The sequence below is a fragment of the Macrotis lagotis genome, chromosome 7 (genome assembly GCF_037893015.1).
Source record: "Macrotis lagotis isolate mMagLag1 chromosome 7, bilby.v1.9.chrom.fasta, whole genome shotgun sequence".
In the NCBI taxonomy this organism is placed as follows: Eukaryota; Metazoa; Chordata; class Mammalia; order Peramelemorphia; family Peramelidae; genus Macrotis; species Macrotis lagotis.
The window spans coordinates 201,268,423-201,340,295 of NC_133664.1; the positions used below are offsets into that span (position 1 = coordinate 201,268,423).

Sequence of the window (71,873 nt, forward strand, 5' to 3'; positions counted from 1 at the left end):
CATAGTCCTATTACAATACTGAAGGTATTAGGATAGGTTTTTCCTCTGTATATGGCTTCTCTGCCAGGATTTATTTTGAGAGCAAGTTACTCAATGAAGTGGGAATCAAGAAGGCTACAACTTATACCATCCCAGCCCAAAGAAGACTTAAGCTAGAGCATTTTGATTGTATCCTACTGAATAGTATGAGGCTAAATAGAAATAGTGTTTGACTTGGTGTGTATTCTTTTTAGTGCTTGTTAATAATGTCACCAAGAATGTTGCTGCAGACACTTTGATAATTAGATAATAGCCACAAATGGAAGTCTCCAAGGATAGGAAAGATATGGTGATTCACAATTGGCACATTGCTTGTAGAAAGAGATCAGCTAAGGGAGGTCTATTGACTAGCTATGCCCTCATTTGATGCCAGGAACTCCAATCAGCAAATAGAGTCTTGTTATTAAATTGTAGTATCCCTGAAAAATAAACAGTAGGCTAGTAGAGGGCATCTTATATCAACTTGTGAAAAAGTTAGGTAAAGGTACAAAATAGCTCCTGAAATGATAATATACCATAATCTCATGTTACCCATAGTAGAATTAGTTGAATTTCCTATTAACCAGGAGAACAGGAGCAAAGGAGTACAAGTAAGCAGAAAGCTATATTGGATTATAGTTGATCGTACACAGGAGAGACATGTCTGCCAGCTGCAGATGGGTAGTTGATGCCAGGTGATGGCCCAGATAGGGAGGATTTAGGTCAAAGTTCAAACCAAAAGAAAGCTTTCTTGAGGTTTGGGGAAAGATGCCAAGACTTCTTCAGCCTGAAGCAAAAGAGAGAAGAAAACTAACATTTATTAAGTGTCTACCATTTGGCAGACACTGTGTTTAGTACTTTAAAATATCTCATTTGATCATCCAACAACTTTGGGAGATGGCTGCTATTATTATCCTATTTTACAATTGAAGAAACTTAGGCAGTCTAGGGTCACATGTGTAAATATCAGAGATTGGATTTGAATTCAGATCTTCCTGACTCCAGGTCCAATGATCTAATCACTATGCCACCCAGCTGTCTCTGGACATTATGGGGAGGGGAGGGGAGGGGAAAAGAAATCTGTGGTCTGTGACCTGTGCTCAGGAAATGAAAAAAAAGTTGTTCACTCTTTTTTATAAGCACAACTCAAAAAAGGATAATTTCTCCATAACAGTTCCAGTCAATCAATTTTCTTCTCAGTCACTGAGATCCATCTTCCCTAACATGCTAAGGTGCTTGTTCATACCCTCCGTAGAAAAATATAATCAAAGGTTTATCATCTTGTAAGCTCAAATTGATTAGGCAATTCCCCAGGCTAGAGTAAGGAGATCCTAGGCCCTTTTAAATACATCAACAGGTCAGGGGATATGCTTTCCTAGCTGTTTCTGACCTCCTTCTATGCCCTCAGGGGGATTCTAACCATCATCCTGCATCAAGATGGTAGGAGGCACCATCAGTTAGTGTCGTGTTGACATCATATTGACTCACTTATTTGCCTCGAAGAAATTAGATGCCTCAGGGTCCTCTGAGTTTTGTCCAACCCCTGACCTTTCCATTTTGGGATTTGACTGCCAAAAAACTAGTCAGGAGAAAACTGAAACTGAGTATTTTAAGACAGCATTGAGTATCTAAAGCACAAATTTAGGCTTAGATCACTGCTGGGTCCTCTATTCCACTGCAAATGTATTTTTGAAAATAGAGGGTTCCCTCATAGATGAGAGTCATTGGACAAAAAAATAATGCTTCCTTTCCACTCCCAGAGGAGGAGCATCAGTTCTTCTGAGAGGAGGTGGTGGTGGGGAAACCTTTATGAAGGAAGTGAAGAATGGGCTCTTTTTGTCATTCCTGCCATAGCTGCAGGTGTCAGCTGCCTCAACCATCACCATTCGACTACTCAGAACCATAATAGGAGAGAGTTGGAGAGGGAAAAAGAAATGAATCTAGGAAAGGATTAAGTTGAGCTCCGAAGTTTGCACTGGGGGAAAGGAGTCAGAATTTGAGGGAGTCAGAATCAGTTCTTCCTGGTGATGCTAAAGGAATATCCATCTGGCCCAATCTTAGCCATCATCTCTCACCCTAGGCTTTAAGGGGAGACCAGGCAGAACTACTGTTTGGTAAAGAACCAACCACAAATGGCTGCACCTGGAGGCCCTTTACTTTTCTCTTTATAAGTTCTAGTCTCCTCTCTAACAGTCTATCTTGAACTTGAAAATTCTTTTAATTAGCTATATCAATGCTAGCTACCCCTTGAAACCCAAGGAAAATCTGAGGATCCAGGAATAGAGGCAATTGGGTATACTCTCTTAGTTTCCAAACCTTTTTCCTTCTTCCACCTCCTCCATCTTGGAACACCATTTCTTCAAAGTAATACTAATGGAGCAGTAGTCCATTATTAAAAAGGCTCCTGGAAGTCCTGGGAAAATCATTCTCCAATCTCCCACCTTCCAGGAAAAGAAAGCAATCAATATGTTCTTTGGTTTACTTGGACAACTTATATTGAAAAAGGTGAAGCATCACGGGGCCAAAAAATCCACTGGGACAGCCTCTACAGAGCAGATTGGCTAAGTTTTCAGAATGTTGGTTATGAAGCAGCTTTTCAGAGTGACCAACCTTACTAACAATCTTTCAGTAAAGTGTAAAAAAAATAATAAGTTCATAGGCAGATGCCCCATCATTTACTCTGGGATAGTTCAAGGGATACCCTTACTCCCTTTTCTTATTCTTACATGTTTATGTCCCTTTCTTCCTAAATTCTTGTTTTCCTGGAAGCCTAGACCAGATTATCATGTGAATGTTATGGTGTTAATGTAATTTGATAAATGCAAATGCTATAAGTTTCCATCCTGCTTTTGGTCAACTTTTCCCTTGACTCAAGCTATTTCACTTTGACATTTTAATGAGTCCTGAATACTGAGAGATTATGAGGGGAGGGGACCCAAACTAGAGAAGGTGACGTGCAAGGCTAAGCTAGGCCCAGGAGTTTGTAGAGCGCTTCACTGACGGATTTCCTGTCTTCTATCACTCCAGTACAGTTTTGTCAGAAGGCAAACCCTCTCCCTACTGTATTTCTGGGTAAAAAACTCCAAATTCTCACGAGGACACACCTGCATCAACCAGTGGACCAGATTTTGATCAAGAGGGGAGGGGGAAAAAAAGACAACTAGAGGTAAGAAAGACAGAAGTTCCACTTTTTATTTCCAGGTCGAGGGATACAGAAAAGCCAACTGAGGCCTAGAGAAACAGAGGAGAAACTGGGAAGAAGAGAGAGAATCAGGAATAGGGATCTCTGGTGACTTTTAGACTTAACCAAGGCAAGAGAAGCAAAGAAGGAAACAACTGCTGAAGAGGAAGGGGTAGTGAAAAGGAAAAAAAAAAAGAAGTGGAAATTCAATGCTGAGCTCAATTCTTGGAAAGAGAAGGAATTAAGATTGAGGAGGAAGGTGGTAGAAGAAAATATAAGTATGGTGGGACAAGAAAAAGTGCATATAAATAGAGGACACCAAGAATGGGGAGGAGAGGAGAGGAAATTAGAGGAGAGGAGAGGAGAAGATAGAAGAGGCACTTAATTCTGTAGACATTTTTGGCTTTGGGAGTGGTAGAGATGCTACGCCATAGTTTGATGAAGATATGGAAGAATTGAAGTGATATTGTGGTATTGAACAAAATCCTTTACTTTTATGTCTTCGATTTCCTCTCCTTATAAAATGAGAGTGTTTAGAGGATGATGGATTTAGAACTGGAAGAGGCCTTAGAAACCATCTCTCAGACAAGAAAATTAAAGACAGAGGTGTTAAATGGCTTTTGCCTAAACTCAAACTGGTAGTTGGTGGTAGGGCCAGGTTATGGACCCAAGTTCCTCTGATGCCAAATCCTTCACTCTTTTCACTTCTGTCTTTAGACTATATGGACACAAGAGGCCTTTCCAGTTTTTAATTTTGTGATCTTAGGCTTCTTCCTCAGCTGGTTCTACCTCTGCTTCTAATTCTATCCTCAAGACTGAAGCTAGTTCAGGTTCTGGGACACTGATGCTCCCCAGGTCTCCTAGCTTCCTTTAAAAAAATTAACTCTAATTTTTTTTGTTATTCTGAAGTTGAAAAATGACACACTGAGTATGAATATTTTCATATGTACCAAAGAGAAAAGAGGATTATATTTGAAACCATGAATCTATTATACACACTAACATTTAAAACGTATACTAACTTCAACAAATTTGTTTATAAGCTGCTGTGCTAGACTGCTTCTCCTTCAGGACCTCATTCTGTCCTCTTCTATGATTTAAAAATGTTAAATGAATTTCTTCTTTTTTTCTTTTTTTAGGGGGGAGGGTATGGCATTCCTCCTTAAAACAAACACCTTCCCTTATAACAAATAAGCAAAACAAACCCACCCTTTTGGGCATTGGAGATGCTCATCTCAGTCTTTTCCTGAAGTCCTCTGGATCTCTGTCAGGAGGTGGTCAACCTGCTTCATCATCAGCCCTGCCTTCCTTTAAGAGACTCATGCTGGAAGGGAGTCCAAGGAGAGTGTGTCTGCTCATGAGAAGCAAGGAATACCCATATCCCCTATTTCAGGGTTCTCCCTCACTGCAATTAGGTCAACTCCCCCTTTAAAATAGGATCAGGACTAGAATTTAATAACATAGTGTTCTGGCCCTGCCTGGGATGAGGGGTTGAGAAATACAAAACAGAAGAGGCAGGAATTGGAAGTAAGCATTTCATCTTGGTCTCATTTTCTTATGAAATGCAAGATTTTTGTTTAACAGACTCAAAATGGCTGCTATCAGGTCCTATCTGTCAGAGTTAGAAACTCTTTAGAACTCTTCCCCTTCACTCCCTCTAGAAAAACCAAACAAAGCACAGATGGGGAGGGGGTGGGGGAAGAAGCATGGATGGATGGCTTCCTTGAGTGGAGGAGGTCAATTTGAAGATTATCTTAAGTACAAAATACCTCTGGCTTCAAATGGATAACATTTGAAAAAGAGATCTCCCTGACCCGGAACCCTGGACCTTGTTGCTAAGTGAAGAGCAGATGGAATGGTTTGGTAGACCGCAGGATGGGAATCCAGATTCTTTTTCTAAGAGACACAGATCAGGTGGGGGTTGGGGATAGCAGGGCTGAGGGGAGGAGGAAGCTGATCTCTCCTCTGCTCCTCTGGGGACTAGGTAGGGTATGAGGGGGTGGTGATGGTGAAGTTGAAACCCCCTCCCCCAAGTGGGTATCTGAGACAAAGGAGAGGATGGTAGAGGTTGCAGCAACTAGACCACAAAGATCCCTTCAGAGGGGTCGTGGTCTCTAGGAAGTTCACTTAACTGAAACCAGTAAGGGAGAGGTGGTTGATATTTGTGTGTGAGAGAGATTGGGGGCACATCCTATGGTAGGGTTAAGGGGTAAATGGGCGGTCATAGGGAGGAGATAAAAGTGCCTGTGGGATCATATACAGATGCTGTGGTGAAGCTGTGCCCTCTTCCTCTCCCCTAAGCCTGAGCCCTCCCCTCAGAAGCCCTAGGAGCTAGGGACATAGTGCCAGATAACCTGGAATATTCTATGTATGCCTACCCATATTTATATAAGCATAAATGTGTGTATTTTATTATGTCTTCTGTTTCTTTGTTCTCCTTCTTCCCCTTTCCATTTTGGTCCCCATTCTTTATTTTTGTCTTTGCCTCTGTTATTGCTCTCTCTCTCTCTCTCTCTCTCTGTCCTTTCTTTTAGTCTCCATTGTTCTTGAATTGTGTGACTCTGTGGAGCTTGAGTATATGCATTGTATGATGTATGATGTATATATATCTATTGTTTTAATGAGCTGCCCTGGGACTCTCTATCTTTATCTCTCCCTAGACTTCCTTGCTCTCTTTCTCCATCTGTCCTTTTCCCTTTGTTCATGTGTGCCCCTCCCTTTATGCCCCCCCCTGCCCTCTACCTCCTAGGCTCATATCTGAATCATGGAGTTTTGAGTTGTTGTGGTGGTTGTTGTTTTCAGTTCGAAGTTTCAGATCATAGCTTATCAAATATCTGGGTTCCTGCTAGGGAACAGGATGGTGTTTACAGACAAGAGAAAAAAAGAAAGAACAGAGTGGCAGCAGGAGATGGGGGTGCTAAGAATGGAGCTGTGGGGCTGAGGCTCAGACAAGGCTGGGAGGCGCAGCCTCTTGAAGTATTAGACAGAGATGCATTTGCAGAGAGGTATCGGCATCAAAAAGCATAGATACAGGCAGACACACATAGGGACAGATGGAGAGATGTGCTGAGACCCTTGGCTCAATACACCAAAGCTTGTATACGCATCTCTCACAAGGGCTGAGGAGCAGTGGGGCACAGGATGTGTAGTCTGTCTCCATGGTGGCTGGAGACTGTGAGAATCAAAGACCTCTCTCTGGGGCCTCCCAGACTCAGCGGAAATGTGAATGAGCTCCAGGCCCTCAGCAGAGGCAAACAAGCAGCTGGAAAACCTTAGCCTCTGGTGAGCCCTGGGCCCAGAGGTGGCAGAGAAGAGGACAACCCCTCACAGATCCAGGGAATAGGGGGTCTGGGGTGGGGGCGGTGCAGATTTAGAAAAAGAATGGACAATGCCCCTGAAAAGGGGGAGGATTTGGGATTGAAAGACAATAGACCCAAAGAGAAAGGAAGCAAGGAAAGAGACATAGTCCAAGCTATAAAATCCTTCCTCCCTTCCCCCATAACCTGTCTAGAATCCAGTATCCATCCTTCTTCCTCCATCCTGCCCCAGGCCCCAATTTTACAAATGACCTACTTCTAGCCCTTTTCAACTCTCATTTATTCTTTTGGCACGTGTTCATTCAGTCTACTATGTGCAAGTCTTTGCGTACCTACATATTCAACCTCCTCTTGCTTGGAATGACTATGATGTTATTTTAATTTCTTTAAATTTTTATTGATATCTTTCGTTTTTATATCACCTTCATTTCTCTCTCTCTCTCTCTCTCTCTCTCTCTCTCTCTCTCTCTCTCTCTCTCTCTCTCTCTCTCTCTTTCTCATTCCCCTACACAGAGAACCATCCCTTAAAATAAACAATACTAGAGAAAGGCAAAAAGCAGTTTAGCAAAAACAGCTAGTTTTTTTATACAATGCTCCCCATCAAAAGTCTCCCACCTCTGCAGAGAAGATAGAAAGATACATTCTCGTATCTCTTGTTTGAATTCAAACTTTGTCATTATAATTACATAGCAAAAAGCTTTTCTTTTTTGTTTCCTTTATATATTGCTCTAGTCATGTATATTCTTTTCCTGATTCTCCTTACTTTAGTTTGCATCAGTTCATTATCTTTCCATACTTCTCTGTATTTTTCATATGCATATTTTATTACAATATAATAATATTCCATTATTTACATATACCACAATTTGTTTAAACATTTCCCAATTATAGTCCATCTACTTTGTAATTTTCAGTAAAGGGGCAGAGAGAGTAGATGGTCCCCTCTGGGTATATATGAGATGTATGAAGCTAGGAGTCCTTTCATGCAAGATAAAGCTAGGTACCATCTGTGTCAGAGCCAAGGGTTTGATTGGTAACAACACCAAAGGCCTTTGCCAGCTCCCACTCTGCCCTGCTTATGGGCTTGTTTCCTTGCTTAGTTTTTCTCCAGGTTCATAAATAGTCTAGCAGATATGAATCATAGCTAATGAATACATACTTTAAATCCAAATCACATAAGCATTATAATAAGGTATATAAGACCACAATAGAACTTGAGGGAGGGGTGAGGGGGGTAACTTAGCTCCATGATCCCTCCCTTACATCTTAATTAGTTGGTAGGAAAAAGGGAAGCAGGAAATTTGGAGAAATGAGCTATATGTTAGGCATCCTTTTCATCAAAACTCAGCAGTTACTGGTTCTTAGTGAATTTACTTCTCCTTTGTTCATTTTCAGTCTAACTACTGTAGTTCTCTCCTTTGAGTAGTATGAAGGCCATATATCTTTTATAATTTCTCTGGGCTTGTGACCCACAATTATGACCCATACTTCCTCCCTCTCTGAATCTTTCCATGGTCTCTTCCCAGAAAGAAATTCCCTCAAGACCAGAAGCCCCCCACCCCACACTCAGGGAACTCTCAGTAATAGTGAGTTCCTTTTTTCAGTTTCTTCCTCAACCCAGCTGGCAGTCTCAGCCCCTTAGCACCTTCTCAAAGAAGTGTGAAGGAAATGGTTTACATAGAATTTAGAGCTTAAAAGGATTTTATATATAATCCAGTCCAATCTTCCTCATTTTCACAGATGAGAATTCTGAAGTCCATAGAAATTTATTGACTTGGTCAGGGTCACACAGGTTAATTAGTAGCAATGCTAGAATTTGAACTCATATCACTGCATACAAATCTATTTCTATTTCTCTCACACAACATTCCTCCTAGTGTGCTCAGTTTTTGTTCAACAAATTAGAATGGAGCTGCTTCTGCTTGGAATTTCAACTGCTCCATGTCAAGTGCATTCTCAAGGTCCCAAGATCAATAAAGAATAATCAGAAACCCATTTCCCCTATTCTGGAGGTTGGAAACCACCGTTTTCTTCTTCTTGCTATTTTCTTACCCCAACCCTCCTTTTTTCCTCCCTCCCCCAACCTGGTTCATGCTATTTCTTTCCTAGAATTGAGGAAGTTGGGGGCAATGAGATGCTGGGTAGTAGAGTGGAGAAGTGTTCTAGTAAGGAAATGGAGACGTTGCAGGAAGGATATATAGAATTGGAATACAGAGGTGTAAAAACTGGAAAATGGGGATAGTTTACAGAAGTCCTTTCTTTTAGGATATTGACCTGGTCACACTTGTGTGTGTGTGTGTGTGTGTGTGTGTGTGTGTGTGTATGCTTTCATATAGGTATCCATGCCCACTTCAGTTCAGTTTAGCCAAATTTATCTTAAGGTGATGTACCTCAGTCAAAACTATTCTTTCAACTAGTTTTGTTTAATTCTTATAGGAATAGACTTTGTCTGCTTGTTCACTAGGATGTATCTGCTATGTCAAAACAAATAAAATAAAAATATTTTTAAAAAGAAGAAAATTTAAACTTTAAAAATTATTTTTTTAAGTTTACAAACATTTGTTTTTTTCTCTTTCTTAACCTGTCACTGAAAAATAAAACCCTTCTTATAAATATATGTAGTTGTGCAAAATAAATTTCCTCATTGGTCATATCTAAAAATTTCTGGTTCATTCTACAGCTTGAATCCATTACTTCTCTGACAGGAGGTAAGTAGCAGGCTTTGTCATCCTTAGGCAGTTATTGTATTGAATGGATTTATTAAGTCTCTCAAGGTTGTGTTTGTTTATAATACTGTTATATAAATTATTTTACTGGGTCCTTTCACTTCAATAATAATGTTAGCACTTTAAATTTTACAAAGTGTTTTACAAATATTATTTCATTTTTATCCCCATAATAATCCTGAGAGGAGGAGGCATTATTATTATCCTCATTTTATAGTGGAGAAAAACCTGAGGCAGGCAAAAGTTAAGTGACATGCTCAGGGTCACATAGATAGTAAGTGTCCAGATACAATGTTGCATCCACTGTGTCACCTGGCTGCCTCTCATAGTGTATATAAGGACTCCAAAATTTCTCTGAAGCCATCCCTTTTGTTATTTCTTATGGCATTATACTACATTCATATATATTTGTTCAACCATTCTCTTAGGGTTGTTGGCTTTTTTTCCCCAGGCAAATGGGGTTAAGTGGCTTGCCCAGGGCCACACAACTAGGTAATTATTAAGTGTCTGAGACCGGATTTGAACCCAGGTACTCCTGACTCCAGGGCCAGTGCTTTATCCACTGCGCCACCTAGCTGCCCCCTCAACCATTCTCTAATTGACAAGTGCCCCTTTAGTATTTTTGTCATTGCAAATAGTTACTGTAATATTTTATTTTTTAATTAATTAATTAATTAATTTTGAATTCTACAACCTTTCCCCCAATCTTGTTCCCCCACCACCCACAGAAGGCAGTTCTAGTCTTTACTATGTTTCCACAGTATACATTGATCCTAGTTGAATGTGATGAGAGAGAAATTATATCCTAAAGGTAATAGTCTTCGCTCTCTGTTCAAACTCCACAATTTTTTATACATTGCTAAAATATTCTTGGTTGAAGCAAACATAATACCCCCATAAACATATAGAATCTCATGAGAAATAAAGCAAAAGAAAGAGTCAAAAAACATGTTTCAGTCTGTGTTCTGATACCATCAGCTCTGTCTCGGGCAGATCGCATTCCTCATCATAAGTCCATCACAGAAGCTGCCTCCATACTTTTCCATAGTTGCTGCTTCTGACTGTAACTCCCTCCATCCATTCCTCCCCACTACCATATACTATATTCTTTCTCCTTTCACCCCGTCCCTCTTCCAAAATGTGCTGTAGGGCAGCTGAGTGGTGCAGCATACAAAGCATTGGCCCTGGGGCTAAGAGGCCCTCAAGTCCACATACCACCCCAGAGATCCAGCAAGCACCTGCACCTTGCAAAAAGTAAGAAAAATAATGCATTATATCTGACTATTCTCTCTGATGATATGCCCTCTCCTCCATTACCCACATCACCCCTTCTTTCCCCGTCCCCCTTTTCTCCTCCTTACTCCAGATGTCTATACCCTATTGAGTGTGTATGCTATTTCCTCTCTGAGTCATTTCTTTTTTTTTTTTTAGGTTTTTGCAAGGCAAATGGGGTTAAGTGGCTTGCCCAAGGCCACACAGCTAGGTAATTATTAAGTGTCTGAGACCGGATTTGAACCCAGGTACTACTGACTCCAAGGCCGGTGCTTTATCCACTGCGCCACCTAGCCGTCCCCTCTCTGAGTCATTTCTAATAAGAGTGAAGGTTCCCTCATTCCCCCTCGCCTTCCCCTCTTCCATATCATTGCAAAAGCTCATTGCAAAAAAAGTCTTTTATATGAAGTATCTTAGCCTATTCCACCTTTCTCTTATTCCCAGTACATTGACTCCACTTTAATAATATATTATATCTTCAAATTCAGCTTTCTTTGTGCTTAATCTATAAAAGTTCCTTCTATCTTCTCTACTAAATGAGGAGGCTCATATGAGCATTATCAGCATCATTTTTCTATGCAGGAATACATGTAGTTCATCATCATTAAGTCCCTCATAATTTACCCTTCTCTGTTCTCTATGCTCTACCTGAGTCCTATATTTGAAGGTCAAACTTTCTGTTCTGCTCTAGTCATTTCACAGGAACATTTGAAATTCCCCTGGTTCATTGAAAATCCATCTTTTCCCCTGGAAGAGGATGTTCAGTTTTGCTCGGTAGTTGATTCTTGGTTGCATTCCAAGCTCTTTTGCCTTCCAGAATATTATATTCCAAACCCTGCAAGCCCTTAATGTAGTTGGTGCTAAATCCTGTGTGATCCTGACTGCAGCTCCACTATATTTGAATTGTGTCCTTCTGGCTGCTTGTAATATTTTCTCTTTGATTTGGGAGTTCTGGAACTTAGCTATAATATTCCTGGGGGTTGTTTTTTTTAAATCTCTTTCTGGAGGAGATCAGTGAATTCTCTCAATTTCTATTTTGTCCTCTGCTTCTAGGATATCAGGGCAATTTTCCTGTAGGATTTCTTTAAAAATGAGGTCAAGGCTCTTTTCCTGATCATGACTTTCAGGTATCCCAATAATTTTTAAATTATCTTTCCAGAATCTGTTTTCCAGATCAGTTGTTTTTCAAAGAGATGTTTCACATTTTCTTCTACTTTTTCATTCTTTTGGTGTTGAAGTATTGTGTCTTGACTTCTCATAAAGTCATCAGCTTCCTTTAGCTCCATTCTCCATGTGAAGGATTTGTTTTCCTCACAGAGCTTTCTTATCTCCTTTTCCATCTGGCCAATTCTGCTTTTTAAAACCTTCTCAATAACTTTTTGCACTGTTTTATCCATTTGACCGAAGCTGGTTTTTTAATATGCTATTTTCTTCAGCATGTTTTTGGATTTCCTTGACTAAGCTGCTGACTTTGTTTTCATGTTTTTTCCTGCATCTCTTTCATTTCTTTTCCCAATTTTTCTTCTATCTTCCTTACTTGATTTTCAAAATCTTTTTTTGACTGAGTCCAACTTCCATTTTTCTTGGAGTCTTTAGATGCAGAAGTTTGTACTTCCTCATCTTCAGATTGAGTATTTTGAACCTCCTTGGTATCATAGACAAAGTATTTGTCAATAATCCAGTTCCTCTTTTTCTCTGATTACTCAGTTCCCCAACCTGTGCCTGGTTTTGGGGTGTTTCCTAAGCTTTTGAGTATTATTGGGACACCCCACACACACAAGAACCTCAGTGTGTGAGGTTCTGACTGCTCTCCTGGTCTGTGAATGACCACAAGTGCAACCCTCTGCCATGGGGCTGGGGGGGGGGGTCCCTTTTCTATGGGGGTGGTGCCTAGACTATGACCAGGATCTGAATGTGATTGGAGCCCCAGAGTCCTGTTCCAGGGACAGAGGATAGACCTTGGAAGTCTCCTTCCCCTGCCTTTGGTGGGCTGAGTACTCAGGGTATAGTTGCCTGCAGGTTCCTACTTTCTGGCTCTTGCTTCCATTTCCTGAATCTGCAACCACCCTGAGGGACTGGGCTTCAAGATGTGCCCGGTGCTCCCCAGGGTACAGGTCAGGAAACTACTTCTGTTGCTGAGAGTTGCAGCTCTCAGGCACTCTGGGGCTGTTCCCAGGAGGCTAAAGTGTCTTTACCCTGGCAGGCCACCCCTCTAATCCCGTGCAACAGAGTTTTCCCACTGTTTTCCAGGTTAGCTTGGGCTGGAGAATTGCCTCACTGGATCTTTCTATGGGTTCTGTCTCTCAAAAATTTAATTAGAGTCATATTTTTAAGATTTTCAAAATATTTTGGAGAGAACACCTAGGAGAGACTCTTCTCCTGCTGCCATTTTGGCTCTGCCCTACTATAATATTTTAAATTATATTTTTGCCCTTTAAGAGAAATAGATCTTCCTAAAGAACAGCTTTGTTCATCCCCCCTATCCCCAATATTCAAATACCTTCAACGAGTCCCTATTGGGAATGATGTATCTATTATATGGTAAAAATGAAACTCCTTATTGAGGCATTCAAGGCCTACCATAATATGACTGAAATCTCTCTCTCCAATGTTATTTCTTGTTTTGATCTTAAATAAAATCCCCAGTAAAACTTAAGTCTTTACTACTAATACAAATATTACTTTTGTATTAGGTCTCTGTATTCTTGTCCATTTTGCTGTAAAATGCTTCGTGAATCTTTTTTAAATTACTTTTTTATTTTAAACTTAAATATAAAATGAGAAAAGCAAAAAAATTGCCATGCACACAGAAAATCATAAGAAAAGATTCAATATAAACCCACAAATTTCCCTTTTAAGAAAATCTATATAATAAATACTATAATAAATACATTTTTTTCCCCAAAACTTTCCAGTTTTTCTTTATTTCCTTCTTGGGTTTCTTTTGTTCTCTGCTGAGTACTTTTTCTTTTTTTCCCTTCCTCCTCCTCCCCACCCTAAAGAAGACTACAATTAAGTGTGTGTATATATGTGTAGATAGATAGATAGATAACTATAAGCATGCATATATATATATATATATATGTAAAGCCATACTATGAATATTTCCTCTTGTCATGTTTTTCTCTAAAGATGGATAACATCTTACTTATAGATCCAAGTCTTTCCATGTTTTTCTAAATCAACCCAGTGTTCCAGTATTCCAACCCAATTACATGCTATCTGAGAGATTGTCCATGAAAGTTTATTCCCCCACTTTCCTGTATTCCTTCTATTCTTGGCCTCATAGGTTTTATTTAGTCTAGAAAATTTTAATTTAAAATAAATAAAACTATTCTTTTTATACCTCCACAATCTTCTCCCTTATAATACAGTTTAAGGTCTGATATTGCTGAATCTTCTTCCTTACATCTTTTTATCCTGGTCTCTTTAAGTACTTAACCTTTTACTCTTCCAAATGAACTTTATTATTATTTTTCCTAGTTTAGTAAAATTAATTTTCAATTAAGAGATGGCATTGAATAAATGGATTATCTAAGTAGAATCATCATTATAAATATTATATTGACTTTACCTACCCCAAAACAATAAATATTGCTTCAATTATTTAGATCTGAGTTTACTTATATAAAAAGTGTTATATGTTTATATATATGTATATGTACATACATATATAGTTCCTGTTTCTCTTTTGACAGGTATATACTCAGGTATTTTATATTGTCTAGGTATTTTAAATGGTCTAAAACAAAATTGGATAATATTGTTGATACATAGTACAGTTTTTCACTTTTGATAAAATATATTTTAACTTTTACTTTTTTCTGAGATAATGATTACTATCCCTGCTTTTTATATAATTAATTCTTCTCCTGCCCTTTATTTTATCTTTTTATATATTTCTCATTTTTATAATGTTTCCTGAAAGCAATATAGTGTTGAATTCAAATTTTTAATTTGATGTCTATTTACATTTTATGGATAAATTTTCCCATTCACATTCTAAGCTACAATTCCTTAGCTATTTTCTTTCTTCCTGTTTTTCCTCACTATCCTTATTCTATTTATCTTGTCTCTTCTCACTCCCCTGTTTCACTTCTACCCACCCCTTGCCCTTCTATTCTTTGACTTACCAACCTCTCTAACAGTCTTCCTTATCCTTTCCTCCTCATGCTATCCCCTTACCCTCTTATTCTTTCTGAATTTAGAAGACTTTTATAACCACATGAATATATAGATATATTTCCCTCTTTAACCCATTCTTAATGACAGTAAGGTTCCAGCACCTCCTGCCCTTCCCCTTACTAGCTTCTTCTGTATTAATTTTTCATTTTATGACTTATTTGTAGGGAGAAAATATTCCTTTTTATCTTTCCTTACACAATTTTACTTTTTTAGAATCACCCCATCACACTCAGTTAAGCCCAAGTCTTTCTTTCAAACTACCCAATTAATTATGACAGTCAGGAGTACTGCTAATATTTTCACATATACAAAATAAAGAGTTTGCTTTTCTTGAATCACTTATAATTGCTCTTTAAGGTTTACTATATATTTCTTCTGGATGTTATATTGCATATTTCCTCTTAAGTTTTGTGCTTTTTGTCAGAAAAAAACCTGAGAACCTTTCAGTTCATTAAACACCCTTTATTTAAAAATTCAGGATTATGCTTACCTTTGCTGAGTAAGTTCCGCTTGGTGGTAAAGCCAGCTCTTTTACTCTATGAAATATAGTACTCTAAGACATACAGTCCTTCAATGTAGTAGCTTCTAGGTCTTGAATAATCCTTATTGGAGCTCTATAATCTTAAAAAAAAAATTTCTTTTTGCTTATATTTGCTCCTTAACTTGGGAGTATCAAAACCTGGCTAGTAAATTCCTGGTTTTTTTTTTTAAGGTATAAATTCCTGTCTTACTAGCTATATATTTTCCTCCTTCCTATTTTCCTCACTCTCCTTCTTACCCCATTCACCATAGCTCTCCTCACTCTTCTGCTTTATTTCTACATATTACCTTGCCCGCCTATTCCTGTGATTTCTTTTGGGTGGATTTTTTTTTCTATTTCTGCCTTGCTTACTTGTTCTAGAACTTCAGAGCAATTTGCTTTGATAATTTCTTGTGATATTGTATCAAAATAATTTTTAATTTAATTTAATTTAATCATATTTTCAAGTAATACAACTATTCTTATATTATTTCTCTTCCATTTGTTCTCCAGATCAGTTGCTTTTCTGATGAGATGTTTCACTTTCTCCTCTATTCTTTTGTTCTTTTGATTTTATTTTTTGATTTCTCAATGTCTTAGAATGTCAGTAGTTTCTCCTTGCCCAATTCTACTTTTCAAGGAATTATTTTCTTCCTTATGTTTTTGATTCTCTATTTCAAATTGGTTGACTTTCTATTCATAATTTTTTAATGACTCTTTTTTTCCTAATTTTTTCCAGTCTTTCATATTAAAATTTTTAAAGTCCTTTTTAAGTTCTTTTTGTACTTGGGTCATTTGACATTTCTCATTGAAAAAAAAAAGGAGTAACTTTTTTAGCTCCATTATTTTCCTCTGAATGTGAAGCCAAATCTTTATCTCCATAGTAACTATCTATGGTTGGGTTTTTTCTTTGCTTACTCATTTATTTATTTAGTTAGTTTTATTTTATTTTTAGCATCTATTAATGTAGTCAAGTTGTAGTACTAAAGCATGGGGAATGATGCCCCAAGTCTCAGGCCATTTTTGTTGTATTGTTATTTTCTGAGTCTATCTTGAGGTTCAACCCTGAGATTTCCTCTCCACACTATCCCACAAATGATCTGGCTCCCCTGCTACTTTTCCTGTGTCTTCTCTACCCTAGAACTGAAATCATGGACTTTGCTTTCTGCAATACCCACAGGCAACTGAGTCTCCACCCCTCACTATTGTATTTGTCAAGTGTATCTAACTAGCTTCTTCTTACCCTTGCCTCAGTCTGGTATTGGTCTAGTCATCACAGCTATGCTTGGTTTCCCTCAGAAGTAGATCCTTCAATCATCTCATTCTCTGTTGTTAGACTCCCATAGAATCTGCAAAATGAAAGTTTTTTAAGACTCAGGCTGCCTTTCAACTCATCTGCCCCTGGGATTTGCTATTTGTTGATTCTGCAAAGTTACCCTTTACTTAAACTGAATCTCAGCACCCAGGAGGTTGGGTCTTCTCAAACTGTTGCTGCTCTGAGGTGATGTTCTGTCTTTTTTGTGGTGGAAATTTGGGGAGTCAAATGCCATCTTCCCAGAATACCCTTTTACCAATTCAGATCTGTATTGAAGGTTCAAGGTTATCCAGTCATGTCTTTCTGACTTTGGAACCAAAGCTCTGATTTTGTGTATCACATGACTTCTAAATGTTAACTTATTATGGCTGGTGGTAGTACTACTATAGACCTAGAATGTCCTCTACCTTCTATCCATAAAGTTTAAATGCCATTTTCTCTGTTAAGCCTAACCTGTTCTCAACTCATTTTTATTTCTCCTCCTTTAAATTTCATTTTAATCTTAATGCCTCTTCATTACTCATTACATATTGTAGGAAGTTGGAAGGGAGAGCTAACATACTGAATAACAGAGGATCCATAAAGATCTGCATAGAGGAGGATGCCAGGTCAAACTTAATAAGATGGAATTTAATAGAGATAACTTTAAAGCATTAAAGATAAGTTTAAAAAAATCACTTGCCAAGCATAGGGTGGGGAGGTCTAGTGAGACCAGTTTTACACGAAAAAATATGTGAAGTTTTTAGAGGGCAGCAAGTTTTGTCTATAGTAAAAGAAGGATCTAGAATGAAGAGAGTGATAGGTACACTGTAAACTGAACTGGTAGGTCAGTCATTTAGTCAGACAACAATAATTTATGTAGTGCTTTGTATGTGCTAGGTAAAGGCAACTAGGTAGCTCAGTAGACAAGAGTTCTGGACGTGGAGTCAGGAAGACTTGAGTTCAATTATGGCCTCAAACACAGAAGCTGTATGACCCTAGGCAAGTCACTTAATCTTCATTTGTCTTAATCCATTGGAGGAGGAAACGGCAAACCACTCCAGTATCTTTGCCAAGAAAACTCCATAGACAGTATGATCCATGGGATCATGAAGAGATGGACATGTCTGAACAACAATAGGCTAAGCTCTGTGCTGAGCACTAGGAAGACAAAATGCTCTTAAGGAAATCATACTGAAATGAAGGAGATAACATGTAGATAACTACATGTGTAAAAGATCTGGAATATTGTTTTCCATTTTGAACACTACATTGAGCTTCTTGATTCATCTGACTTTCTCTTCATTACTACATTCTGCCTTTTGGACATCACATTTTAAAGAGGAATCTGATAAACTGTAATACATCAAAGAAGGATGACCCTGGAGATGAGAGCACTGTTGTGTATCGTTTGAAAAGCATTAGTTAGGGGTGGCTAGGTGGCGTAGTGAATAAAGCACCAGTCCTGGAGTCAGGAGTACCTGGGTTCAAATCTGGTCTCAGACACTTAATAATTACCTAGCTGTGTGGCCTTGGGCAAACCACTTAACCCCGTTTGCTTTGCAAAAAAACAAAAACAAAAACAAACAAACCAAAAAAAGAAAAGCATTAGTTATAGTTTAGCTTGGAGTTGGGAGAATATGGGCACTTCAAGTTCTTGAAAAACCAATAGTGTGGGGCAGCTAGGTGGTATAATGGATAGAGCACCCTGGAGTCAGAAGGATCTGAGTTTATATCTAGTCTCAGACACTTAATAATTACCTTACTAGGTGACCTTGGGCAAGTCACTTAACCCCATTGCCTTGACAAAAAAAAGAAACAGTAGCTTTTCATTGGTGAAAGAAGAATTAGATTTGTTCTAAATGTCCCTAAGATCCCTTCCAACCCTTAATCTATGATTTTATGAAAGAGAATCAAAGGATGAAATCTTCTCAGAGGTAGCATTTGGATTGATTTAAATAAAAGCTCCATACTTATAAACGCTTGAAATAAAATTTTCATTTTCTTTCTGTCCCCTATAGTGATTAATTCAGTGGCCTCCACATAATTGTTGTTCAGTTGAATCTGACTCTATATGGTTTTCTTGGCAAAGATACCAGAGTGGTGGGGCAGCTAGGTGGCTCAGGGGATAGAGCACCGGCCCTGGAGTCAGGAGTACCTGAGTTCAAATCCAGCCTCAGACACTTAATAATTACCTAGCTGTGTGGCCTTGGGCAAGCCACTTAACCCCATTGCCTTGCAAAAAAATCCTAAAAAAAAAAAAAGAAAAGAAAAAAAGATACCAGAGTGGTTTTTTCTCCAGCTCATTTTACAGATGAGGAAACTGAGCCAAACAGCATTAACTGACTTGCCCATAGTCACACAACTCAACAAGTGTCTGAGACCAGATTTGAACTCATGAAGATGAAGCCCAGTGCTCTAACCACTGAATCACTCCAATATGGCTCTGCATGGTAGGCATGCTATGAAAAGTTGTTGAGTGATTGAATTCTCTTAAATTCACAGAATCACAAAGAAGAGATTTTATTCCCCTGGGACTCTGACCAGCTTCTCCTAGACTTCTTCCCATTCTAGCACCTCTGGTAGGAAGTCTGGCTTCTTACTTCCCTGACTAGGCCAATATGGACAGAGGAATTACCTTTGGAACCTTATTCCTGGCTCTGCAGTTGGGTGAGTTTGGGGAATGGGGTGACAAAGGAGCTGGATCTCATTCATGGGTCAGGGGAGGAAATAAAAGTCATCAACTGGACCTGCAGCTGGTCCTTACCTATTTTTTTCTCAATCTCTGGGATCCAGTTCTATTGCCTGCTATGTCCAGAGGGAAGGAACTGATATTGGGTGAGGCTGGAAATATTGCCGAATTGCCTTGTAAAGCTACAAAGAAAGAAAACATGGACTTTACCTGGAAACAACCGGACCAACTTGTGCTTCTCAGGGGCTTCAGAAAAGGTTCACCAGCAAAGGTGATAGGTAAGTGTAGCCCAAGGCCTTGGGCACCCCAAAATTTTGACCTTACATAGACTGGGTCTGATCCTGGGGTCTGACTGCTTTTTAATGCTTTTTTTTAAGTCCCAACTTGGAGTTTCTGCAAATATAACTTATGAATGGATTTCCCTAAATTCAGACAACAGTGTCTCCAGATCCCAAAGTATTCATTAATAAATGCATAACATGTAAGACCATTTGAATTTCATTCTATAAAACATGAAGTTCAAAGATACAAAAGACTCACTAGAACCCCTAAGCATCTACAGAAAAATACATAAACCATTCACAATGGTTTCAACATTCCAATGAGAGCCTCTTTAGCCCTATAAAGACCTTCAGAACTTTGGGTTCCTATGGAAAGGAAATGTACTTTTTTTTTTTGCAAGGCAATGGGGTTAAATGACTTGCCCAAGGCCACACAGCTAGGTAATTATTAAGTATCTGAGGCTGGATTTGAACTCAGGTACTCCTGACTCCAGGGCTGGTGCTCTAGCCACTGTGCCACCTAGCCACCCCTGAAAATGTACTTAAATGGCAACACTCCTTTTCATTGTCCAAATAACTCATTCTGGCAGTGGAGATTGGCAAGGTCTAGATTTCTTGCCTTACTCCATTCATCAGTAAATGGCTTTACTATAGCATTCAGAAATTCTGAAACAAATTCTCTTTTTTCTCTAGAAAGTCCAATACCTGAATTTTCAAACTTGGGGTTCCCTGGGAGTCAATACTTAAGAATACTTCCTCTAAAATTAGCAGTGAGATCTTAATTTACAAATTTGTTGGTTTTTTCTCAGTCTTCATCAATCTTGACCATTACATTTGAAACTAGTGACCATCCTCTTTTCCTAGTTACTTTTTCTTCTCGGAGTTTTTATGATACTGTTTTCTTCCTTTCTTTTTGACTACTCCAGAGCCTTTTTTGCTCTGGCATATTGTCAATTAGCACATCAGGTTCTAACTATGTACGTATTCCCAAGGTTTTCTACTAGGATCCTTTTATTATATCTCTTTATATACATGCTCGGTGATTTCATCAACTTCTGAGAGCATTTAATTATCATCTTTATATGTAGATGATTTACTCATATACATATTTAACTGTCTACTGTACCATCAACTGGATATCCTAAAGATTTTTTCAACCTAAAATGTCCAAAGCAGAACTCAATTTCTTTGTTCTCAAAACTGTCCCTCAAATTGCCTTTTTTCTATTGATGGTACCACCATTCCCAATTCCTGTTTCTCCCCCATCCTACATGTCCAATAAGATCCCAAATCATCCCATTTCTACCTTTTCATCTCATGCTCTGATGAACCTTTCTCTTTACTCACACAGCTCCTATTCAGATCCTCATTTTCTTTTATCTAGATTGTTTTCTAGTTTGTCTCCCAGTCTCAGGTCTTTTCTGTTCCAATCTGTCTTCCTCAAAGCTTCCAAATCAAATTTCCATGTTACTTCCCTACCTGATAAACTTCAGTGATGTCCTATTTGCAACCAACATAAAATGTAAACTCCTTTGTTTTTTAAGTTCCTTCACAACTTGGCCCCAACCTATTTTTCCAGTCTCATTAGACATTACTTCCCTTCCTACACACTACTTCCCTTCTAATCATACATGATTGCCTTACACAAGGCACTCTATCCTTCCATCTCTGAATCTTTGTGTTAACTGGTCCAGATATCAGGAATACAACCAGTCCTCAGTTCTATCTCACCCACTCCCTAACTGCCTTTAAGACAGAACTCTGGCATTACCTTTTCTGATCTGCCCAACTGCTAGTGCCTCCCTAGCCTCCCTAATGACTTTCTATTTAATAACTTTTTATCTATTTTGTCTTTGTGTGTGTGTGTGTGTGTGTGTGTGTGTGTGTGTGTGTGTGTGTGTATGTTCATTTGTTCATTTGTTTCAGTCCTGTTGAACTCTGTGACTCTATTTGGGGTTTTCTTGGCAAAGGTACTGGGCAAAGATACTGTGCCATTTCTTTCTCCACTTTACAAAGGAGGAATTAATGTAAACAAAGTGACTTTCTCAGAGTTATACAGTTAGTGTCTGAGGCTACATTCGAATTCAGATGAAATTTCCTAAATCCCAGCCTAGTGCTCTATCTACTCCACTTAGCTGCCTCATTTTTTGCATATTTGTATATGTATAAGTATACTAGCATAATTTGCATGCTTATTTGTACTTGTCATCTCTTCCATCTTCTTCCGTCTTAGAATATAAGCTTCTTGAGATCAGGAACTGTTTCATTTTTGGTTTTGTATATGCCTAGGTCAATGCTTAATAGAGTAAGTGCTTAATAAATGTTTATTAATTAGTCAATTGATTGATTTACTAAACAGAGATCAGTGAACATAACTGACCGTTTTATTAATTGAATAAAACCATAATTATATCATTTTGAGCATTAATTTTCCTTTTCTATAAGTATAGTAGTAAGTAAGAAGATTGGAAAGAGACTATTTTTCCCATCCTAGACATTTTATTTTACTTTTTCAGTGAGCCTTGTATTTGTTTTTTTCTTAATGACAGTTTAGGAAAAAGTCTTATTAATTAGATTCTAGTTAATCATGTATATAAATACATATCTAAAGTATATACACATAGACATACATAAATATTTATGTATATGTATTTTTGACAAGACCTATGATTGTATTGGAATTTTGAGTTTCTAGTGAAGAACTTTCTTTACCAAGGGAAATAGATACCTGCTCTGTAACTACTAGTCTTAGTGAATGACTTGGGATGCTAAGTGGTTAGGTACCAGTCACACAGCCAATATTTGTCAAAGGCAATACTTGAATCCATTTCTTCCTTACCCTAAGGCCATCCCTCTAAGCACCATATTATTCTTATTCTCATTGAACATGTACCAAAAAAACCAGATAAATTTAAAGGCAGTTTTTTCTTGTTAGAAAATTTTTAATATGCACAACTTTTTTTTGTTTACAGTATAAAGCAAGGTCTGTATTGGGCACTATTGAGAAAGATTGAGAAAAAGAAAGGCATAAAGTCTGACTTGGGTAACATAGAGTCTCGTAGAATTTCTTCCTATTCATCACTTCCTCAAAATAATTCTAGCAAGGGGCAGCTAGGTGGCACAGTGTAAAGAGCACTGGCCCTGGAGTCAGGAGTACCTGAGTTCAAATCCAGTCTCAGACACTTAATAATTACCTAGCTCTGTGGCCTTGGGCAAGCCACTTAACCCCATTTACCTTGCAAAAAAAAAAAATAATTCTAGCAAAAAACTTCTCAGACTACCTTTGCCTGATTTTGACTGTATCATTATTCCACCTCATCTGGTATATATTTTAATAATTTGCATTATAGGTTAATATCCATGATAATGACAATTCCAAGAAACTTTCCTAGTTAATTTGACACATTAGAGTTTTCATCAAACTGAATAATGCTAAATGTAGGACTGTTGTCAACCCCCTAGGTGGATGAAATTGAAAGTCCAATGGGGGGAAAAATCAGAGCTAGAATAATACTTTATTTTAATAAACTTCTCCCTAAAAGATAATTGGAATAGATGATCTTTCAGATCCCTTCTAGTTATGACCCTATGATCCTAAGGTAATGAGGATAATAATGGACTCGCTCATCCCTACTATCTAGTTTCTATTATTAGAGCCAGACCACGGGCTCAACATTAGGCATTTTCCATGGGATATTAAAGCTTATGAAACTTTCTAGGAGATCATTTCTTATTGGTTGATCAGCATCCAGATCCAGAAGTGACTAATCTCTTAAATTCATGAAATTATTTCCAAGGCTAGAAACATCCATCTCAGGATTGCTCTTTGATTGCATGTGTTTAGAGATGGAAATATGAAGCAGAAGAGGTATCCAGACACTTGAGATCTAATCTCAAATTTGTTTTCATTGCCACGTCATCATTTCAAGAAGAGGAGAGGAAAGAGATTCCCTGCCTCTTTCCCTGAAAGTCTGAGGGAAAGACTAGGTTCCAAGTGACGAGTTCCAAAAAAGAGAAGAGAGACAATTAGAGTGAAAATTATTTCTCCTTCTAAGCCTACTGAGTAGGCATCTCCTTCCATTCAAATGATGATTTTTAAAAATAAATAATTGGTAGTAATAGGAATCATAGAGTCAAACCAGAAACCTCTGAACATTTGTCACTGAAAGTGGTTCAGATACATGGACAATTCCATCCCTTCATCACAGGGACCAAAGACTTAAAATGGTTATAAAATGCCCTTTAATAAGAGGCCAGACTATGTGTCTATCCCCCATAACCAAAATGCATATTCTTCTGTTACATTAACATTTTATGTATCATATTTCTCTCTGTGTGTATCCTTTACCTCAGCTCTAAGCTCCAAAAGAAATGGAAGTCTGTCTCATTTAATCTTTTTATCTCTTCTTGTATCTTCTTCTATAAAGTCATCCAGGTGGCACAGTGGATAGAGAATAAGATCATGAGTCAGGAGTATCTGAGTTCAAAGTCAGTCTCACACACTAATTAATTAGGCTGTATGACCTTGGGTAAGTCACTTATCTCTGTCTGAATCAGTTTCTTCAGTTGTAAAATGAGGATCATAATAGCAATTACCTTCCAGGGTAGTTTTAAGTGTCAAATAAGTTAATATGTATAATTTAGGTACTTAATAAATATTTCTTTCCTTCATATATGTAAGGGTTAAATTTAAATGTTTTATCAAGTTTAGCTGGATTGAATAGAAATCATAAAATGTTGAAGTTGGAAGATAAATAAATCACATGGGTCAGCCCTATTCATTTTGTTTGGTTTTTTGCAAGATAATGGGGGTTAAGTGACTTACTCAAGATCACACAGCTTGTAAGCATCAAGTGTTTGAGGTCAAATTTGAACTCAGGTTTTCCTGACTCCTGTGTCAGTGCTCTACCCACTGTGCCACCTAACTGCCTCCAATCCAATTCATTTTACTGAGGAGGAAAAAGAGTAGGAAAAAGTTACCTAGCCAGTGAGTTCTGCTATCATGGTTAGAACTCAGGGCTTGTGACTTCCATTTTGTTTATTCCTGATTCCATTACTGCTACCACTACCTCTATATAGATCTTTAACATTTGACAGACAGGTTCAATTGTTATTCCCATTTTATTGATAGGGAAATCTGATATTCAGAGATGTTAGATGTTTTGACTTTAGTCATACAGTTTTTGCTCATTAGTTCATTTGGACCAAAACTTATTAAGTTAAGGACAACTCCCTAGATATTTGAAAATAGTACCATATTTCCCCCCACCCAAATCTTCTCTTAGCCAGGCTTTATAAACATTCTTTACTCTTTAAACTTATATCAACTACATCTTTTGTCTTGGTTTTGAATCCCTGTCACAATACTGGCTATCCTCTTCCTGTCTCCTTCCATAGCAACTTAAGGTCTTCCCTAAAGTTTGATAACTAAAAGGAAGGACACTACTCCAGATGGAGTCTGACACAGGACAAAGTACTTCAGAATGGACTCTCACCTCTTTCATATTGGGTATTAAGTCATTATTGATCCAAACTATATTCAAATGAGCTTTATTGGTTGCTGCAACAGTAACATCATTGACACTGCTACATTATTAATTCTTTATTAACTGGGCCTCATATTTTTTCCACATTAACCACTCACTCCATTTTGTACTTGGACAATTAATTTTTTGGATTCAAATATAGGACTTTACATTTATCTGTACTTTTGGATTCTAAGTCAGTCATACAATGCCTTAGATAGTTCTCAGCTTTATGACATTCACAAATTTCATTATCAAACTATGACTATTTTCATACTGATATGTCTCTAATTAAAAAAAAAAAATTTGCGCCATGCAGTGGATAGAGCACCAGTCCTGGAGTCAGAAGTACCTGAGTTCAAATCCAGCCTCAGACACTTAATAATTACCTAGCTGTGTGGCCTTGGGCAAGCCACTTAACCTCACTGCCTTGCAAAAAAAAAAAAAAACATTGAACAGAACAGGAGTTAGAGAGAGACTTGTGGATCCCCACTAGAGACTTTCGTTCAAATTTTCAATGATCAATGTCAGTACTCTTTGGATTCAGTCAGTCAAAATAATTCAGTTCAGACAATTCTAAAAACATCTAACTATCACTTTAGTCCACACCTCTGAATCTCACCTACAAGTATAATTTTTATATAAACTGGTTTTTGAAATCAAAATATACTATGGTTTTAGCATTTTTAAGATCGATAGATTAAATAGATTAGTCTTATAGGTTAGAATAAACAAATTAGGTTAGTCTCACATAATTTGTTCTTTTTTAATGTTGCAATTGGAATTTATTTTCTCTAAAAATACATTATTAATGATTTGGGTTTTTTTAACCTGATCACCACTGCCATAGAACCTTCCTTTATGACACAGGAAAATAGTTTAGCAAATTGAACCGAAAACTGCAATTTTGTCTAATAATAATTTCAATATTCCTTACCCATAGTTTACCACTTCTCTACAAGAAAAATGAAATATGTTTTAATATCTGTCCTTTGTACTAAATAATTATTTTTAATAATTATCTAAATTATAATATATTTTACTATTTTTACATTTATTAATGGGGAGGATGTGGTTATCTCCCCCGCCTCAGTTGATATAGTCACAGAATATAGTCTCACAGGATGAAGTTTCAGTGTAAACAAGATGATCTCTTATGAGGTTTAAATGCATCATTGATTTGGTCAGCCTAGGAACATTTTGTTTGGCTAAGAAAGCAAGTTAGTCATGCCTCTGGGAGTTTCAAATGCCTGAGCTTTGAAGGAGTTTTCAGAGTTCTAGAGTTGGAGACCTCTTAGGAATAAATTATAGAGTAGCATGAAGACTGGAGAGAAGAGATTGTCATCAGAATCACTGGACTAGTTGAAGGTATCGCATCCAGGGAGAGCAGAGACATGTACTCCAGATTGACAGATACAGAGAGGCCGTTATCTGAAAAATGAAACCACTTCAAAGGAAAGGAAGCTTGCCCATAGACATTGTGTATTTGTAAGATATTTGCCCCCCCCCAGGTTATGGGGGGAATGTTTTATGATTACTATTCTTGAAATGCCATTTGAGTAATTGACCTTAAGAAAAGCTTACTGGATGACTATTAATGGGAAGCTACTTGGTAGGACCTTGTGAGCCAACTGTATGAGTATAGACACAAAGAGTTTTCTCTGTAAGTAACTTCTCTATGAAGATGGGTGAAAATTGGGAGAGTAGTGTGGAAATCTATTACCTTTACATGATTATAATTATTGTGCACATTATTTTCCTGCCTCTGCTTTTTTTTTTATCAATTCATACAGGTCTTCTCATGTTTCTCTAAATTCCTTATATTTATCATTTCTTAAAACTCAACTATATCCCACTACATTCATATGCCAAGATTTTCAGTTATTTCCCAATCATTGGGTACTCATTTTGTTTTCAGTTTTTTCTTCAATCAAAAATGATACTACCATGCATTGATTTGATCCTAATTAAGATATGCTGACCCCAATTTCTAAGTGCTTAAAAATAGAATCTTTATAGGTTTCCCCCCAGGAATTTCCCAGGAATCTCCAACAAGCTCATTGGCCTAAGTTTGAATTATCATCCTTCTTTCACTGTTTGGAAATTCAGACAGCTTCAGTCCTGTGGCACCTCACCCATTTTTCCTTTGTACTCGATGACTCCCTCCAGACCACTAAAAGATATTCAATAATCATATCCTCAAACTTTTTCATTATGCTTGGATATAATTTGACAAGGATGAGTGACTTGAACTCACTCACTGAAAATAGATTCTCTTACCTTTGCCTAAATCATCTTAGTTTTCAGTTCTCTGCCAATAATTTTTATTTTAACCTTCCTTCTCTGAAAACTATTCTCCTTGATAAAGGAAACAAAAACACAATAGAAGTCCTATCTTCCCTCTTTTATAATCATCATCCCAACTATACCAAGGTTAAGGATCTATATCTTTCTTAGTTTTTCTCTAACCCCTAATGTAGCTTTTTTTAAAGTACTTTTAGTTCTTCATAGCTTTATCCTCTCAGCCCCTAACCTCAGCTTATATGGGACTTTAGCCTTCTTGATTCTATTCTTGAGGGGCCGTGCCATTCCTTTAGTTAACTGATCTTAACTAACTGTTCTTGTCTCTTTTTAAAAAAATTTGTCATAATTTTGAACTTTACCACCAAAAAGGAGAACATTTCTATATAAAACAAAACAAAACAAAAGGGTTAAAAACACAAATTTCAATTATGTGTTATCTGCTTTAAAAAAGTATAAATTTGACATTTTACTTTCAAAGCTGTCTTGCTTGTCAGTGTTTCCTATTGAACTTCCTTCTATTCTCTTCTAAGCTTTTAAAAAAATGTCAATGTTTGTCTTTATTTTCTATTTTTTAAGGACTGTGATTATTAGCTCTTATCTTTTCTCTCCCCTTACAAATTCCAGTGAAAAAAGAAAAAAAAAAGAAAAACAAAATTCTTATAACCACTAAGCATCCCTTTTTGCCACTTTTAAGGTGCAATAATACAACATAATTTGTTTTGCCCTTCTTCAGTTGAGCAGCATCTTCTTTTGTTTCCCTGTTCTTTGCTACAACAAAAATTGCTGCTAAGCAGTCTCTTTAGACTTTTTTTCCTCCCTCATCTGAATAATTGGTGAATCATCTAAAGTTTTCTTCAGTGCCTCCCATTGTCTTTGAATTGTCTTTCAGAATCTCAAACCCACAGGACCCTGATTTTTCTTTGTAACCTTTGAAATCTACTTTTTTAAAGTCTAAAGTACACATTAGGGATACCTAGTGTTCCACTTTCTTTTCTTGCACAGATTCTAAATTGACATTCCTTCCCAATATTCCTGTCACTTCTTTTTTGGCAACCAATTTCTCCTTATTGGCCAATACAGAATAGCTTCTAAAAGCCTCCTGACTCTAAATAGTGTCTAAGGCACAGGTACACTGAGCCAATAACCCATTAGTCTGGTTGCCCTGTCCATGGATGAGATAATCCAACAGAACACATATACTCACAAAGAGGAAGGTGACTACAAACTCAGACCATGATGACTGCCCTGTCCTGCTATACCAAAGTTACTTCATTCTTTCTGTCCCTTGTACTTGCTCTCTGTCCAATGACACAGTTGTCAGGGCCAGCTGAGGGTTGATCAGTGAAAGACAGCTAATATCAGGTTGTATTTGAATTTGTCTGACACTAGCTGGGTGACCCTAAGCAAATCACTTAAACCAATTTGCCTCAGTTTCCTCATCTGTAAAGAGAGCTGGAAAAAAAGAATTGACAAACTATCCCAGTATCTTTGCCCAGGAAAACCCCAGAATGGGTCATAAAGAATAGGACATAGCGGCAGCTAGGTGGTGCAGTGGATAAAGCACCGGCCCTGGAGTCAGGAGTACCTGGGTTCAAATCCGGTCTCAGACACTTAATAATTACCTAGCTGTGTGGCCTTGAGCAAGCCACTTAACCCCATTTGCCTTGCAAAAAAAACCTAAAAAAAAAAGAATGGGACATGACTGAACAACAACCAAAAACTGCCTTTCTGTCCTCACAACTCAGCTGTTTTACATTCTTTGTTATGCTAACACCTATTTCTTTTATCTTTTGAAAGATGAAATAACATCAAGTAAATAAAAAATTATTTGTTTTTAGCAGATATATCTCCAGCAGATGCTTGGGTGGTTTAGTATGTCTGGCACCTCTTCCCTACAAACTCTACCCTTTGCCCATGCCAACTTTGTGTGCATTATTTCAATAATTCATTGTACATTATTTCATTGTAGATGGGCAATCTATAATATATTCCCTTCATGTTAATGCTTCTCTCTTTTGTCCTTCTTTTATATTCATACTCCTCCATCATTCATCTACCTCAGATTTGGAGATTTCTATATAGAAATTTTTCCTGCTTATATATACAACTATTCTGTAGTCTTTTTTTTATTTTATCCCCCCCCCCAACAAATTTATTTATTCATCTATTTGTTCATTTATTTTTATGCCATAGACTCTCCTACCTCATTTCTGAACAACAAGATAACGAAAAATAAAATTATCATAACAAATATGTATAGTCCAGAAATACAAATCCCTGCATTGACCCTATCCAAAAATGTGTGATATATTTTATATTTAAAATTCATCACTTCTCTGGTAGGAGGTGGGTAGTTATTTTATCTTTAGTACTCTGAATTCATGGCATGTCACTACACTGATCAAAGTTCTAGTCTTTCAAAGCTCTAAAATGTTATCATTGTATAAATTGCTCTCTTCACTGATTACTTAGTATCAATTCATACAGTTCTTTCCAGTCTCCTCTCAAACTATTTAATTATTTTTTTATGGCAAAATAATATTCTACAAATCTCATGCCAAAATCATAAAGGATTTAATGATGTTGAACTGCTAATATTCCGACATGAGAAGATGATACTGATAACTCATATGAGCTTTCTCATTTATTAGGGCATTTTTGAAGGAGCATATATAGACATGGCACAGGTGAGAGTTGAATGTGAAGGGATAATATGTTTAAAAAAATGAAGTTAATGAATGAGAGAAGAATTTATTGGCAGAAAAGAAAGGGAGAGGTAGGATGGGGCAAGTTATTTTACATAGAAAGGGCAAGAAAAAGCTTTAGCAATGGAGTGGAAGAGAGGGTAGGTGATGGAGAATGAGTAATCCTTACTCTCATTGGAACTGGTTCAGAGAGGGAATAAAATACATAAATCACATGCCAAAATTAATCTAGTTATTACCTAATAGTTGGACACACCCTTAATTTCCAGTTTGGAGCTATTACAAAACATTTGCTATAAATTTGTTGTTAAGTTGTTTCAGCGTGTCTAACTCTTCATGATCCCTTTTGGAGGTTTTCTTGGCAAAGATACTGAAGTGGTCTACCATTTCCTTCTCCAGATCATTTTACAGATTAGGAAACTGAGATAAACAGGATTAAGTGATTTACTCAAGGTCACTCAGGAAGTATCTGAGGTCAGATTTCAACTTGGGTCCTTCTGATTTCAGAAACAGCTTTATATATTGTGCCATCTTGCTGCTATATTTTTGTAAAAATAGCTTTTTCTTCTTTATGTGGATTATTGTTGTTCAGTAAAATCTGACTATCGGGGCGGCTAGGTGGCGCAGCGGATAAAGCACAGGACCTGGAGTCAGGAGTACCTGGGTTCAAATGCGGTCTCAGACACTTAATAATTACCTAGCTGTGTGGCCTTGGGCAAGCCACTTAACCCTATTTGCCTTGCAAAAAAAAAAAACCTAAAAAAAAATCTGACTATTTGTGACCCTCTAGACCATATGATGTCCAAGGGGTTTTCCTGGCAGAGATATTGGATTTCCTTTTCCAGTGGATTAAGACAAACAGAGGTTAAGTGACTTGCCTAGTTATACAGCTAGTAAATGTCTCAGGCCAGATTTGAACTCAGGCATTATTGACTCTAGGGCCAGTGCTCTATTGACTGATCCAACTAGCTGCCTTGTGTAGGCTATAGACCTTGTCAAAAATTATACACAGTTTACTAACTTCTGAGGCCTAGTTCCAAATTGCTTTTCAGAATGATTGGACCAATTTATAGCTTCACCAACAATGTACTAGTGTGCCTTTACCCCTCAGCCCTCCAACATTTGTTATTTTCCTCTTTTGTCATTTTTGCCAATCTGGTCTTCTGAACTTTCTAATTTTGAACTTGGTATGACCTTTCAATGTTGTATTCTAATCAAATAACCTATAATGAATTTTCCCTTGCCCTGAATCCTTAGTTCTATTTATACAATATATTTCACATCTTTTGCAGTTGTTTATATAAGATGTAATATTAGAATAATGTACCAAAATACAGACACTCAAATAAGAGTTAACCTTCAAAATAGTCCCTTTGAAATTCCTTACCCATCTAACATCACTGGTTGTTTCAAAACAAAGAAAAAAAAAGGTTAAGGGAAATGGTTATTGCCCCCAGGAACAATTTTTTAAATTTAACAAAAATGTAATTTCTTTTTCTCCTACCATTACCCCAATCATTTGTGAAAAAAGATAATTTTTGTAATATAGTTACATATTTAAACATAGTTAAGCAAAATAAATTTCTTCATGTCCCCCTACCCCCCTAAAAAATTCTCTCATTTGGCACCTTTTTGTCAAGAGATGGGTAGCACGGTTCATCATCAGTCTTCTAGAATCCTATTTCCTTAATGCACTTATAAGAGTCTTTAAAAATTGTTTGGTTTTACAGTGTTAATATTATAGTATAAATTATTCTCATTCTTTTTCACTTTACTGTTCATAAGTTCAGAGAGAAGTCTTCTAATATTACATTGGAATCATTTTCATCATTTCTTTACTTCCTCCCTCCTCCTTCCTTCCTTCCTTTTTTCTTGGAAGGAATTGGATCTCTGAGGCCCCTTTAGGTTTATATTTATGAATCTACTTTGTCAGGAAGAGAACAAAAGGAAGGAGACTGGACATAGGTTCTGTAGAGCTGAAGCAAATGTCTAGGGTGGCAAGTACTGTCCTAAGGTGTGGTCGGAGAGGAGAGGAGGTTGGAATAAGGAATGTATGGTTTCAGGAGATATGGGGATAGAGATATGAAGATGGTCAGTAGGAAGGAGTTGGGAAAAGGAATCAGGGAAGTTAGGAGACCAGGCTTTGAGTTGGCAGAACACTCAACTCTCCTTAGGAAGGAATAAGAGAAGCTACTGAGAGCTGGTGTTGAGGAAGGAGCTAGTATGGATTACTAAGCAATATATCCAGTAGAAGTAGGTGTTTCAAATGTCAAAGAGAGGCCAGGTAGAGTAAGGAACAAAGTTTATGTGTGTATACATACATATGTATTTAATGTTGATGTATACACACATATAAGATCACTAAATGGCACCATGAGTAGAGTCAGGAGGATCTAAGTTTAAATCTGTCCTCAGACATTTATTAGCTCTGTGACTCTGGGCAAGTTACTTACTTGCCCAGTAAGTTCCTCATCAGGAAAATGAACTGAAAAAAGAAATGATAAACCATTCTAGTATCTTTGTCAAGAAAAACCAGGTGAGGTCACAAAGAGTCTGACAGTACTAAAATGACTCAACAACAACAACAAATATATGTATGTGCATATCTGAATTTTGATGCTTTTCCTTTTTAACTTCACTTTCATTTCTGTTTATAATACATGCTATTCCAGTCCTACATCTAATGAACTCTTCCTTAAAAAAAAGAAAAATAATTAAATGCACCAGCTTAGAACAGCGATCAGGTCTGATCATATAGGAAGCATTCCACATCCATATTCCCTTAACTCTCTAACAAGATGTGGGAGGTATGTTTCATCATCCAGGCCCAAGACTGGTGATTACAATTACTCTACTTCCATTTACTATTTTCCCATGTTTCTTTTTTTAAAATTTAAATTAATGTTTTATTGTTCTTTTTTACATCACTGTCATTTCCCATTGTTTCCTCCCTACTCCTTTATCCCCTAAAATAGAACCCTCCCTAGCAACCAAAGGATAACTAAGCAAAACAAATTAACATATTGGTCATTGTCTGACCATTTATGCTTCATTCTGCACCTAGAGTCACCATTATAGTTGGTAGTTTCAGCCTGAATCTTTTCTCCTCTTGGGTCTTGGTCATTGTTTTTCTACCACAAGAAATGGAATCTCTCTTTGATTTGATACCTTCCCCTGGCCACTTTCAGCCTTGCCAAGGTTTTGGTCTGGCACCATTCATGATGAAGTTCTTTTCTCTTGTTGAGTTCCATAGTCACACCAATTGCTTCCCCCTTGAATCTCTCTCTCTTTCAGAAGTCTGAATTGTAAGGTCAGAGGAATTAAGATAATAAAAAGTGAAAAGAGGGTGCTTCAACAACAGGGGGTATTTTTTTATCTTGTCAAATAACTTTTGTGGGAATGGTAAGAAGAGGGAGGGAGTAAGGGATGCCAGGAACATCAGAAAGTGCTACTGTTCTAGTCTTTTTTTCTGACTAAGGAAAACCCAGGGAGATCAAAAACCAGATGGATACTGGGTTATATGGATGAGGGGGTGTGGTAAGATCAAGAGGAAGACCATGAACCAAGCTGCTTTTCTGTTGGACATGGTGGGTGACTTATGGTTTAAGGATTAAGCCACTTGATTGATTGCCAAGCAATCCCCTTATCAGCAGCTGAGCAGGAAAAGCTATTTACTCAATGGACCTTTAAAAGGGGAGTGAATCCATTCCTGTCATTTTCTTCCTTTGATCCTCCAGAAGGCCTTGTGCAACTCTGGGACTTTCTGTGAAAGTAAAGAAAGAATTGGGAGACATTACTTTTCTCTGTCTCGGAAGCATGGCAACTGCTTCCAATGGTAGCTTGAGCTTCCAGATCAACTAACTAAGCTTCATCCTGGGTTCTGGCTCTCTCTTCTACTTTGTGTTTCTTTGATCATTCAGAACATGACTCATAGAGCAGCTGTCCTGACATAAACATTTTCAACCTTAGAGGTCACCTTGTGAGTCTGAAAGGTCCAGAGATCTTGCAGAGGCTCTGCATTGGAGAAGATAACCACCAAGAAAAGTTATGGACCTAGAAAGAGTTGTTCAAACAGTGAAGAGCTAAGATGAATTGTAACCATTCCAATGTAGAAGTTCCGAAAATGGTTTCAAGTGCCAAATTTTAAGACTCACTCTCAAAAAGAATCAAAAACAAAACAAAAAAGACTCAACCTCATGCTATAATGGTAGCTATTATTTGAGGCTTAAGTTTTTATCAATGCATGCTTGTGAGAGTCAAATGTAGTTCCCATTTCTTTTGTGTGGAGGAAATAAATACCTCTCCCATATATAATTTACAGTGTATATTGACTGCCTTTCTATTGTCCCTTTAGGAAGACTCTAGAGATGAACCAAATTCAAGATTTAAGAAAAATCTTCCCCAAGAATGTCAGAGTTGGGGCATAATAGTCAAAGAGTTCAAGAAGAACCTGCCCCTTCTTTATAGAAAAGAAGGAAGAAAACAAGAATTTATTGAGTGCCTGCTAATGTTCCAGGCATTGTCTTAAGTATTTTACAAATAATATCTCATTTGATCCTCAAAACTACCCTGGGATATGGGTGCTAGTTAAATTCAGTGTGGATATTTTCTCCTCTTGGGTCTTGGTCATTATTTTTCTACTACAAGAAACAGAATTTCTCTTTGATTTGATGCCTTCTCCTGGCCACTTTCACCCTTAACAAGGTTTCAGTCTGGTGCTGTGATGGAGTCCTTTTCTCTTGTTGTGGTCCATAATCATACCAATTGCTTTGCTTCTCTCAGAAGTCCGAATTGTAAGGTTAGAGGAATTAAGATGATTAAAAACTGAAAAGGAGAGATGAGCAAAGTGAGGCAAGCAGAGGTTAAATGACTTGTCCAGGGTTAAATGTCTAGGGCTTGATTTAAACTCAGGTCTTCCTGACTCTGTGTCAGTACTATTTTAGGTGATTAAGTTTTCCTTGGACTGAATCCAGTGCAGACCACATGGATGGGTCCAGTCCAAGGCCCCTTTAATGGAGAGGATGAAGGGGAAATATCCCTTCCCTTTTGGCCCAGCAAGATGTTTAATTGTTAGATATAAGTTTCATGTATAGGACAATTATTTATTTCCTCTTCCATCAAAGAAATGCTCAAGACAAAGAAAAATCATAGGCACTCATTAACAAATACAAACATAATACAAATAACTTAGACCCTGTCCATACCTATATATTCTCCCCAAAGGTCAATTCAAGAAGCATCTATTAAGCAGTTACTTTGTGCCACTCATTGTACGAAGTGAATTTCATGATAAAGACATTTTGTGAGACTGCTAGATAAATAGCTCACTTTCATTTCAAACCTGCAAAGTCTGAGATGGTCCAGATTTCTGACCAGTTGGATCCAGGAATATGTTGGAAAATGTTGAACAACTAGTTGGGGGGAGAGGGAGATGTACACAATTTTAAGTTTAATCTGCATTATTAAACATTTCCCCCCCATCATTTCCTTAAGTCTAGACAATCAATAAATTAAGCCCTTTTTATAACATTTGCTGATTTCTGAAATGTATATGTTCTCACTGGAAATTTAATAATTGGCTTGGAAGATGGCTCCAGCATATTCCTGCCTTGAGTCTGCTCAGCTTCAGAATGATCTTGCCAGTTTATCATCCTCTGAGAAGCTGCAAGTATCATTCCTGTTAGTCATTAGGAACTCAAAGACTCTCAAACTCCCATGGCTGAAAATAGCCATTTTTCAGGATCTTGGGATTCCTGGACTCAGGAAAGAAACACAAACCAGAGGAAGCATCCAGGGACTTGAGGTGCAGTCTCAGGCTCAGCAAGACAAGCACATGTTCTCATTGCCATATGTTCAAACTGCAGGCTGCCTTGCTTGCCAGTGAGTGGGGGAGGGAGAAAAATCCCCTTCTCATATTGTTGGCAGTCCAAGAGAGAGCTGGCAGAATCCCAAAGTGACCTGCTCAAAAGATGAGTGGAGATTTTCTCCTCAATCCTCAGAGCTTGCTGAGGAGGGAGGTTCCCCTTGGTTCAGTCACCAATCATCTTTAATACAAACACGGTCAATGCAACCTCAGAAACAGGGACTGACCAATCAGGAGGTGCTGTGTCATACATGTCCTTTAACAAGGGGCCAGTTCCATGAAAAGTGCTTCAGCCCATCTCTATTATACTTTTTACCCATTTAAATATTTGCTGTCCTCTACAACTCAATTGAGGTATTTGTCCAGATCCCCTAGTCAATATAGTCCTCTGGGAATTTGGGAAGCATTGCCCTTTTGAGTGCCTCCCCTAGTGTCCTCTGCTAAAAATTTTAGTCTTTAAAAATCCAAGTGACATTTTCATTCCTGGATACTCATTCCTGGTTCTTCTCTTCCCTGTCACCTTTCCTTCCCAGTCACCTTTGTTGACACATCATCCACATCATGCTGCCTAATTATGGATGTTTAACCAGGCTTTGTCCTAGGTCGTCTTCTCTTTTCACTCTATACTCATTCTCCTGATAACCTTTTCAGGTCCCATGGGTTTGACTGTCACTGGTTCTTTCCATCTGAGTTATAGTTGAACCTCCAATATAGGTCATCTCCATCTATGAGAATGTGACATCCTTAGAGTGAGGACTATTTTGCTTTGTTAATTCCAACTTCATTGTTTTGTTGTTAAATTGTTTTTCATTTGTGGCTGACTCTGTAACCTCACTTGGGGTTTTCTTGGTAAAGAGACTGAAGTGGTTTGCATTCCCTTCTCCAACTCATTTTACAATTGAAGAAATTGAGGCAAACAGGGTCACACAACTAGTAAAAAGCTAAGGCCAGAATTGAATTCAGGAGGATGTGTCTTCCTGACTCCAGATCCTTTGTGTCACCTAGCTGACCCTCAAGGCTTTAAAATAGCAATAATTTAATAATTTTTTTTCATTCATTCATAGGTTGATTATTTTACTGCTTCTTTTTTCCTCCTTTTTAAATCTACATTGCTACTGATAACTTACTGATATGGGGGGGGAAGGTATATTTGGAAATGAAGGGGATATGAAAATAAGATAGAAATTATAAGTTAAAAAAACAAATGTTATGTGCATTAAATATAGTTGGTTACCATCAGGGTCCATTGTTTGTGATAGGAGATTTAAATTGTCTTTGATTATAGACCTGTAATTGTGAATGTATTGGTTAGTTTTGCTTAACTACTGTTTTTCTTTCATTTTTTTTAGTCTTTATTATAAGGGATAGAAACTAAGGGGTAGATTTGCAAATGAAGGTGAAGCAAAAGGAAATTTGGGGTCATTAAGAAGATCATTCAGTTTACCAAACCAATCCTACATATTCTCTTTCTCCTCCTATTAGACTCTGGGTCTAACTTTCTGTTCTTGGGTAAAATCTGTGCAAGACTACATATTATACAAACACATGTATGCATGTGCACATATACATAAATGCATCTACAAAAATACACAGGAATATGTGTATGGTATATGTGCATTGTGTATAATATATATTATGTATATATATATAATATTATATATATGTAAGATATGATGTACAATTATCCCTTCCACATCACAGGGATTAAGGGTATGAACCCCCTTTCCTCTGGCAATCTGGAAAATCTGAATAAAGTTTTTTTGACCTTCCCTTCATGTCAGAGAAGAAACTTGAATTATTTTGATATTAAAAGATAAAATATGTTGATATTATACAATATTACAAATATTTTTGTTTATTTCTGAATTTCTAAACTTTTCCTTTATTGTCTATTGACCTTCATGTGTCATCTGCAGCTTCTACAAAATTTCCCCAAATATCCTATTTATTTTCTTATGTCAACTCATGATAGTTTGAAACTGCATTGGGGAGGGGCAGCTAGGTGGCGTAGTGGATAAAGCACCGGCCCTGGAGTCAGGAGTACCTGGGTTCAAATCCGGTTTCAGACACTTAATACTTACCTAGCTGTGTGGCCCTGGGCAAGCCACTTAATCCCATTTGCCTTGCATAAAAAAAAACAACCTAAAAAAACTGCATTGGGAAAGTTGCAGTGTAGAAGGGCTAAGTGAATAGGTCTATAAAGTTGCATGTACAAGGGTAGCTAGAAAGTGAAGTGAATAGAGCACTGGCCTTGGAGTCAGAAGGACAGGAATTCAAATCCAGCCTCATTCACTTGACCCTTACTAGCTGTAGGATCTTGGATCTTTGTAGGATCTTTGTAGGATCTTTGCCTCTCATCCAGGGTCATCTTCTATCTTCCTGATTCATATATGGCCTCTATACTCAGATAATTCTGGAGAAGAAAGTGAGGCTGCTGACTTAGCACAGCACCCCCTCCTCAATTCCAATTCATGTGCTTGTCATGTCATCACTTCCCTGATGTCATGGGGTCTTCTTTGAGAATGAAGGACAAACATCAATGCCTGTACAATATGCACGTGCATGTATAATGCACACATGCCGACACATTTGCATGTGTGCATGTATGTGATACATGTGTCATATATACAATCTAGTCATGTGCTATATGATGTCTATATAATATGTATATGGTGTATCATATGAATATATAGATATTATATAGATAAATATAGTATATGTATATAAATATTTAAAATCTATGTGTGTATGCAATATATATGTGTATTTTTTATAATATATGTATATGTGTGTATTATGTAATATACTGCATATATATTTTGCATTGTATGGAGAGAGAACAGAGACTATATGTATTATGTATGTGTGTATATATATATATATATATAGTGTATATACATAGCAGGGAATTGATAAATGTTAGTTGACTGACATGTAGGCATATAAATAAATAAATAATCCAAGATAAATTGAACATTGTGAGTTGATCAGCCTTGATGGATACAGTTCCTCTCAACAGGTCAGAAAGACAGGACAACCCTATTAGACAATCTAAGGACAATGCTATCCCTGTCCAGAAAAAGAAAAACAAAAGAAAAACAAAACAAAACAAAACAAAAAAACCCTTCAGAATCTGATGAACATTATATTCACTTTTTAAAAACTTTCTCTTATCTATTTCTTTCCCTTAATCTTAATTCCTCATACTGAAAATGACTAATCTGTAAACATGTTTAACACAAATGTGTATGTACAATATTCATCCGATTGTTCGCTGCTGAGGGGAAGGGGGTGGGAAGGAAGGGTGGAAGGAAATTATGTAACTTAAAAATATGTATATGCATATGGATGAATGTTGAAAAACTTTCATAACATGTATCTAGAAAAATAAAATATCAATTTTAAAAAAAGGTAACTTGAGGAGGGAGAGAACCCTGCCAGCTTAGAGCATCAGAGAAGGCTTTACCAAGGAGGCTATCCCTTAGCTAAGCCTTGAAAGGAAAGAGGATAGGAGTAAGGAGAAATCATCGATAGAGCTCTGAAGAGGCAACCTTTTTGCTCCAGCACCAGCAAATCTCTATAATCTCTTACATCGTGAAATGCTTGAACAAGGTCAGCTATGTGGTAGAGTGGATAGAGCACTGACCTTAGAGTGAAGAGACCAGGAGTCTGAATCACCTTTCATAATAGTGTATGTCATTAAAGCTTAAAATATATATAGGGAAGGATTAAGTTTTCACTCTAATGAATCTGGTTGGTATCACAGACTGGGAGAAGCCAAGAATTATACCAGGCCTAGATAAATGAACTAAGTGTACCAAAGTTTCCAGAAAAGAGAATGTAAGGGTTTATGCCCAGTGCCCCCAGCAGAAGGAGCCTCTACAAATGAGCATTATGAATTTCAGAGAGGCCCATACAGTAGGTCTTTTTGAAATTTCACATTTATTTAGAGATGGATCCCTTGGGAGATAAGATAATCAGGGAAGAGAGTGAAGAGAAAGAAGAGGACTCAGGAAAATATCCTGGGGAGGGGGAGGGGAGAAGGGGGAGGGACATATAAATCAAGGAGATGAGAGATATAATCAGCAAAGGACACCAAAAAAGGGAGAGTCAGATATTTAACAAGTAGGAGGAGAGCCAGGAGACAGAAGTGTCAAAAACAAGAATACCAGGAGGGAAGGGACTGGTCAACCGTGTCAAAAACTGTATAGACAGACCAGGGAGGATGAAATCTGAGAAAAGAACATGAGATTTAGCAGCTAAGCTCTGGATCTATTAGACAGAAAAGCTTAAAGATAGTAACTTCAATAGAGGGGTGGAATTTGGAAACTGCATTGAATAGAATTTTTTAAAAAAATAGCTGGCAAGTAGCTGAATGTAGATAATTTACCAGTGAAATCAAATTGTGGTACATTGATGGATTGGAATAGTATTGAACAATAAGTAACTATGAATATGAAATATTCAAAGATGCATGGAATGACATGAACTGATGCAAAATGAAAGAACAGAATCAGGGGAATAAAATACTAACTACAACAAATTAAATGTCGAGTTTTTTTTTAAAAAATTGATTGACCAAAGTTTGGAGAAAATGTACATCTCCCCTTTCTTTAAAGAACTGGGAACAATGAGTATGGAACATTGCATATATCATCAGATTTCATTAGTGTGACAATTAGTTTTACCGAAGTGCTTTTTACTCCCCTCTCTTATTTATTCACCTCTCTTCTCCCTTTTCCTTATCCCCTTCTCTCCTTCTCTCCCTTCCTCTCCCTTCTCCTCTCTTCTACTTCTTTTATTGCAATGAATGACTCTTTAAATTGGGAAGATGGAAACAGAATATTGGAAATGAAGGTAATATAAAAACAAAAGATATCAAGAAACAATTTTTAAAAGAAATTGTTAGTGGAAAGGAAGGTAAGATATAGGTACAAGTGGGTAAAGCCCTAGATCTTAGGCCAGAAAAACTCATCTTCCTAAGTTCAAATCTGGCCTCAGACACTTATTAACAGTATGATCCTGGGCAAATCATTTAACCCTGCTGGAAAAGGAAATGACAAGGCACTTTGCCAAGAAAACACCAAATGAGATCACAAAGACACAGGCACAACTGAAACAACTCAACAACAACAACAACAATAATTTAAGGGAGTAGCAAACTCAAATCAAGATTTTTTTTTAAAGGATAGAGTTGAGTATTTTAGAGTCAATGGAGAAAGATCCGGTACATAGGAAAAAGACTGAAGAGTAGTGATTAGAGTGGCAAGCTCCCAGAGGAGACAAGGAAAGTAACTCCTCTCCCATTCCTCAGAATTAAGGAAGAATAGAGTAAAGGATGGCCTTAATCTTCTCAATCTCATGGGGAAGGGGGTTGTTGTTGCTATTAAGTCATTTGAAGTTTTTTCTGACTCTTCATGACTCCATTTGGTGTTTTCTTGGCAAAGATGCTAGAGTGCTTTGCCATTTCTTTCTCCAGTTCATTTTACAGATGAAGAAACTGAGGCAACCAGGGTTGAATGACTTGCCCAAGGTCACTCAGCTAGTAAGTGTCTAATTTGAATTCAGGAAGATGAGGCTTTCTGACTCCATTCCTACAAGGATATCCACTGCACCACCTAGCTGTCCTCTAGTTAAACTCCCCACTTTTCCCCACTAAGGGGGTTGGGGGCAACTAATTAATCAGAGTCTGCTTTTTCTAGATTTTACTTCAAGATTAACTTTTCAAATTTACTTCAATTTTGACCTGTGACTACAATTTTGGCCATTGCTTAGTAGGAGTCACGCAGCTTTGTCGTTTATTAACACATCAGAAAACATCAGCTCTAACCCTCTCACTTTGTAGATCAAGAAACTGAAGCACAGGGTGAAGAAAAGTTTTACCCAAAGTTATACAGGTAAAGTGACAGAATTTAGATTCAAATCCAGATTTCTACTTACAAATTTAAAGGACTCTCCACTGCATCACACCATTTCTAACTACTATCCTTATTTCATGATACTCTGACTCTCAAAGACTTTTCCTCAGAAATCCTTCTCTGCCTAGGCAAATAATGGTCATCTAGATCTCACCTCATTATTCTATATTTATACCTTTTGAAAATCTACAGGACATATTAATTCTCCGTTGTCCTCTTTTTTTTCCCTAAGGAAGCAACAAATGAATGTTTTTCTGCAAATACCAGTATTTAGGAAGGCAGCTAGATGGCCAATTGGATAGAATACTGGGTCTGGCATCAGGAAGCTCTAAATTCAAATCTAGCTTTCAGACACTAGCTGTGTATCCCTGGGCAAGTCCCTTAACCCTGTTTGCTTCAGTTTCCTCATCTATAAAATGAACTGGAGAAGGAATTAACAAACTACTCAATATCTTTGCCAAGATAATCCCAAATGGGGTAACAAAGGATCATATATGACTGAACAACAATTAAAAAAACTAAAAGAGGCCTAAAGGTCCTAGGGTGCTAATGCTTTTATTCTCTATTTCTGGGAGAAATCCTGGGATTCAAAGACTTTTTTGAAGAATCAGTTGGCCATAGGGCGTGGCTAGGTGGCGTAGTGGATAGAGCACCCACCCTGGAATCAGGAGTACCTGATTTCAAATCTGGCCTCAGACACTTAATAATTACCTAGCTGTGTGGCCTTGGGCAAGCCACTTAACCCCATTGCCTAGCAAAAAACCTAAAAAAAAAAAAAAAAAAGGAATCGGTTCACTAGGAGGAATCCCATACTAAATTACTGAATTTAGCTACAATTTATACTTTTAAAAAGGAAGTACCAGAACTAATTTTTTCCTGTGGTTTAGGAGAGATGTAATTCATTCCACAGATAGAAATGGAGCTTCCAATCTGACAAGTTGAGGATTCTCTGGACAGAATGAAATTAAAGGATTAGGAGCTGGAGGGAATATTAGTGATGATTAACCCAACCCCAAAACCCAAAGAAGCAAAGTGATTTAGCCATGTTCACAACAAAACTACAGAGCTAGAATTTGAACCCAGGACTTCTGACTCAAAATTCAGTGTTTTTCCCCCTACTACTGCACTACTCTGTCTCACTCTGATGACAATAATCTTCAGGTGACTCAAAGCAGAAAAATCATGGGGGGGGGGGAATTCTTTCATTCCCAGGAACCACAAAAAAGAAAGATAGAGTGGATACCTTAACAAACCAGTGGGATGGGGGCAGCTTTCCTCTGATCATCAAGAAGCTGGAGATGGCAGATTCAGGAACCTACTTCTGTGAGGTGGAGGCCAGGAAACATGAAGTCCAACTCTTGGTGTTCAAGGGTGAGTGGAAGGCAAGAACCAGCAAATCCCTCTTCTTTCCTTTTCCCTAGATTCTTCCCATTCCTGTCCCTTTCCCTATCCCCATCCTGTCCCCTCTAACAGAAGGCACCGTGGCACCCAATGAAACTTTTCAGAAGTTCTCATAATAATAGCTAGCATTTATATAATATTTTCAGAATTACAAAGTATTTTCTATATGTTACATTTGTTTGCATATGTTTCAAATGTTTACATTGAATCTGACAACAATGTGAGGTAAGTGTTATTATTTATCTACACTTAAGAGATGAGAAAAGCAAGGCTGTCAGTGAGAGATTAAGTCACACAGGCTATTAAATGTACATTACAGGATTTGAACTTGGATCTTCTTGACCTGGAGTTGGAATTCTAGCATTCCACCTATAACCCTATCCAGTCACCTCTCTCTTTTATCCCTAAATAAAAGAGTTGGGGAAACCAGAATGAATATAAGAGAACCTTTCTCTGAGGATGAGAGGGGGAGGGAAAGGAGATCAGTAGGGACAAAGATAGAGGAAGGACAAAGAAAAGGAGTGATGGAGGAAAGAAGATTGGGGCGGGGGAAGAACATAGGGAAGACCTTGGGGACCCAGCAAAATGGCAGGTTGAATGAGTGTGAAGTATTAGGTGTCCTGGGAGAAACAAAATTTCTCGGTCTTTTGTCCCCTTTTGGGGATGTGCATAGTGTATGTAACTTGGAGCTGCCTCCTCCCCTACACAGTGACGGCCTACCCTAGTGACCCTGTGTTCTCTGGAACCAATGTGACTTTAACCTTGCACGGCCCTTCCAATCTTCCTGATTTCAAAGTGGAATGGAGTCATCTAGGAGATAAAAGGATCCTGAGTCAAGACAAAATTTTGAACTTGTACCAAGTGGGGCCTAAGGAAGGTGGTGACTGGCTCTGTACCATCTCTGTGAAAAGCAAAACCCTGACATTGAGCATCAAAGTTCAAGTATTTGGTAAGAGAAACAAGTCCTTTCCTCTATTCTCATTTTCCATCATCAACTTCCAATGTCTTTACTCCCTTGACTTTCAAGGTCCATCTCTGCATTCCCACCCTTAACCTTTGTCCCTGGAGGGAAATAAATCTTGGGATTTCAAGATGGATATTGCTCCTCCTATTTCTCCACATCGTTTGACACACAAGGAGATGGCCCTGAAGATGTCAGGGGTCATTTGAGTCTCTTCTCAGGATCAGTGTGTGAGGAAAAAAAGTAGAAAGGAAAACTTTCAGTTCTGTCTTGATTTTCTACAACTCAAAGAGGAAAAGAAGGGAATCTTTTCCTTTCTCTTTATCAACACCTCCCCACCCTTTTCCATTCTCTAGTCTACTCAAAATAGTTTTGTTTAATAATTTAATGATCTGATAAATATTTGATGATTTTATTTAATACTTGTTTAATAACTTTGGTTTTTTTGGTTTATTGGTATTTTGAACTAAGGGTGAAAGAAATTGCATTTACCAGTACATATTCACAACCTAAAGTATTAGGCAGTTGCCTGGTTTTCTAAGAGATGACTTGCTCAGAATTATAAACCCTGGATGAATAAGTGTAAGAACCTGTATTCAACTTCCTTAGCACCAAAAAATCTCATTAATACTTACTATTGAATGTTGTTTAAGTCCAGTTAGATGCTAGCCCCAGATAAAGAGAGGCTGGGGGCGGCTAGGTGGCGCAGTGGAAAGGGCACTGGCTCTGGAGTCAGGTGTGTGCCTGAGTTCAAATCCAGCCTCAGACAATTGATAATTACCTAGCTGCAAGGCTTTGGGCAAGCCACTTAACCCCACTGCCTTGCAAAAAAAAAAAAAAAAGAGGCTGAAGACCAGGTCCCTGCCCTCATGGAATTTAGAATCTATAGAAGAGGTAGAATGATAGAGATAGAAAGGTAAATAAGATAGTAAACACTAAGGAAATGAGCTGTATTTACAATGAATATATAGGGATTCAGAGAAAGTACTGACTCCTTGGAAAGAGGAGAAGGTTCTTTAGAAAAGGTGAGACTTGAACTGGAGAAAGGACTAGATAAGCTTCAAGTAATATGAAGGACATTCTGGGCAGAGGGCAAGCCAAGATAAAAGAAAAGGCATTTGGGGAGATTGATGACCAAGTCACTTTGGTTAAAGTGGAAGGGTTCTTGTAGGGGAGTAGTACAAAGTAGTACAAAGATATACATATATATATATATATATATGTATATATATATATATATACATATATATATATATATACATATATATATATATATATATATATATATATTTTAAAGTGCATTGGCTGATTTTGGAAGGTCTTGAATAATTGCCTGAATTTGAACCTATTTCCATTCACATTTCCCTCTTTTTTACTTCTGATCCTAACCTTCCTGTCTCTGTCACCATCTACAGGTTTCACATCATCCTCCCAGACCCTATATAATACAGGGAGCAAAAATGTCGAATTCTCCTTCCCTCTTAGTTTAAATGAACAAGAGCTGAAGAAGTTGCAGCCAACAGGAGAACTGAGATGGCAGGTGGAAGGTCTTTCTTCTCCCCCAGAGTTGGTCAAATTATCATGGAAGAATGACTTCTTCATCTTAGAAAATAATCCTCAAAATTTCAAGCTGCTTAAAAAGTTCCCACTCACTATCATTCTTCTCTCTGACTTAAACCAACATGCTGGTTCAGGAGTCTTTTCACTAAAGTTTTCTTCGGGGATCTTGGAACAGAAGGTCAACCTTGTGATAATGAAAGGTGAGCAGATACACTCTCCCTTACTAATACCATAGAACTATGGTCATTGCCAGTTAGGATGGAGGGAAAAAGAGACCCTGAGGACCTAATTATCTATCCCTCCATGGTAAATCTTCTCCATGCCTCTCAAGAGACTCCAGAATCAAGAATCTTTTAGTTCTAGGTTTTAATTTCAATTCTCTCTCTCTCTCTCTCTCTCTCTCTCTCTCTCTCTCTCTCTCTCTCACTCTCTCACTCTCTCTCTCCCCTCTCTTTTTCTGTCAAATGGGGATATCTCCCCCCCCCAGGGCCAACTTACATAACATAGCTGTTTTGAGGATAAACCAAGTGAAAGAACTTAAAAAATCATACCTGACATAAAAGTAGGCATTGTTATTTTCACTATCATCCTATCTCTATCTCATACTGCAGTCTTTAAGGGAATAGGAACTCACTCCCTGATCCAAATCCTAGCTTTAGTTTCTTGTCTTCTTTAGCTCAATGCCAGAAATCATCACCTCAATTATCCTGTGAAGTTCTGGGCTACATAATCCCTGGGTTGACGCTGAACTGGATGCTGGAAAACAGCACAGAAAAAAACCTGGAGGTCTCGAAGGACAACAGGAAGCTGGAGGTAAAGGAACCAAAGGCTGGGACCTGGGAATGCCAGCTGCTCTTCCAGAATGAGAAACTTCTTAAATCGAATTCCTTCAAACTGAGTAAGTTTCCTTCCCCTCTCCCCTAGTTGGCTCCATTCTCCTAATAATACATGAAGCAATCCTCCCATTCAGCTATGCTAACCTCCCACCATCCCACCACTTAAGCCATTACTACTTCTCTGGAGTCCCAGCTACTTCCTCCTGCTGGGACTCAAAAGTCCAGTCTAATACTCTGTACTCCATCTCCTCCATTCTTCCCTTTCCTGGATCCCTCTTGATGGTCAAGCCTACTCAGATATTTGATACTTAATAGCTGTATGACCTTGGGCAAGTCACTTAACCCCATTGCCCCACCAAAAAAAAAGACTATGGCTTACAATGAGAGGGTCTCTGTATGTGTCTCTCCTTCAGCAGCAAAGCAAGAGTGGCACCTACCCTTTCATTTGGGCATCGGTCTGGGTGCAGGAGCAAGCCTATTACTTCTTTCTGGGCTCGGTATATTCTGTTGTGCCAGACGAAGGCACAGACTGGTGAGTAAACTTCTCCTCCTCATTTTATTCCAGGCATTCCATCACTTCCTCAACACATACATACATCTGGTTGTCCTAATCCACCATGGTCAAAAATCTAGCCCATATAATCACAGAACCATAGAACATTAAAGCACAAATGGACCTACCAGGCCATCCAGAATAAATCATTTAACTTCTTTGGGTCTCAATTTTCCCATCTATAAAATGAGGTGGAATTGGACTAGCTGTCCTTAAGAGGTTTCTTTCAACTCTAAACCTATTAGCCCAGCCTCTTTGTTTAAGTGGAGGAGGAATATAAGGACCTGACTGGTAAAGAGCCTTGTGTAATTTGTATTGGGAGCTTGGGAATGAATACTTTTATCTTGAAAAATTCTTAATTGCTTTTATGTTCCTTACTCTAGCCTCCTACCTCCTTCTTCCCCCACATCCCAATGTCCTAGATCCAAGCTAGACAGGGTAGAAGTAACAGCAAGCTTATTCTGGGACAGATTGCCTTGGCAATAGTAGCTCCTCTAGCCTGAAACCACCCCCTCTAAGCCTACACTCCACTCCAAGTGGATCTTGGTCTCATGGACCCGGGTCCTTCATGCCTCCTTTTCCTTTCCCCTCATTCTACCTGCACAGCGCCGAGCAGAGCGGATGTCTCAGATCAGGAGGCTCCTGAGTGAGAAAAAGACCTGCCAGTGTCCCCAGTAAGTCACAAAAGAGAGGAGGGAAGATTCTGAAATAAGGGTGAAGATGGAGTAGGGATGAGGGGTTTTCAGGGCTCAGAGTAATGAATATGGACAGAATTCAAGAGAGGATTGAGCAGATGGATGCAAGAGAAGATCATAAGGGAGAGAGGACTGAGGACCAAGAAAGGATATGGGAATTCACAGTGAAGAGATCCAAGAATATGGAAGGAAATAGGGTGGGGGTGGGGGGAGATGTGTGTACAACAAATAGAGGGGAGAAAGGACAGAACTTTCTGACTCTACTATCTGTCTTTTTTTCTACTAAACTGTCTTTTTTTTCCTTTTTTCCCCCTCTAGTCGTTTTTAGAAATACTGTAGTCTGAAGAGTTGAATATGAAAGGCGAGTCCGATTTGTGGAAAATCCTCCAGGGAAGGTGAATGTAGGAGGACTGAGATATTTCGGTTCCCTTGTCCTTCCTAATCTGCCCCCTTGTAATAATTCTAGACATTGTCAGTGGGACCTGCTTCTTATTCTGCTGTTCCATAATGTGTCCACAGTCTGATCACTAAGTACTCCTTTCCTCTGCCAGTCCCTGAAGCTCTGCCAGCAGGTCATTTCATCTCATCTTGAGGGCAGGATGGCACTTCACTCAATCCAGAGGCTGAGAGTAGTATTTTCAAGCTTCTTATACCCTGCCCCCCAGTCAGAAATGTTCTGAGTCTACATTTATTTCCTCCTGCTACTTTGCCCTGCTCTAGAACAAACTTGTAGGTGTATGTCTCCATCTCACCCTACCTAAAAGCCTAATCAATAGTCATCCTTCTGGTAAGTTCCTGGAGGGGAAAGACTGTCATTTGCCTCTTTTTGTATCCCAGCGCTTAGCACTGTGCCTAGCATATAATAGGCACGTAATAAATGTTTTTGATTGATTTGATTAACTGTCTTTCCTCACCCCTCATGACTTTAGAGCCTTTATCAAACCTTTATTGACTGATTTCTCTCTTTCTCCCTCTGGTGAGCCAAACCAGGGATGCCAACGGAGGCCCAGAGACAGGCCAGAATTTGTGAAGAGGTCTGGGGTGGATTCTTTTATTCCTAGGTATTTAGCTATTCTTAACTCTGGACCACAGTTCTCAATATTTCACCTCTCCTTCAACTCCATAATGCCCATCAAGACTCTAGAATTTGGGGACTGGAAATCAGTCTTCTCTTCTTAGATCAGTCTTTTTTCCAGCCCCTCCCCCAAGGCTTTGTTCCCATCTTAGATTCTATCCCTCTATCTCTTCCTATATCCCTTTTCTTCTTACTCAATGAAAAAAAATTAATAAATAAAACAAAAAAAGTGATCTTCATCTTATTTTGTTTCCAACTGGATCCTCACTGTGGACTTATCCTGAGTAGAGACTTGGGCAGAATAAATATAAGAGAACCTTTCTCTGAGGATGAGGTTTCTATTAGGTTCAAGATTAAGTAACAAACATAAGAAACTCTTCCTGAATAAGCTTCTAACCCTTCTGGAGCCAGAAGAAGTAGTCTAGGTCCTAGAAAAGGAAAAGGGATTTAGATTGGGTAGAATATTGTGACACTGAGGGGAATATTGTGACACTGAGGGGAAAGTTCCCAGGGAATCCACATATAAGACCTATTTAGCTGCCTAGGAGTGAGAACTCTCCATTGCCTTGTACCCTATTCCTGAACTTATTAATAATGAACTTCAATAATACAAAGGGTTTGATTTAATCAATTGGAGTACTCCTTTCAATGCTGTATAGATCAAGGTTCATTCATACCTTCTTTTCATAGGTGATTCTTGTTCATGTCTTTCTATAAATCTTCCAAAGATCTACCTAAAGCCCCAGAACTCTTCCTGTAGGTCTCCTACTAGTTATAGCTAAATGGAATGCCTTTGGTTCATAGGTATTCACTGAAGAGGCAAAGAATAAGTGGCCATTACACTACATTCAAAGGACTAGTGTAATGCTCAGGTCTTTTTTTTTTTCATATAAACTCCCACTCAATAGAAATGACCAATTCATTTCTTTTCTTATCTGTTTTCTGAAAGATACCTTTCACATAAATTATTATACATGTCATTGTTGGTTATAGTCTGCAATCTGCTTATGTCCATCATTGTATTTGGTCTACTTGAAATTTCAAGGTTTGGGAGATAATGGTGTTTCGTGAGTTGAGAACACACAAACTTTATACAGTATAACTGAAAATATATATAGATTGTCCCTTAAGACAATTTTGATGCTTCATAAAGATATGTAGACAACCCTTGGTTCTCGAAGGCTAATGCCAGGGAATCAGAAACTCTTGACAGATTCTACCAATGTTGGAAAGTCTTTGAGTGTGGCTTAAACAATGATATGATTCTGTTTCATGAGGAACAACTTAGCTCAGTCAGGAGAGGCACATCACCAGCTATTTATCACTTGGCAATGAAGTTTTCATCTTGGTAACCCAATAAATGAAAAAATTTAAATATGACTCTCAGCCCTGTGCAGGCCCTTTTCTTTTCTCAGTGACGGTGGAAGAATGGTGATGAAATCACATTCATTTTGGATCATTGTATACCATGGAAACAATGTAAAAATTGGCAAATTGCCTTCTGTGGGGGTGGGGGAGGGAAGTAAGATTAGGGGAAAAATTGCAAAACTCAAAATAAATAAAATCTTTAAGTACCAAAAAAAAAAAAGAATGGTGATGAAAGGTGCCTAGGGTACAAAGAAGAATGCAGTTTTTAGAACATCTATATTCTTCAAATGGACTCTTAGCACTTTAAATATGAAACTTTTATACAGTAACATGCTCTAGAAATGCTGCCAGAGGAAATTAATCATATAAACCTTACATTCTTAACTATAAATGGAACCAGTAGAAGGAAAGAAGTAGTTAAATGGATACCTATGGTTCATAGGTATTCATTGAAGAGACAAAGAATGAGTGGGCATACATTCAAAGGCAGCAAGAAATCTCATTTCATGGGATATTTGTTAATCATATATTGTAGTACCAATAAGTATTTGCAAAAAGACCACCAAGAAAATAATTGCAGTTTATGTATTAACATTGGTTGAAAAGGTAGAGAATTTCTATGGTTAACCCGATAAGACCCTCTAGAACCAGCATAGTCTAAAACTTGGTGGAAAGGAGGAAAAAAGGTGAGGGTGGGGAGAAATATCAGAGAAAGGCAGAATAAATGAGAGTTCAGAGACTTGTAGGTTCCAATGCATTCCTCTTGCCTTTATATCATAATTTCTTTCTTTCAGAAAAGAATTTTTGGTACTAGCCAAACACCAAATGACATCACAAAAATCACTCTTTCCTATGTAGATGGTCAGGCTTGATCTGGAGTGACCGCCTACATAGAAAGATCAAGCAGATGAAGTAGGCTGCCCAGATTACAAGATACATTTGATTGCACAACCTATTGTGCTTAGTACAACCTTGTATATCTGAGACAGTACAGATGGACAATGTTGGATACAAAATTGAACAAAAAAGAGGTCAGTGGGCTGAATTGCCTTTGGGAAATTGCAAATTTCTTTTGATGATCCCCAGGCTCTGATGAAAGCAAAGGCTCATATTTTTAAAAGTAAATTTCAATATTATTTTGTTTAAATTCTTGGTGTCTTCATATAACTACTCTCTGATATTTTGTTCACTTACATACATGCATATAAGTAATAGGAAATAAACTCCTTAAAGATAGTTTTATTTTGTCTTTATATGTATCTCTACACTACTTAGCCTAGTGACTTCCTGTCACATAGTCGGCACTTAATAAATGCTCGTAGAACTGAATGGTATTGTTATTGATGATGCGTTAAACAATTAGATTAGTTTGGGGAATATTGTCATTTTTGTTAATGATCCATCACCCATTCATGAATACTGAATGACCATTCAATTATTAGGTCTTCCTTTATTTTAGTCACTGTAATTTTATAGTTGTCCATATTTTTTTTTTCTCAGTAGGATATTTCCCAATTTGTTGGAGTTGTTGTTTTATTGTAAATGGAATGTCTTTTTGTGGACTTTTCTCAATCTTTATAAAAGTAAGAATGCAATTTTTGAGTTAATCTTTTATCCTGCAACCATTTATATTTTGGTTGAGACAGTTAGATTTTATATTATCATTATATATTATAATATCATCTACAAATAATGATATTTTGACTTTTCCATTTTCAGTGTTAATCATTCTAATATTGTTTTCCTGTCTTACCATAATTACTTCCAGTCTCACATTTGCATCATGTCAATATATGTGTTCCTATCAACACTTCTCTTTTTATAAAATCAGTACCTTCAAAATTCACATTAAATACTCATCAACATGTATAATATAGCTTTTTAAATAAATTCTTTATTTTTAAACTTAAATACAAAATGAGAAAAGAAAAAAATGCCATTTATAAACAGATGATAAAAGAGGATTCAATAAAAAAATCCATAAATTTCCATTTAAAGAAAACATATAGGGGCGGCTAGGTGGCACAGTGGATAAAGCACCAGCCCTGGAGTCAGGAGGACCTGAGTTCAAATCTGATCTCAGACACTTAATAATTACCTAGCTGTGTGGCCTTGGGCAAGCCACTTAACCCCATTTGCCTTGCAAAAACCTAAAAAAAACCCCATATATAATAAATACTGCACATTGTTTTTGAAACTGCCCAGTTTTGCTTCCTGGTTGATTTTCTTTTGTTCTCTGTTGTGTTCTTTTTACTTTAATTTTTTCCCTTCTTCCCCCACCCAAAGAAGTCTACAATTAAGCATGATATATCTATATCTATCTATATGTATGTATACACTTGATATAAACATACATACTCCACACATGTATGTAAGACTGTACTGTTCTTATTTCCACCTAGCATCTTTTTCTCTGAAGGTGGAGAGTATTTTCCTTCATAGATCCAAGTTTTTCCATGCTTTTCTAAATCAACCAGCTCATCATTTTCTATACTATAGTAGTTTTCCAACCCAATTACATCCTATCTGATTGTCTATGAAAGTTTTCTCCCCAGTTTTCTGTATTCCTTCCATTCTTGGCTACATAGATTTTATTTATGTATTTATTTGTTTGGTTATTATAGATTTATTTATACAAGAAAAATCTTAATTGAAATAATCCTTTTTTTATACCTCAATGGTGCTCTCTTATAATGTGGTTTAAGGGCTGATACTTTTAAACCTACTTCTTTTATATCTTTTTTTCCTGGTTTCTTTGAAATTCCTGAACTTTTGCTTTTCCAAATGAACTTTATTCATTTTTCTAACTAGCAATCAGAAACCCATATTTTTTAATCCCAGCATTCTACAGATATTGCTGCATATCAGTGAAACCTGAAATATAATTATTTCCCCAAAATACCACACAGATGGCAATGGAGAAGCACATGATTGGTATGGATAGGTTGGAATATAATATTCTAACAGATAAGGGCTTCTTTCATGGGAGGTTTGATTCTTTGAAGTCCCTGGGAGACAAATGCATGAGTTCCCATGTAAGTAGCTGCCCCTGAGATTTCCCAATTACATCCTATATGACGCTTACTTTTCAAGTTTCCCTTAGCTTTAGAGATCATATATGTTAGATCTAGATGTACAAATAGTTTATATTTGTGTGCTCTTCAATTTTTGTGTAGAATAAATGAATGAATAAGTGAATAAGGCATTTGTTAGGTACTTTACATAGACAGAGACAGAGAGAGAGAGAGAGATAGCACTGTGGGATACAAATAGAGAATCAAGAGCCCCTACTTGCAAGGAGCTCATTCCCAAGACATACAGAAGGTCTTAGCTCTAAGTCAGATGGAAGAATTCCATTGTTCTTAGGATACAAAACAAAGCAGGTTATACAACATCTTAATGTCATTCCACTGATAAAATATCACTTTCTGATGCTGAATTATTTTTTTGTTTGTTTGTTTTTAGGATTTTGCAAGGCTAATGGGGTTAAGTGGCTTGCCCAAGGCCACACAGCTAGGTAATTATTAAGTGTCTGAGGCTAGATTTGAACTCAGGTCCTCCTGACTCCAGGGCTGGTGTTCTATCCACTGTGCCACCTAGCCACCCCTGAATTATTTGATAGTTCCAAGAGCTTTGATGTCAAGAACTTTCCCTGCTGAGTCTTCAGTAGCTGTTGTCTCTGGCATTTGTAGGATACTTGTAGTTTGCAATGACCTAGGGGATATAATTATGGTACATCTCTCAAAGATGGAAAATTCAAACAGGGTCCCCATGTCTACCTGTTTCTCCAAATTAATATCCCCAAGGAGCATTAATCACATGAACAGGGATATAGGTGGCTGCCAGATTTTTGCCTTTATCAAATACATGGACATAAGTAAAGGGATACCATCAGGAACCAAACAACATAAGCAGTGGCCACTGCTGACTATAAGGACTTTTAACTAGAGGGAAAGAAGAGACCAGTCTCTCCCTCTGTCTCCTCTTTTCCAAACTGAACAAAAAAGAAGGTAGGGTCAGCAGCAAGCATCCCATGATTCATCTAGGAGTTAATGAAGTTTTGTCCCTTAGCAGACATACAGAAAAAGACATACACTGAGGCAATCCCAATGGTCAAACCTCATCAAAGTTCTGGTCAGCTTTTGTCAACCTGTCCACAGCCTATCAGTTTCAATTCCATTCATCTTACCACAACCCCTACATGAAGTCCAGAAGAAGTGGGTATGAAGAGAGGAATGCATCCAGAATCTGTTGCGTTTGCAAAAACCTAAAAAACAAAACAAAACAAAAAATGTGGGTGGCTAGGTGGCGTAGTGGATAAAGCACCGACCTTGGAGTCAGGAGTACCTGGGTTCAAATCCCACCTCAGACACTTAATAATTACCTAGCTGTGTGGCCTTGGGCAAGCCACTTAACCCCATCTGCCTTGCAAAAACCTAAAAAACAAAACAAAACAGAATCTGTTGGGCACATTTGATTCTCCTCTACCCTTTACCCACATGGAACTTCTTCAAACTTCTTTTTCCTATAAGTTTTTTTTTAGGTTTTTTTGCAAGGCAATGGGGCTAAGTGGCTTGCCCAAGGCCACACAGCTAGGTAATTATTAAGTGTCTGAGGCTGGATTTGAACCCAGGTACTCCTAACTCCCGGGCCGGTGTTCCATCCACGGTGCCACCTAGCCACCCCTTCCTATAAGTCTTGATGCTAAGTGAAACCATCATCAAAATGGTGAATTCTGGGATACAGTTTGATCATTTTTAGAAACTTGAAATTTCTGTGGCTAGCAGCATGGGAGCTGAAGGGTTACATACCCACGAAAAACTCTGAAGAACAATGGAATTAAAAGATGTCATCATGGATTTGTATGATAGAAAGAGATGAACAAATCACATGGCTAGGTGATAGATGATAAGTTGGACAGTCAGAGAGCTCCACTGGTACCCCAGAAATATCAGGAGACATCAAGGGAGGTCTTCAGTATGTTGAAATGGCTACTCATGTTGAACCTATAAGTAGACCTGGATGGGTTTTAGTCTTCCCTGTGGGCATGAACCCACATCCATTTGGGTAGACTCATGGCAGCATTATCTGTGACAATAAAAAGCTAGGCACATTGATTAAAGAATGACTTAATAAACTAGTATATGAATGCAATTAAATATTATAATTGTGGTAGGCATGAGGAATATGAAGGATTAAGGATTAAGAGAACTCTGGGAAGATTTGTATGATGTGAAAAAGGTAAAACCAAAAGAATAATGATCATACAATCTCTGCATCAATGTAAATAAAGTCACTCACTGAATCTATGGGGAGGAGGGGGATTAACAGAAAGAATTAATAGAGAGCTGGAGTGAGGAGAATGAAGAAGGAATGGATAAGTAGATTGTTTCAAGGGGATTGGGAACAGGAATAGAAAACTAAATACTAGTCAAAAAAATCAAGATAAGTACCTCATTGCCAAGTTAAAGTAGTATTTTAATGATAAAAAAAAAATAGCTGGAATGTTCTTTGTAAGAGGTTCCTTTGGGTGTTTATTGGGAATTATCTGTTGGATTCTTAAAAAACAAATATATCAATAAATATTGAAATATGAGCAGCTAGGTGGTGCAGTGGATAAAGCACCAGCCCTGGAATCAGGAGGACTTGAGTTCAAATCCAACCTTAATAATTATGTAACTGTGTGACCTTGGGCAAGTCACTTAATCCCATTGCCTTGCAAGAACCAAAAAAGAAAAAAGAAAAAAAAAGAAATATTGAAATACATAAAGATAATGCACACAGAACATTTAAAAATAAAAGATAGGAAATAGTTTGGGACTATTGTTCCTAACCCTTGTCCCAATTCTTTGTGACACCATTTGAGATTTTTCTTGGCAAAGAGACTGGAGCAGTTTGTCATTGCCTTCTTCTTGTGTTGCAGATGAGGAAACTAAATCAGTTAAGTGACTTGACCAAGGTCACACAGCTAGTACATGTCTGAGCAAGATTTGAACTTATGTCTTTCTGACTCCAGGTCCTATGCTCTCTCCACTGTGCCAATCTACATGCCCAGTTTGGAACTACACTGAGTAATTTCCTTAGAAATAATAATGAATAAAAATTTAACATTATAAAATTCATACAGAATCATAGAATTTAGAGCTAGAAGTGACTTCTATTTACATATTTAGAGTACTGAAGCCTAAAGAACTTGCAGCTTATTTATGACCACAGTGCAAGGCTCAGGGATTGAATCTCAGTCTCCTGAGTCCAGGTTCTATGTCCTCACTACTACATGATGTGGCTCCAAAACAACCCTGTGTTGTTATCATATCCATTTTTCAAGTGAGAAAAAGTCAGCAATGGGAATCAACCAGCCCAAGATCACTCAATCAGGATTCTTCCCAAGCAAGTAGTTTAATCTACTTGGACCTTGGTATCCTCAACTGTAAAATGAGGTTAACCATTTTATCTCTAAGGTCATTTCCAGCTCTGTTAACCTATGAATTAATGACTCTGCACATCCTAAATACAGAGCTTTTTGGGGGTTGCATTGCCTTGCTTCTTGTTCAGGTTTTTATCCTAGAACAGGAAAGGTGGGGCACAGTTCTAGAGCTTTTTAAATCTAGCCCTAGTTTAAGCAATAACTCCAATCCTCATCCAGAATTTCTGTTGAGGACTCTTTTCAACTTCCCAAGGATCTCCCACTTTATCACTCATCCCAGAAAGGACATGGGATAAGGGAGTGTGGAGGTGGAGTTTGTTTCTCTAATGTATATTCAATATATGTGAGGATGTGTGTGTGTGTGTGTGTGTGTGTGTGTGTGTGTGTGTGTGTGTGTGTGAGAGAGAGAGAGAGAGAGAGAGAGAGAGAGAGAGAGAGAGAGAGAGAGAGAGAGAGAGAGACTGTTAGAGGACTGGGGCTGGCAAAGGAGACTGTGAAGCTATATGGGAATCAAAGTATTTGTGTACATTCTTTGTATCTATATTTGGTGGGTCTATGTGTTGTTGATAATGTATGTGTGAGCACATATTCTCTCCCCCCTCCCAAGCCCTCATTCACACTGCACAAGCCATCACAGAGCCAATATGGATGTTCCATACTTGCCAATACAACCCGCAGTGCACACATCGTGACATACCCACCCATGAGCCATGCCCAGAAACACATGCATCCACAGTGACACCAATGACACACGTCCTCCCCCCCTTCCCTGGATACATCCCTTCAGCCCCCACAAAAAAAAATACCAGCTGCACACTGCTTCAGTATGTATGTCCGGAGGGAGTGGGAGTGGGGGGGAGACACACATCACATCATCAATGAAGCTGACCCCCTCCCCCCAATTCATTGGTGCCCTCCCCTTCCCTTTTCTCTAGCTTCTCCCTTTGCCATCCCCTCTCTAAGGCAGAGCCTTCAGGTCTCCCACCCTATCTTTCCCTCCAAGAACCCTCCCCTCCTTCTTCTCCTCCCCCCAAATTAAAAATTCCCTCAGTCACCCTTGCTGAGACTGACAGGCAACAGCCAAAGTAAGGGAGGGGGATCCAGAGAGCCAGGGATAGAAAAAGAAAGAAATAGATGTGGAGATAGAGGAGAGGAGGGAGGAGCGGGAGAGAGAGAGAGAGAGAGAGAGAGAGAGAGAGAGAGAGAGAGAGAGAGAGAGAGAGAGAGAGAGAGAATATAGGCGGGCAAGGAGAAGGAGCTGCAAGCGGAGAGATGCTCTAATCTCCATGGCAGTGCTTGGAGCAGGCAGAGGTAAGGAGCCGACCCCTCTTCCCCAGACTCCCCACTCCCACTGCTTTCTCCCCACACTGTTTTCTTTCCCCTTTCTTGTCCCTGAGTTCCCTCCTCCCCTGGCCACCTGCTGTTCATGGCATGGGGGGTGGGGGGTGCAGATTCCTGACCTCTCTAAAGAACATAAGGACATAGGGGACTCCCTAGCTTCCCATGCCTACTCGGACTTACCATCCCTTTTCCCCTTACCACTCTGTCCTTCACCTTCTCCTCTCTGTCCTTCATCCTCTTTCTCTTCCTTTCTTTTAGCTTTTCTTTCTCTTAAAGGTGACCCTCCCCACTGCGAGCCATGGGAGGGAAAATGAAAAAGGGTCTAAAGTGGGGAAAAAAGGCAATGAAGGGGGTACTCCTGCCCAACTCTGGTTGCCCCACCCCCCCGTGGCTAGCCATCACCATAGCAACTCAGATTACTGGGCTCCATATGGAAAATAGAAAAGGGGGGTTGCTATGACCTCATGGAAGGGTGCAGAAAAGGGGCTCAGGACTCCTTCCTAAGGAATGTCCTCCACCCTTGGTTTAATGTTTTTTTTTTCCTTTCCCTTTCATCTTTCCAAACCTCTGAATGCCCCTTCTGATACCTTCCTCAGACCCTCTCCCCTCCTTACTGAGTTCCCTTGATTTGTTCTGTCTCCCTAGAGCTCTATAGCATCAACAACCTCAGTGGTTTTGCAGCCCCACACCCCCACCCCAAGCAGAGGGAGGAGAGAGACAAGGTCACCCAGTGGGGCTCCCTATTTTGTGTTCCGCTCTTTCCATCACTCTCTTCCCTCAGCTAGGACCCTTTAGTTCCTCCATCTCTGGATCTCCACTCTACTTTCCCTTTCATTCCTTTTCCTTTTTCCTAAACTCTTTTTTTTTTTTCTTCCACCTCTACCCACCCATTCTCTATTCTCTCCCTTTCTGGACGATTCTCTTCTGAGGTCAAACAGTCCTTTGGGTCCTCTTGCCCTCTGCCTTCAGTTCCATTTTCCTCTTTCCAGTACTCCTCTGGGGCAGAGAAAGGGAAAAGTTGTCTTGATAAGGCAGGAAAGAGGTGCTAAGTCAGTAACCTTAGAAGAATGGAGGGTTTGGAAAGGAATGAAGGATTTATATATTTTCTTCCTCACTGCCATTCCTTCTTCCCCATTGTCATCTACTATGAACCTCCAGTGGGGATGAGTTATTTATTATTACCCTATATATGAATTTGGAAAAAAAAATTAATGGAGATGGAGTTGGGGTGGGAGAAGATTGGATAAGCAGACTGTTGCAAGGGGTTTGGTAACAGGAATAGGAAAAATGGGTGAGCTGGGGTCCTTGGGAGGAGAAAGAACACTGTTGAAGTTAAAAGGAGAGAGGGAAAATGAATGGAGTGGGACTGAAATACCAATTTCCCTAGCCCCTTATAGGAGGACCACTGACCCAGGATTTCATTGTAGAGTCAGGGAGAGCGACTAAATGACACCTGCAGGTTGCAATCTTTTGCCATTTCAAATGAAGGAAAGGAAGAAAGCTCAGGAAATCAACTGAAAAAAGGAAGCCTGACCCCTGGCCTATATGCAGCTCTCTTTACCACAGCAGGTTCTGTGGAGAGACCCAAAGGAGCTGCAACCCACTGAGTCTGTTGGAAGACGAGACAATAGGAGGCCCGGTGGGAATGGAAATCGGAGGATCCCACCTAGCATCTTAATGAGAGTGCTTTTTCCCTACTCAAAGGAGAGAAAAGAAAAGATATAAAGAAGCAAAGAGCTGTCTCTTTTGACCCTTTGCCTTGGGTTCCTCCTTCTCCTTTCTACCACAGCAAATGACATCTTAGGGGAGCCATGAAGGACAAGGCAGTGGGGTAGGCCACAGAGACTTATTTACCTCATTGGGGGGTGGGGAATTGGGAAACGGGGCTCATAAGGGTCATGGGGGCTAGTCTCTGTGGGGCTCCTGGGTGAATCCATTCCCCCCACCCCCCAGAACTTAAGGGGGTGTGGGGGGCAGAGGAAGAAGAAGAGGATGGCTCGGGGTGGGACAGGGGTGGAGGAGGCTTCCCTCCGTTCCAATGCCCTGTCATGGCTGGCCTGTGGTATGCTGGCCCTCCTGGCCAATGCATGGATCATTCTCAGCATCTCAGCCAAGCAGCAGAAACACAAACCCCTGGAACTATTGCTCTGCTTCCTGGCTGGCACCCACATCCTCATGGCTGCAGTGCCCCTCACCACCTTTGCTGTAGTGCAGCTCCGACGCCAGGCCTCTTCTGACTATGACTGGAATGAGAGCATCTGCAAAGTTTTTGTCTCTACTTATTACACGCTGGCCCTAGCCACCTGCTTCACCGTGGCCTCACTCTCCTATCACCGAATGTGGATGGTTCGATGGCCCGTCAACTATCGACTCAGCAATGCCAAGAAGCAGGCACTGCATGCTGTCATGGGCATCTGGATGGTCAGCTTCATCCTATCCACACTGCCTTCCATTGGCTGGCACAACAACGGCGAACGATATTATGCCCGGGGCTGCCAGTTCATTGTCTCCAAGATTGGGTTGGGTTTTGGTGTCTGCTTTAGTCTCTTGCTGCTTGGTGGCATCGTCATGGGGCTGGTGTGTGTGGCCATCACCTTCTACCAGACACTTTGGGCCCGACCCCGTCGGGCAAGACGGGCCCGAAAATCAGTGGGTAGAGAGGGATCAAGAGGGGGAGGTACAGGGGGCCTAGGGACCCGGCCAGCATTTGAGGTTCCAGCCATTGTAGTGGAAGATGCCCGAGGGAAACGTCGGTCTTCACTGGATGGCTCTGAATCAGCCAAGACGTCCCTGCAGGTCACCAATTTGGTCAGCGCCATCGTCTTTCTCTACGACTCACTCACTGGGGTGCCCATCCTGGTGAGATCGGGATTCCACACTCTACCTCCCTCTCCCTATCATCTAATCTCCAACTTCCTTGTCTAGTCTGTAGTTCCCTCCATCTAGAATAGAACCTTCTCCACCCTTGTTCCACTCTCAGATACCCCTCCATAAAGATCACTTCCACTCCTGCCCCAACCTCCAAATCTCCTGGTATCTTTATATTATGGCTCTGCCTTCCCTCCTAGAACCCCATCTCTCCACCTCAGCCTTCTTGACCTCCCTCTAACAGCTAATTTTCTCACCATCCACCTAGTTTCCTTTCTCCCAGATAGAAGCCTATCCTCTAGCTGTTCTTTAAATCCCATGGTCAGAAGTAGGAGACTGGGCTGGAGAGACCATGGCTTTGACCCTCTGCAGTCCTTCTGATGAGCCTCCTGCTCTCCTTCTCCAGGCAGTGAGCTTCTTCTCACTGAAGTCTGACTCTGCGCCCCCTTGGATGGTGCTGGCTGTGCTGTGGTGTTCCATGGTACAAACCCTGCTCCTGCCCTCCTTCATCTGGTCCTGTGAGCGTTACCGAGCGGATGTGCGCACCGTATGGGAGCAGTGTGTGGCCATCATGTCTGAGGAGGATGGAGAAGATGGTCAGATGTCTTCCCTCTCCACCGTGTCCACTGCCCCCTCCCTGCACAAAGAACACGTCCACAGACTCCTGAATTAGAATTCAGCTCCTTTGCTTCCCAGTGTCTGTAAAGAGCACTGTAATGCAACCCCCCCCCACACACACACACCTTATTTCCCTCTCTGTGCCTCAGTTTTCTCATCTCTAAAATGAAGCTGGTCCGTTTTTTGAAACTCTCATTTGGTCCATACACTGCACTGTAGCTCCCTCTGTTGGACACATCTCTATCACGTTCCCTTCAACCTTCCCTTCCATCATTTATATTCCGGGTAATCCTGTTTTTCCTCTGTGGCCTCTACCCCATCCATTCTCCCTACCCTCCCTGTACAAACTACCTCAATTTGAGACCTGCTCTTCTCTCCCTTTACCCTGACACTTTTCTCCTCTGTGCTGTATTGTCAACCTACCTTCTTAGCAAAAAATTTCACACACACACACACACACACAAAAACTCCTTTTTCAATCAAAGGTTTGGGGTTCAGAGGGAAGATGGTATCCTGGGTCAAATCATAAGAAGAGGTCTGGGGAAGAGGATGAGGGGAATCCTGGGAAAAATAACAGTTGTTTAGATGGGGTAGTTTGAAAATGAAACAACCTCTTTTATCCCCTTTTTTTTCTTTCCAAGATGGAGCTTGCAATGATTATACTGATGGCAGGGTCTGCAAAATTCGTTTTGATGCTAATGGGGCTGCTGGGCCAGGGAGCCAAGATCCCACCCAAGTGAAGATGCTAAGTGGGAGGCACATGCTATTTCCTCCTCATGAAAGAGTCCACTATTTACAGGTATGGAACTGAGAAAAGATGGGGTGTTCTAATATTCTAACTTCCCTAAGGTTCTTTGAAGGCTTGATTCCAATTACTTAACCCCAAGATATCTCAACTTGAGCTTAAAAGTCATTTCCTGTCCTCTTTGCCATTGTCTTTATCATCCTAGCCCACCATGAAGGACAAGGAAAACCAGTAACTGGGGAAAAGAGAGATACTTGAGCATTTGGCAATCCCTCTCCCCCCAATGATCCAATAGCTTTTTCTATTCCAAGGTCAGGGGTAGGAGGTAAGGAGCTATTGGCAGTCTTTCTACTACCTGCAGAAGGTCTAAAAGGTACAAGGATAGATTGGAGGGACTTCAGATGCTACTGAAGATTTTACCTTGGGCAAGTCACTTCTCTTTGGACCTCAGCTTCCTCATTGATAAATAGGACATGTTGGTCTGGATATTCACTAAAGTCCCTTAAATTTTTTTAAGTTCATGAAAAACTAAGAAATCAATTTAGAAAATACATAACTGGGTTGGAGAGAAAGAAGGTCCTATTCTAATTTAATGCATAGCTTCAGTGTGTGTATGCTCATGTGTGATTTCAAACATGTATTTGATATAAAGGAGAACTGGAGGGAAAACATATTGAAGCTGGTTTTTGAGTTAGTTCTATCAAAAGAAATGCAGACAGAGAAAGAGCCTTTGAATTGGAGAATCCACGCATAAAAATGCCTTCATTTTTAGATTACATCCCTCTCTATTCTGGTAGTGGTCTTACATATTGCTCCATGAGGTTCCTCAAAGTCTCACCTTTCCCCCATCCCAGGTCCCATTGTCCAGACGACTATCCCATGATGAAACCAATATCTTCTCTACTCCTCGCTCACCTGGTTCTTTCCTGCATAAGTGGTCATCTTCAGATGACATCCGGATAATCCCATCCTCAAACAGGGAACTAGGGACACTTAGGAGCATGGAAGATGATGAAGAGGAGTCTGGAGCATTGACCAATCTGCATCAATTCCTAGAAAGCAGAATGCTAGGAGGAAGTGGAGGACCTTCAAAGGGCCCTGGCTTCTTCAGAGATGAGATCACTACCTTCATTGATGAGACACCCCAGCCTTCTCCAGCTGCCTCCCCAGGTCCCTCTCCCCGTCGGCCCCGAGTCCCAGGTTCCTTAGCCCGTCGTCTTTCCCTAGGGTCCCCTGATGCTGGGGTGACTGCAGCGTCTGTGGGGCTATATACGGGGCGACGGTGCTCCCTCAATGGAGTTGAGGGAGATGCACAGGCTTGGGGAGGCACTTGGGGCCCAAACGCACCTATATTCCCCCCATTGAGCCTGTGAGCCCATTGTGAATCCAATAGACTTAAGAGGAAGGGAGCTTGGGGTAGATATCTTCCTTAACCTAGTTCTGTCTACAACTGGCCACAAACTTAAACCTGGGATGGCTGTCAACATCAGACTTAGAGGGGAATGGGGGAACTGGATTTGGGGCATCATAGCTCTGACTACTATGTCTACAAGACTGGACCCTGCTCCTTATTTCTCATCATCCCCAGTCCAATGTATTAAAATCTGAAGTGTTACTGTGGAAACAACTGTAGCCACTGTCTCCTGGTGGATAGGGGCTAGTGGGTGATGGTAGTAATGATCAAAGGAATTGTTCACCCTTATAAGGAATTTTAAAACTCTTTCCTCACAACTGCCTAAGGACAGTGGAGAGATAGAGGGACAAACAACAGCGATCCAGATAGAGGGACAAAGAGACACCAAAGTCACAATCTCATATATCTATTATATATCTAGATATATAAATATAGATATGGATATGGATATAGATATAGATGATATAGATAGATATAGATATATAGATGTAGATGTAGATATAGATATAGATATATAGATATTTTCCTAGTCCCATCTATCAATCACCCGACAGTATATAGGTGTATTGCAGGTCACAGATTTATTGTTCATAACAACCCTGGAAGGTAGGCGACAAAAGTGTTATCTATGTTTTATAGATGTGGAACCTAAGGTCTTTGAAAGGTTGTGTCTAGTTCAAGGTCACACAATTGTTGCTGCAATTAAATTCAGGGTTCTAGCTCCAAGCTCCCAGATGAGTCAGGAATAGAAATGAGAGATCTGTGTTGTAGGTTGGTTTGTTAGCGGTGTGGGGAACTCATTTGTATGCCTAGGATAAAAGGAAAAAGGTGACGATGCCTTTGCTGCTTCCCTCCAGTTCTCTTCTGGAAATTGCTTCTCTAGGGGAGGGTTCTCTAGCTTGGTTAACAGCCTCTGGAGGGTCCCCCTCGGGCCATCCCTCTGGTTACCACTCTACTAGTCAATGCAAGGGCTGTTTTTGGTCCCAGTGGTCCCTGGCGGAATGTCCGGCTGCCTTCTTGGCGGGGATGGCCTCCATCCGCGCCCCCGTCCACTGCGTCTCTCCGCGGTCCTGGCTCAGGCCTCCGAAGCCCTGCCCAGTCCTCGTCCCGGCTCCTCTGCGGGGTGTCCCCGTGGCTCTCTCTGGCTGCTCCCGGGCCATCCCAACGAGAGGCGAGGCTGGCTCCCACTCCGCCTCTCCTTCCTTCCTCCCTCCTCCCCGTCTCCTTCCTCTCCCCTCCCTCTCGCATTCCTCCCTTTCCTCCCTCTCTCTCCCTCTCATCATGCCCGCGCTCCCGCCGCCGCCGCTGCTGCTGCTGCTGCTGCTGCTGCGGCCGCCCCGGGGCTGCGCTGGGCCCCCGGGCCCGGGCCCGGCCCAGCTGCCCCGGCCCGCGCCCCTCCAGGCCCCAGACCTGCTGTACGCCGACGGGCTGCGCGCCTACGCCGCGGGGGCCTGGGAGCGCTCGGTGGCGCTGCTCCGGGAGGCGCTGAGGAGCAGGGCCGAAGTGGGCCGCACCCGGCGGGACTGCGCGGCCCGGTGCGCGGCCGAGCCGGGGACCGCGCTGCCCCCGGTGCCCTCGAGCCGCCCGGGGCCCTGGGAACGGCTGCTGCTGCGCGCCGCCCTGCGCCGCGCCGAGTGCGTGAGCCAGTGCGCGGCCCGGAGGCTGGGGCCCCGGGGGGGCCGCGGGGCAGCGCACGGGCCGGGCACTCCGGGACGCCTTCCGCCGCCGCGAGCCCTACAACTACCTGCAGAGGGCTTACTACCAGGTGCGGGCCCGGGCGGGGCGGGAGCGCCCAGTCCGCCCGAAAGCGCGGCGGCCGGCCCCTAAAACAAAAGCCCGCGGGCGCCGTGGCAGAGCCACTACGTGTGTGGGGGGCGCCCCCCTCAAATCCCGGGAGCGGGAGGCGCGGGGCGGGCGGGCCTGACTCGGTGCGGGGCGCCGCCTCCCTCCCCCCGGCCCTCGGGGCTGGTGCTCGGGCCGCTGGAAGCCCAGGTCCTTCATAAGCCTCAGTCCGACTGGCGCGACGGACCGGACCGGGGCCAGCTCAGGAGGGAGAAGAGATGCAGAGGAGGGAGAAGAGATGCAGAGGAGGGAGAAGAGATGCAGGATAAGCTGGAAGACGTCCTCTAACACTGACTCCAGAACTGCAAAGGGGCAGATGTTTAGGGGAGAAAGGAAGGCCCGAGAGAGGAAGGGAGAGGGGCAGGAGTGGGGAGAACGAGTGCAGCATGAGGGAAAGAGGTCTGGGGGAGCATTGCTGAGGCTGCAGAAACTGGGCAAGGAGGGGCGGGAGGGGTGGGGATGGAAAAATAGTTTCCTGCTTTTTCTGCTTATGTGGCCTTGGACGACTACTCTGTCTAGCTCCCGGGCCCTCTGGTCCTCCTGTGGTACACACCTCGGGGTCCTAAAAGCCTACATGTTCCTCCCTCCCAGTCTATCTCTCTCTCTCCCTTTTATTTTTTTTTAAATTTGAAAAAAAAATTTAAGTTTTTGCAAGGCAAATGGGGTTAAGTAGCTTAGGCCACACAGCTAGGTAATTATTAAGTGTCTGAGGCCAGATTGGAACTCAGGTACTCCAGACTCCAGGACCCGTGCTCTATCCACTGAGCCAGCTAGCCACCTCTCCCAGTTTATCTCATACACTGATCCAGGGGGTTCTGGGAAGGGGAGCTGTCTTCTCACCTTCCCTTACTATGCCCATCTCACTGAAGCTGATACCTAATGGTAGTTTTTCAGCACCTCATCCCACCCAAGTGCTTACATTTCCCTACTATTTCTTTGACCCTAGTTCTGGATTAGAAGTCAGGTGGGGGGCGGCTAGGTGGCCTAGTGGATAAAGCACCAACCCTGGAGTCAGGAGTGCCTGGGTTCAAATCTGGTCTCAGACACTTAATAATTACCTAGCTGTGTGGCCTTGGGCAAGCCACTTAACCCTGTTTGCCTTACAAAAACCAAAAAAAAAAAAAAAAGGTATGGACTGCTATACTATTGTGACTTTGGTTGTTACTTTTCCTCTTTAGTTATCTCTTCTCTCTTTGGTAATAGCTGATAATATATTTGTAAATTAATTTAACTCTTTACAATTTTGTGGGAGAAGTTGAAGTTAATGACCTAATCAATGGTCCCAGCTAGTAAAGGTTGGTGAAGGAATCTGAAGCCAGTTTTCTCCTTACTCCAAGGCAGGGTTTAGAATGAAAGGATTGGATTAGAAAAGGATGAGGTCTAAGGTTTATTAGCTCCAGAGCTTGTCAAATTAGTTACACAGGACTACCCCCCATGGATGTGGAATGATAGTGTTTGCCCTAGAAAGACATTCAAAATGGGAAGCAGTTGGGGCAGCTAGGTGACGCAGTGGATAGAGCACCCATCCTGGAATCAGGAGGACCTGAGTTCAAATCCAGTCTCAGACACTTAATAATTATCTAGCTTGAACAAGTCATTTATAACCCCATTGCCTTGCAAAAAAAAAGCAAAACAAACAAACAAAATGGAAGTCAGTGGTCCTCAACAAGAGAAGACTGTTCAACATATAGTAAAAAGATTCTGCACCTTGATTTCAAATATAAACACCAGGTGGTTTGGGAACCTATCCCAGAGTTAGCGCATATGGGTCATGGAGGGTAGTCTGATTATGTTCAACTGAAAACTGTCTTGATTATGAAATGATGGCCAGCAGGGAAGGACCTAGAAAATTGTTCCAAGGTGGAATGTATGTTTAGAGAGAGCAGATATGATATATATGGAGGGAAGTGGCCCCAGGGTTCCTTCTCACAGCTACCCTTCCATTCTCCCAAATGCCTGACTCAAAGCTGAAGAAATTGGACCTGGCCGTGGCTGCAGCCCACACCTTCTATGTGGCAAACCCAAAGCACCTCCAGATCAGGGAGGACATGGTGAAGTATCATCGTATGTCTGGGGTGCGGCGTCAGAGCTTCCGGGACCTTGAGAACCCCCTTCACTGGGTAAGTTACCTTTTCCAACCAACCCCACTTTCTGATCCTGTCATCTCCTCCCATCTTGCTCTTCTCCTTGACAGATCAGAGTTGTAATAGAAAGATGGATAGTGGATCTAGTTTCCAGCCTTAGTTCTGTAACTAACCAGCTAAGTGATCTTGGGTGAATCATTTCCACTCTCTGAAGAGTTTGGATCAAGATCTCTTTGAATTTTAATATTTTATGATTCTAAGATTCCAGTCTCCATCTCCCACCTCCTTTCCCCAGAGTTATATTATATTAATTATGAAGTGACATTTCCTCAAGAAGACTAAGCCCCCAAATGAAACTCATTTCAGCTTCCTGTTTCTAACTCTTGTATCCATTCTATTCTTTGTATTTGTGCAGATTTACATAAATAACAAAGGCTTAATATTCATAAAGTGCTTATAGCAAATCTTGAGAGATAGCTATCTTTATCACCATTTTCCAGATGAGCAAAATAAAGGTCAGGAAAGTTAATAACTCCTCATGGTTACAGCCCTAGACAAAATGGATTTTGCAGTTAATAGTAAAAATAGCAGCTACTATGTACTACTTAATCACTACCATGAAATGCTTTACAAATATTATCTCATTTGATCTTTACAATAAGAAGGGGGAATTCTATTATTTTCCCTAATTTACAGTTGAGGAAAATAAGACAGAGTTAAGTGACATGCTAGTAAGTGTTGAAGGTTGGATTTGAACCCAGGACTTCAAGTCCGGTATCATTCACTTTGTCATCTGCCACAAGATGAGCCCCCAGTAGTGGGTGCTTTAATCCCTGCTCCCTCCCCTTAGGCAGCCTATGATGAAGGCTTGGAGCTGCTGAAGAAACAGGAGGTAGCTGCAGGGCTGCCCCTCCTGGAAGAGGCCCTTCGGGAGAGCCTGGTCCAGATGGAGAATTGCCGAGCAGAGTGTGAGGGACCCGAGGAGCAGCTCACAGAGGAGGAGGAAGCAGAGGAGGGGGGGGAAGCTCAGCCCGAGAGCCAACACGGCCTCTATGAGGCCATTGCAGGTTTGAGACAGGGAGGGATATTGAAACTAAGGCAAAGTGTTGACTAGACTGCTGGGCCTAGGGTGGGGATAGCCCAAGTCCTGGCCCCTCTTTCCCTTCTAGGACATTGGATCAGAGTTCTGCAATGCCGACAGCGCTGTCCTGGAGCTGTAGCCACACGACCTGGTGGGGACTCCCCCATCTCTGACTTTCTGCCCAGTCAGCTGTGGCAGCTACAGGAAGCCCATGCTCAAGGTGAGTAGAAGTGGCAATGGGACAATCTTTTCTTGGCTTTCAACAAGAGACAGCAAAACTTGTTCAAGAGCGAGCTCCTTAAATCACATCTTTCTATTTTTCCAGCTGTGTATCTGGGTCTCTGTTTTTATTTTCTTTAAGGTTGCCTCCAGTCTTCTTTGGAACAGATGAGAAAACTCTGACAATGTCCTGTATAGCTCCTTCTAGCCCTATTTTCTAGACTTTGCTTTTTTTACCCTTCTCTTCTGTACTCTTTTCCTGATCTAGGTGAGTTGTGAGTCAGATTTTAAAGGTATTGGATTCAGAAAAACTCCAAATGAGACTGATCATGTTAGCAGAAGGTTGGGGGGTGCAGAGGAGAAGGGAAAACCATGATGATCTCTCTATTGCTCTGTGTTCCATTCTTCTCTATCTGTATCTCCATCTTTGCATCTCCATCCCTCCTGTACGTGTCTTCCCACTGAACCTACCCTATATGTTTCTCTGTCCCTGTCCCCATCTCTCTATCTCCAGTGGGAAATCTATCCCAGGCTATGGAGAATGCCTTGAGTATCCTGCTTTTCTATCCTGAGGATGAGGCTGTGAAGGGAGTTCTGAATAAATACCAGAAACTATTGGGAGAGCAGAGTCCTCACCTTAGTGCCAGAGAGGTAAGCTGTAACACTTGGTCCAACAAGCTAAGCACTAACTTCTGCCTTCAAAACTCGATTACCACTCTGGACTCTATTCTCTATGCTATAACCAAACCCACTTACTCTATTACCATTTCTCCTGTCTCCCCCAATCCTAAATATTCCTTCCATGACCTTATCCTTTGACTATTGACCTGTGCACTTATACATACACACACACACACACACACACACACACACACACACACACACACACAAACACACACACTTTTTGACTCCAGTGTGAGTTTTAGCTCCCTTAGAGTTTCTGGTGTAGAGGAGTTGACCCTGGCCCACATAGGATTAAAAATATTTCTAAGTACCAGGAAAGAACAGTAAATGGGGGAGGGGGAAACTTGTGAAGGCAAAATTCCTAGAGGCAAACGAAGATTAGTCATATCTTTATCTGCCTCTTCTCCATCCTTTCTTGTAGGGAACCAAAGCATCCCCTGCCATCACCAAACTAGTTTCTTTAGGTGTGCTCTGATCTCCAAATTTGTCTTGGGCTACGTTTAGATAATCTCTTTTCTCTTTAGATCAGCATATACAGGTTTAGAATTTTTCAAAGGAGTTTTATTAGGAAATTAAAGTGAGAAGTAGACCCAAAACAAAAAAAAAAATACAGAACAAAGATGTGGACAGATGCAGAGAGGACAGAATACCGTCCTGAGTTAGCCAAAGACTAGCCACAGGTTGCCTTGACTGGTCCAGCTGTCAAAATCACAAGATTCATATTCTTTATTTCCATTCTGTCTGGTTGGACACTAGGCCAAATGAAGAAGACACTAACTTGAAACAGGTTCTGGATAGCATCACTGCTAGATTTGGGGATATCCTTGATCCCCTCCAGAATCTATTTCTCAGTCTTTTCTTTGGATATGAGTGTCTTCTCTGCCCTGGAGCTGAGCTTAAACCATGTCAATCTTCTTGTTTGATTTCTGAGGTTCTGAGTCCCTTGTCTCTGACCTCTAGTCCCTTGGGAATGGTTATTCCAAAATACTTTAAGTTTGCAATATCAAAATCATTTTATACATGCATACAGTCAACAATAGGGAGAAATTCCATAAAGACTCCACTGCCAAATTCCAGAAAAGTGGCTCTAGATTTGTTCTAGAGATGTAACTGGGATAGGGGATCTGGTCACAGCTCTGTTTTTTAAGTTTCTTCTCCATTGGTTCCCTACACTCTAGGACATCCGACATTTTGTCCTTCAATCCCTGGGGGAGAAGAAGCTGCTATATTATGCCATGGTACACCTGGAGACCAATTTCATAGATCCTGTGAGTGATGTCCCCCTCCAATGTCTCCTGTGGAGACATACTCTCCACCCCAAGAATGTTCACTAAAATCCTGAGGACATTTGGGTGGGAAATATAGGGCACAGTTGTCCCAAGGGGAAAGGGATTTGGGGGGGGGGATGGAGAATGTCTGGGTGGATTGGAAGTAAAGGAGTTGTTTCTAACTGTTATAGGATCCCTGGACCCCAGAGGATCTTATTCCTGAGGGACTGAAAAAGAAGCTTAGGTAGGAGGTGCTCCATGATGGATGTGGACAAAGGAGGGGAGTTAGGGAGGAGGGGGAAGAATAAGGGTAAGATTAGGGTCAGGGTTCCTGGAAGAGGGGAGGGGGTTTAGATCTTTCAAAGTGGTCTTTTGGAATCTCCTCTTCTCCAACTAAGCATGTGTCTTACCCTTGAGAGAGGATCAGGAGAAGAGACCTTGGGACTCCAAACCTCCGGAACCAGAGTCCCTGGCAAAGTGGAGGGGTGAGTTCCTGGAAAGTCTGAAAGGGAGGGAAACAGATGGTGGTTGAGAAGCTTAAATTCACCAATTGACACTGTCCTGGGTGTCCTCTAAGGACTCTTAGAATCATTTCCTTGGAGATCCCTAGCTCACCTATCAGCTTATTCCTGTTCCCATACCAGATATCCATTTTTTGGAGGGTGTGACACTAACCCAGGATGCAGGGCAGCTGAATGGGTCAGAGCGGGCAGTTCTGGATGGGCTGCTCACCCCTGCTGAGTGTGAGATTCTGCTGCAGTTGGCCAAGGTGAGGGGAGAGAGAAAGCATGGGGGGGGGGGAAGGAGCTTAGTGACCTCTAGCCTTCCCAGAGGAACCTAGAAAAGTGTATTCCTATGACAGAGAATGCAGAATGCAATGAGCAGCAGTTTGTGGACTGATGGAAGTTGGTCCCTTGGTCATCCTATGACTTCTCTGTACATTTAGGATGCAGCTAAGACAGGAGATGGCTATCGGAGCCGGCGTTCTCCCCATACTCCTCATGAACTTTTTGAGGGGCTCACAGTACTCCG

At 40.1% G+C, this 71,873-nt stretch overlaps 3 protein-coding genes across 3 annotated transcripts in view; all 3 read left to right on the plus strand.

The window, feature by feature from the left end:
• Positions 1-3,040: 3,040 nt before the first annotated feature.
• On the plus strand, positions 3,041-49,780 carry CD4 (CD4 molecule). Its single transcript, XM_074194493.1, has 10 exons — positions 3,041-3,184; positions 19,019-19,183; positions 19,310-19,483; positions 43,014-43,172; positions 43,912-44,151; positions 45,579-45,923; positions 46,400-46,621; positions 46,973-47,091; positions 47,719-47,786; positions 48,126-49,780. Exons 2-10 carry the CDS (start codon positions 19,135-19,137, stop codon positions 48,133-48,135), a joined length of 1,386 nt encoding a protein of 461 aa, XP_074050594.1. The 5' UTR covers positions 3,041-3,184; positions 19,019-19,134; the 3' UTR covers positions 48,136-49,780.
• A 10,230-nt stretch (positions 49,781-60,010) lies between these two features.
• GPR162 (G protein-coupled receptor 162) lies at positions 60,011-63,622 on the plus strand. The gene is made up of 4 exons (XM_074194500.1): positions 60,011-60,877; positions 61,293-61,482; positions 62,146-62,303; positions 63,104-63,622. The coding sequence occupies exons 1-4, from the start codon at positions 60,011-60,013 to the stop codon at positions 63,620-63,622; spliced, it is 1,734 nt and encodes a 577-aa protein (XP_074050601.1).
• Positions 63,623-64,929: 1,307 nt separating this feature from the next.
• The window catches only part of P3H3 (prolyl 3-hydroxylase 3), a 12,100-nt gene continuing 5,156 nt past the window's right edge, over positions 64,930-71,873 (plus strand). Inside the window, 11 exon segments of the mRNA XM_074194494.1 lie at positions 64,930-65,328; positions 65,330-65,428; positions 67,473-67,625; positions 68,440-68,656; positions 68,759-68,890; positions 69,404-69,540; positions 70,752-70,841; positions 71,033-71,085; positions 71,259-71,326; positions 71,486-71,610; positions 71,788-71,873. The exon segment at positions 71,788-71,873 is cut by the window's right edge and continues 10 nt beyond it. Coding sequence (XP_074050595.1) covers positions 64,945-65,328; positions 65,330-65,428; positions 67,473-67,625; positions 68,440-68,656; positions 68,759-68,890; positions 69,404-69,540; positions 70,752-70,841; positions 71,033-71,085; positions 71,259-71,326; positions 71,486-71,610; positions 71,788-71,873 — 1,544 coding nt within the window. The 5' untranslated portion in view covers positions 64,930-64,944.

Excerpts from the sequence above, each read along its gene's own strand:
- CD4 (XM_074194493.1), top strand. The coding sequence starts at position 19,135 with ATGGACAGAGGAATTACCTTTGGAACCTTATTCCTGGCTCTGCAGTTG. Across the intron at positions 19,484-43,013 it reads TTCACCAGCAAAGGTGATAG|GAACCACAAAAAAGAAAGAT; the intron begins GTAAGTGTAGCC and ends TTTCATTCCCAG. Across the intron at positions 46,622-46,972 it reads ATCGAATTCCTTCAAACTGA|CAGCAAAGCAAGAGTGGCAC; the intron begins GTAAGTTTCCTT and ends TCTCTCCTTCAG.
- GPR162 (XM_074194500.1), top strand. The coding sequence starts at position 60,011 with ATGGCTCGGGGTGGGACAGGGGTGGAGGAGGCTTCCCTCCGTTCCAAT. Across the intron at positions 61,483-62,145 it reads TGAGGAGGATGGAGAAGATG|ATGGAGCTTGCAATGATTAT; the intron begins GTCAGATGTCTT and ends TTTCTTTCCAAG. Across the intron at positions 62,304-63,103 it reads AAAGAGTCCACTATTTACAG|GTCCCATTGTCCAGACGACT; the intron begins GTATGGAACTGA and ends CCCCCATCCCAG.